This window comes from Cricetulus griseus, chromosome 9, assembly GCF_003668045.3.
Source record: "Cricetulus griseus strain 17A/GY chromosome 9, alternate assembly CriGri-PICRH-1.0, whole genome shotgun sequence".
Taxonomy (NCBI): Eukaryota; Metazoa; Chordata; class Mammalia; order Rodentia; family Cricetidae; genus Cricetulus; species Cricetulus griseus.
The window spans coordinates 22,081,271-22,153,359 of NC_048602.1; the positions used below are offsets into that span (position 1 = coordinate 22,081,271).

The following is a 72,089-nucleotide window of genomic DNA, read 5'->3' on the forward strand; positions in this document are numbered from 1 at the left end:
GAGCTCCTTCACAGTGAGGACTGACACAGGTGAACCAATGGGTCGTGGAACAAAGGTTATCTTACACCTGAAAGAAGACCAAACCGAGTATTTGGAGGAAAGGAGAATAAAGGAGATTGTGAAGAAACATTCTCAGTTTATCGGCTATCCCATTACTCTCTTTGTGGAGAAGGAACACGATAAGAAGTCAGTGATGATAAAGCCAAAGAAAAAGCAGATAAAGAGGAAGAGAAAGAAAAGGAAAAAAAGGAATCCGAGGACAAGCCAGAAATAGAAGATGTCAGTTCTGATGAAGAAGAAGAGGAAAAGAAAGATGGCAAGGAGAAGAAGAAGAAGAAGAAGAAGAAGAAGAAGAAGAAGAAGAAGAAGAAGAAGAAGAAGAAGAAGAAGAAGAAGAAGAAGAAGAAGAAGAAGATTCTGAGGATCTTCCTATAAATATTTCCCATGAAATGTTGCAGCAAAGCAAAATTTTGAAAGTTATCAGAGAGAATTTGGTCAAGAAATACATAGAACTATTTACTGAACTGGCAGAAGACAAAGAGAAATACAAAAAGTTTTATGAGCGGTTCTCATAAAATATCAAGCTTGGAATTCATGAAGACTCTCAAAATCGGAAGAAGCTTTCAGAGCTGTTGCAATACTACACACCTGCTTCTGGAGATGAGATGGTTTCTCTTAAGGACTATTGCACCAAAATGAAGGAAAACCAGAAGCATATCTTCATCACAGGTGAGACCAAGGACCAAGCTGCTAAATCAGCCTTTGTGGAGCATCTGCGAAAGCATGGCTTAGAAGTAATCCATTTGATTGAGCTCATTGATGAGTACTGTGTGCAACAGCTGAAGGCGTTTGAGGGCAAGACCTTGGTGTCTGTTCCCAAAGAAGGACTGGAACTTCCAGAAGGTGAAGAGGAGAAAAAGAAACAGGAAGAGAAAATGACCAAATTTGAAAACCTCTGCAAAATTATGAAAGATGCTTTGGAGAAAAAAGTTGAGAAGGTGGTTGTATAAAACTGATTGGTGATGTCCCCTGGCTGTATTGTCCCAAGCACATACGGGTGGACAGCAAACATGGAGAGAATCATGAAAGCTCAAGCTCTCAGAGACAACTCAAGGATGGGTTACATGGCAGCAAAGAAGCACCTGGAGATAAATCCTGACCACTCACTCCATTTTTGAAACCCTATGACAAAAGGCAGAGGCTGATAAGAATGACAAGTCTGTGAAGGATCTGGTGATCTTGCTTTATGAAACTTCACTCCTGTCTTCTGGTTTCAGTCTAGAAGATCCCCAGACACATGCTAACAGGATCTACAGGATCTACAGCTTGGTCTAGGTATTGATGAAGATGATCCTACTGTGGATGATACCAGTGCTGCTGTAACTGAAGAAATGCCACCCCTGGAAGGAGATGATGGCACATTACGCATGGAAGAAGTAGACTAAGCTTCCCCAGAGCTATATGTTTGATGCTTACTTTCATTCCTTCTGATAATATATTTTCGAGGATTTTTGTTTAGTTATGTTATCATTTAAAACATCTGTGTAGCATGAAAACTAAGGGGCAGATAAAATTTCTTTCTACTTGTGATACTGTGATACTCTAGGTTTTACTCGATGGGTTGGTAGAACATTTGTTGTAAGATGAAATGTAAAGTATTAACTTGGTGGTCTGCAGTGTTTAGCTGTTGAGCTGGATTCCTTAATAGACCAAATAATTTGTCACTTGGGAGTGCTCTAAGATAGCTTCATGTTTAAAAGGAAAAAAATTAAGATGGCCTAAGTTTCATCTTAAAATTTTCATCCCCTGTAGTTAATTCTTCATGTACTAGTTATAGAAGTAAATACCCAAGCTAAAACAACTGAGGAATTCCCCATGTGGCTTGATTTATTTCAAAGTGCCGAGAACAAAACTGAGCTTCCCTAGGTCTTGTAACTCAGCAAGGCTTGTGAATGGAAATATAGTGCCCAATCACATTCTGCTTTAAAAGGTAAATACAGATGAGATAAGAAGGTATAAAAAAGAGCAATACAGCATCAATAGAAACTAGTGGTGTGCCAACAGCAAGACCTGAACATCCCAACACAGATGAAGTAGAATAAAATGATTTAAATAATAACTTTATGAGGATGTGAGGCCATTAAAGAGAAAATTCAAAATTCCCCTAAAGAAATGGAGGAAAAGAGAAACAAAAAATCAGAAAATATCAACAGATCCCTTAAAGGAAGCCACGGAAAAGCAATCAAACACGTGAAGGAAGTGATTCAAAACATGAAGTCTGAAGAAGAGGGAATAAAGAAAGCACAAACCAAGGGAATTCTGGAAATGGAAAATCTGGGTAAATGCTGTGAGGAACCAAAACACAAGCACAAACAACAGAATGCAAGAGATGGAAGAGAGAATTTCAGGCATTGAAGATAATTTGGAGGAAATCAATTCATTGGTCAAAGAAATTGTTTTTTTATTTTAGAAGCACTCTTATTTACATATCAATCCCCTCATTGCCTCTCCCTCCCATCCTCCAATGCTCCCACCGACCTCCCAACCCACTCCCACTCACACCCCAAGGATAGTGAGGCTTCCCATGGGGGACCTTCAAAGTGTCTGTTGCATCATTTCTGGAAGGGCCTGGGCTACAATAGTATTAGGGAATAGGGAATGGACCCCCAAAGTCTGTTTGTGCTCTAGGGATAAACACTGGCTCCACTGTTAGAGGTCCCATAGACTGCCCTGGCCTCCTAGCTGGCACCCATATTCAGAGGGAATGCTTCAGTCCAATGCTGGTCCCCCAGCTTTACAACTAAGGTCTCCATGTTCTCACTAGGTCAGGTCAACTGTTTCTGCAGGTTTCTCCAGTCTTTTGCTCATCCCTCCTCCCTCTCCACAACTGGATTCTAGGAGTATGGTTCAATGTAACTGTGGGCGACTGCATCTGCTTCCATCAGCTAAAGGATGAAGGCTCTAGGAATGGTGACCAAGTAGTCATCAATCTCGTTATAGGGGAAAGGCATCAAAGGCAGCCTTTCCACCACAGCCGAGATTCTTAGTTGGCATCATCCCTGTGGATCCCCTAGCTTTTCCTCTGTGTCAGACCTCTCTCCACACCTGTACTGTCTCTCTCTATTAATGCAACACATCTCCTTCCTTTCCTTCCCCTACTCCTCCCCTGTCTCAGTCCTCCTGTTCTCCTCCTCCATGCCCTTCCCACCTCCCTCCACTCTCCCCCTGTGCTCCCAATTTGCTCAGGGTTTCTTGTCCCCCTCCCCTTCTTCAGGGGACCATGCATTTTTCTCTTGAGGTCCTCCTTGTTTCGTAGTTTCTCTGGTGGTATGGATTGTAGGCTGGCAGTCATTTGCTCTATGTCTAATATCCATATATGACTGAGTACACACCCTGCTTGTCTTTCTATGATTGGGTTTCCTCACTCAGGATGTTTTCTTCCAGTTCTGTCTATTTGCCTGTGGATTTCAAGATTTCATTTTTTCCCCACTGAGTAAAACAACATTGTGTAAATGGACCACATTTTCTCTATCCATTCTTCAGTTGAGGGGCATCTAGGTTGCTTCCAGGTTCTGGCTATTATAAACAATGCTGCTACAAACATTGTTGAACAGATGTCCTTACAGTATGAGTGTGCATTCTTTGGGTATATGCCCAAGAGAGGAATGGCTGTATCTTGAGGTAGACTGATTCCCATATTCCTGAGAAACCACCATACAGATTTCCAAAGTGGTCAGACAAGTTTGCACTCCCACCAGCAGTGGAGCAGTGTTCCATTTTCTCCACATCCTCTCCAGCATAGACTGTCATTGGTGTTTTTGATTTTAGCCATTGTGCCAGTGTAAGATGGTATCTCGGAGTTGTTTCCAGTTGTATTTCCCTGATGGCTAAGAATGTCGAGCACTTTCTTAAGTGTCTTTCAGCCATTTTAGTTTCCTCCATTGAGAATTCTCTACTTAGTTCTGTACCCCACTTTCTAATTGGGTTGTTTGGTGTTTGGTGGCTAGCTTCTTGAGTTCTTTGTATATTTTGGGAATCAGCCCTCTGTCAGATGTGGGGTTGGTTAAGATCTTTTCCTATTTTGTGGGATGCTGTTTTGTGTTGCTCACTGTGTCATTTGCCTTTCAGAAGCTTCTGAGTTTCAGGAGGTCCCACTTGTTAATTGTTGATATCAATGTCTGTGCTACTGGTGTTAGGTTCAGGAATCGGTCTCCTGTACGAATTTGTTCAAGGGTATTTCCCACTTTCTCTTCTAATAGGTTCAATGTGGCTGGATTTATGTTGAGGCCTTTGATCCAATCGATCCAATCGGACTTTAGTTTTGTGATAGATATGCATTTATCTGCAATCTTCTACTGCCAGCATCCTGTTATGCCAGCACTATTTGTTGAAGATGCTTTCTTTTTCCATTGTATAGCTTTAGCTTTTTTGTCAAAAATCAGATGTTCAGGCGGGCGTTGGTGGCACATGCCTTTAATCCCAGCACTTGGGAGTCAGAGGAAGGAGGACCTCTGTGAGTTTGAGACCAGCCTGGTCTACAAGAGCTAGTTCCAGGACAGCCTCCAAAGCCACAGAGAAACCCTGTCTCGAAAAACTAAAAAAAAAAAAATCAGATGTTCATGGTTGTGTGGGTTAATATCAGGGTTTTCAATTCAATTCCATTGGCCAATCTGTCTATTTTTGTGCCAATACCAAGCTGTTTTCAGGACTATGGCTCTATAATAGAACTTGAAGTCAGGGACAGTGTTACCTCCAGGAGCTGCTGTATTGTATAGGGTTGTTTTGGCTATCCTGGGTTTTTTGTTTTTCCATATAAAGTTGAGTATTGTTCTTTAAACGTCTTTGAAGAATTATGTTGGGATTTTGATGGGATTGCATTGAATCTGTAGATTTCTTTTGGCAAGATTGCCATTTTTACTTCTTTGATTCTACCTATTGAATTGCATGGGAGATCTTTCTATTTTGTGGTATCCTCTTTAATTTCTTTCTGTCAGAGAAAATTTTAAAGCCAAAAAATCTTTAACGCAAAGCATGCAAGAAATCTTGGAGGCCATGAAAAGACCAAACCTAAGCATAATAGGGACAGAAGGAGGAGGAGAAGTTTAATTCAAAGGCACAGAAAATATATTGAAGAAAATCATAGAAGAAAACGTTCCCAACCTGAAGAAGGGCATGCCTATGATAATACAAGAGGCTTACAGAACACCAAATAGACTGGGCCAAAAAGGTCCCCTCACCACATAATAATCAAAACAATAAACATATAGAATAAAGAAAGAATATTAAGAGTTGCAAAGGAGAAAGGCCGGGTAACATAAAGGCAGATTATAAGAATTCCATCTGATTTCTCAGCATAAATAATGGAAGCCAGAAGGTTCTGCTCAGATGTGATGCAGACACTAAGGGACCACAGATTCCAGCCCAGACTACTTTCCCCAGCAAAGCTTCCAATAACCATAGATGGAGAAGAGAAGATATTCCATGATAAAATCAAATTTCAACATAATAGCCACAAACCCAGACCTACAGAAAGTACTAAAAAGAAAATGCCAAGCCAAAGAAATCACCTATGTCCATAAGTACACTTGAAGAAGATGAGCTAACAGCAGCAAATCCCAAAGTAGGTAATGGAACACAGATTGCCATCACCACCACCATCATCAACAACAACAAAATAACAGGAACTAGCAACCAATGGGGGTTAATATCCATGAATATAAATGGTCTCAATTAACTTATAAAAAGATACAGGCCAACACATTGGATACACAACCAGAATCCATCCTTCTTCTGAATACCAGAAACACATCTGAATCTCACAGACAGATTTTACCTCAGAGTAAAGGGTTGTTAAAAATTTCCTAATCTAATAAACCTAAGAAACAAACTGGTGTAGCAATCCTAGTATCTAACAAAATAGATTCAAACTAAAATCAATCAAAAAGATAAATAAGGGCATTTCACATTCATCACAGGAAAAATCCATCAAGAGGGAATCACAATTCTGAACACCTATGCCCCAAACACAAAGGTGCCTCACTCTCACCACTGAATTGATCTGCCAGACAGAAGATTAACAGAGAAATAAGGGAACTAACAGATTTTTTTACCTTTAACATTTAATATTTTTCTCCAATTATAAAATTTAAATTAGAAGCAATATTGTTTTACATGTCAATCCCAGTTCCCTCTCTCTCCCCTCATCCCCTGCCCCCCAATAACACCCTACCTATCCCATACCATTTCTGCTCCCCAGGGAGGGTGAGGCCTTCCATGGGGGGGTCTTCAGAGTCTGTCATGTCATTTGCAATAGAGCCTAGGCCCTCCCCTGTGTGTCTAGGCTGATGGACTATCCCTCTATGTGAAATGGGCTCCCAAAGTCCATTCCTATGCTAGGGATAAGTACTGATCTACAAGAGGCCCCATAGATTTCCCAGGCCTCCTCACTGACACCCACATTCATGGGGTCTGCATCAGTTCCATACTGGTTTCCCAGTGATCAGTCTCGGGACCAAGAGCACCGCCTTATTCGGGTCAGCTGTTTCTCTGCATTTCATCAGCCTGGTCTTGACTCCTTTGCTCATCACTCCTCCTTCTCTGCAACTGGATTCCATTTCAGTTCAGTGTTTTGCCATGGGTGTCTGCTTCTACTTCCCTCAGCTGCTGGATGAAGGCTCTAGGATGGCATATAAGACAGTCATCAGTCTTATTATCAGGGGAGGGCATTTAAGGTAGCCTCTCCACTGTTGCTTAGATGGTTAGTTGGTGTCATCCTTGTAGATCACTGGACATTTCCCTAGCACCTGATTTCTCTTTAAACCTATAATGGCTTCCTCTCTTATGGTATCTCTTATTTTGCTCTCCTCTATTCTTCCCCCTACAAAACCTTCCTGCTCCCTTATTTTCTCCTCACCCCTCCTCTTCTCCCCTTCTGATTCTCCTGCTACCTTTCCCCTCTACCCATGCTTCCAATTTGCTCAGAAGATCTTGTCCCTTTCCCCTGGGAACTAACAGATGTTATAGCTCAAGTGAACTTAACAGATGTTTATAGAACATTCCACAGGAACACAAAAGAATATGCCTTCTTTTCAGCACCTCATGGAACCTTCTCAAAAATAAACCACATACTCAGTAACAAAGCTAACCTGAACAGACAGAAAAAAATGGAATAGACCCCTGTATTCTATCAGATCACCACAGCTTAAAGTTAGAATTCAACAGAAACAGAATTTCAGAAAGACCACAAGCACATGAAAATTGAATAATGATCAACTGAACCAAAGAAGAAACAAAGAGAGGAGTAAAAGACCTCCTGAAATTTAATGAAAATGATCATGCAACATGCTCAACTTATGGGACACAATGAAAGTAGTGCTGAGAGGAAATTTCATAGCCATGCATCCCTACATAAAGAATCTGGAAAGATCCCACACTTTTGAATTAACCAAACAGCTGAAAGCCCTAGAACAAAAAGATGCAAAATCTACCCAGGAGGAGTAGATCACAAGAAATAATCAAATTGAGGCCTGAAATCAATAAAATAGAAACAAAGAAAACAGTGCAAAGAATCAGTGAGGCAAAGAATTTGTTCTTGGTGAAATTCAACAAAATAGACAAACTTTTATCCAAACTAACCAAAAGATAGAGACAGAGTATCATATCAACAAAATCACCAGTGAAAGGGGGGCATGACAACAAACACCGAATAAATCCAGAGGATCATTAGGTCATATTTCAAAAGCACATACAATGCGCTTTTGATGGACAATTAACTAGAGAAGTACCACATACCAAAATCCAATAAAGAACAGATAAACAACTTAAATACCCCCATGACACCTAAGGGAATAGAAACAGTTATTAATATCCTCCAAACCAAAAATAGCCCAGGCCCAGATGGATTCAGTGTAGAATTCTCACAGATGTTCAAGGAAGAGCTAATAGCAATACTCCTCCAATTGTTCCTCACAATTGAGGCAGAAGGGTCATTGCCAATCTCTTTTTACAAGGCTACAATTACCTGGGTACCCAAACCATATAAAGACACAACTAAGAAAGAGCAGTACAACGTTCCCTCATGTATATTGGTGCAAACATACTCAGCCAAATTCCAGCAAATCAAATCCAAGAACACATCAGAAAAATCATCCAACATGATCAAGTAGGCTTCATCCCAAGATATAGGGATGGTTCAACATATGAAAATCTGTGAATGTATCTACCATATAAACAAACTGAAAAAGAAAAACCACATAATCATCTCACCAGATGCTGAAAAAGCCTATGATAAAATCTAACACCCCTTCATGTTAAAGGTCTAGGAGAAATCAGTAATAAAAGGAACATACCTCAACATAATAAAGACAGTATATAAGAAGCCAAAAGCCAACATCAAAATAAATGGAAAGAAACTCAATGTGATACCTCTAAAATCAGAAACAAGACAAGGCTGCCCACTCTCTCCATATCGCTTCAATGTGGTACTTGAAGTTCTAGCTAGAGCAATAAGAAAACAAAAGGTCAAGTGGATGCAAATAGGAAAGGAAGAAGTCAAACTTTCACCATTGGAAGATGATATCAAAGTTCACATAAATGACCTGAAAAACTACCAGGGAACTCCTACCTCTGATAAACACCTTTACTAAAGTAGGAGGATACAATATTAAATAAAAAGAAAATCAGTAGCCCTACTATATATAGACAATAAATGGTCTGAGAAAGAAATCAGAGAAGCATTACCCTTCACAATATTCACAAACAACATATAATATCTGGGAGCAACTCTAACCAAACAAGTGTACAAACTGTATGACAAGAACTTTAAGTCTCTAATGAAAGAAATTAAAAAATATGTCAGAAAATGGAAAGATCTCCCGTGCTCTTGTATACGTAGGATTAACATAGTAAAAATGGCAATCTTGACAAAAGCAATCTACAGATTCAATGCAATCCACATAGCAATTAATTCCCAAAAAGAGTGAGCCTGTATTCATTGCTCAGGATAGACAGCACAATACTTGCATCTCAGCTGCTGTGATGCCTAATACATAATTACAGAGAAAAGCACTGTCTTTGATAAATTTACATCATATTAACAATATGGTAAGGGAACCTGACATCTTCTTTTACTTGGGTGCCGAGCAAAGCAATTTGTCTTGGTTTACAGAGAGAACATGGGGACCACAATTGGGAGCAGGGCTTGCTCTATGACAGAAAACTGGATCTTAGGACAACCAATGCTGATGTTATAACATGGGACCAATTCAATGAGACATGCTGCTTTAATTATTCCTTAAAATATTTAGTGTTACCCAATAAAACAGTGAAATTTTTGCTGAAAATATTCCTTATTTGAATCTTCTCTGTTAAACAAGAGACCTTCAGAGAGACCATACAATGAGGAGTCAATATTCCAAAGTCAAAATTAGAACACTGTCAAGACAATGCAAAGACCAAGTGTGATGGCTCATTGTGGCTAATAATTTCACTGCGTCTGGAATCAACTAAGAAAAAAAAATACACGAGAACATCTATAAAGGACATTTTGATCATTGTTTTTTAAGATTAATTTATTTCATATTATGTATACTGGTGTTTGCCTCAAGGTATGTCTATATGGAGGCTGATCTAGTCAGAGAACTCTGAAGAAATGAGAACCTGGTGTTTGGGGAGTGGAATGCCTTCCTGTGGGCTGCCATAATGACAGCCACATGACAAGTAGCATCATTCTCTATCATCTACCTACTGTGTGCCTGTCCATTTGTCCAGGCATTGTGGTCCCTTGGAGGAGTTGTCATGACTTGTATCTTCACAATCTGTGTGAGATGTGAAGGCAGGAAGAGACTTTGCACACTGTGAGATAATTCAACCCATAGCTTAGCACTGGTGCATTAGAAAACTCTGGGGGATTCAGGAGACTCTAGACAACATGTAAAACTGTCTAGATGTGCAGGAAAACCCTCTCAGAGGAGCACTGTCTTCTGGGCTTAGTCTATAATGTAGGGACCTTGTATTGGTGACTCAGTGAATTTCTAGCTATTCCAAGTTTCTCCTTTCTAACAGGTGACAAGGAGCCACTCCTGGTCTGTATATATGGTGAATAGCCAGTTTGATATGATTCTAGTGAAGCCTGGCAGGTCCCTCAGTAAAGGTGAGGTAGGGACCCTCCCCAACCCATCTTCAGGACTGAGCCAAGTTCTGTAGATCAGTGGGGGACTCAAATGATAATCTTTTGTGAGAGGGCAACAAAATCCCAGAATTATGGTCTCTAAACACATAAGCCCAGATTGGTGGTGCAGATAGACCCTACTGAAACCACAATGCTGAATGTCCATTCTAATTATTGAATGGAACAATATAGGGAGCTACCTCTGCGACTATGAGACCATTGATAGCTGATGTGTTTTCAGTAATTCCCTTGATATGGTGGGACCAGGTGAAAGAGCACCCATTGTTCTCAATCCCAGCATTTTCTTTCAGAAAAGTGGTCTTGTCTCAGGGGTGTCCACTATAAAAGCCCAATGTATTGGCAACAGTGGTTGCCAATGTATAAGGTGAGTGCTCATTTAACACACTGTATCCTTTCTTGCTAGGAGTCTACTATGCAGAGCCTAGCACTACAAGCCCATCCAGCTTTGCTGTGACCTCAAGTGTGATGCTCCAGTGTATCTCACAACAGTGACAAGACACTTTCATCCTGACCAAAGAAAGAAAACAGGAGCTCTCCTGGAACCTGATCTCATGGAATTTATATACCAGGACATCAAAGTGACTATTCTTGTAGGCCCTGTGATCCTCAGCTAAATTTTATGGACAATGGAGGAGCAACCACAAGAATGGTAGGAAATCAGTGAGGTCCTGGAGTTTCTGGAATCAGATGACGAAGCACAAACATTTCTTTACTTAATGGTGACCCTCATGCAATGAAGGGATCCATGCTGGTAGTCATGTCAGAGGCTTAGCTGGCGGCAATTGAAGTTCAAGGTATCAGGCAACTAGGAGACAAAACTCTGATGGGTGAATTTTGGAGATCCATGGCCCTGAAACCACAGACTCCAGAATGTCTTTGCTTCTGCTGTGCCTTTACATGGTTGCTGCTATCATCTTTCTCTGGTATCTGGCATGGTGTTATTGGGTGTGGGGAGATTCCCACTGCCTCTGATGTCCCTTTCTACTGGGCATTTTTACCTTCGGATTGTTATGAAGATGATTTCTTCCTAAGCTGTAGTGCATAATTGATAATAAACAAGAGGTCTGAGACAGGGAAGGAATAGAGGAGGGAAAGAAAGGAGATGCCTTGATAGAGAGAGACAGTACAGGTGTGGAGAGAGGTCTGACACAGAGGAAAAGTTAGGGGATCCACAGGGATGACGCCAACCAAGAATCCAAGCAGTGGTGGAGAAAATTCGATTGATGCCCTTCCCCTATAATGAGATTGGTTATCATTCCTAGAACCTTCATTTGGTAGCTGTTTGAAGCAGAAACAGGCACCCACAGATAACCACTGAACCACACTCCTGGAATCCAATTGTGGAGAGGGAGGAGGGATGAGCAAAGGAGCCAAGATGGTGCTGCAGAAACTTGCAGAAACGGTTGACCTGACCTACTGAAAGCGTGGAGACCCTATTCATAAAGCTGGGGAACCAGCATTGGACCGAACCAAGCCCTCTGAATGTGGGTGCCAGCTAGGAGGCCAAGACAGTCTATGGGACCTCTAACAGTGAAATCAGTGTTTATTCCTAGAGCACAAATGGACTTCGGGAGCCAATTCCCTAGGGAGGGATGCTATTGCAGCCCAGATACAGCAAGGAGGAGCTAGGCCCTCCCCCCAAATGATATGACACACTTTGAAGGTCCCTGGTGGAGGGCCTCACTATCCCTGGGGAGGAGTTGGGGGATGGGTTGGGGGTTGAGGGGTTCATGGGAGGATGGGAAGGCGAGGGAATTGGGGTAGATATGTAAATATGAGTAGTAATTAAAGAATTTAAATTAAAATGATGCTAGTTTAGAGTTTTGGTGATAAAAATAAAAGAAGGAAGCGTCACAGAGCTAGAACACATGAGTTTCTATTGAGGGGTCATATAGACTGGGGATTAGATTAATGATTAGGAAAAACAATTGAGTCCCAGTAGCCCAGCTAGTTTAAATTCTATTAATCTTAATGTTGGGAGATGTGTCCACAGGTTTTGGCACTCATTAAAGCCAAAACAAATCTTTGAAAACAAGTTAAACTTAGACTAAGATGAGCTTGTCAAATAGCTTTGAGGTGAAAACCCAAGAAGACTTCCTTTCCACTTTGAATCCACGTAAGAACCGTAGTAGAATGATAGAAGGGGGGACTTAGTTAATAGAGAAATGGATATATTGGGGATACCTGGAGAACATGAATGTATCAAGATTGTAGAGAAATGTTTGAGTCTTCACTGCACTTGGGCTGTGCAATGTCCCAGGGACAGTGACAGAAACAGGTCAGGTTGGAAATGTTTGTAGTATCAGAATTAAAATGGAACGATGGAGAAAATGAGTAAAACTCCTCACTCTTGAGACTGATTGGATTTTCAACCATGGCAATCACAGATAGTGACAGAGAAGTTTAGAAACAGTTATGCAAGTCCTAGTTGACTCACTGGGGATCTGACTTCCTCCTTGCCTAGGCTTGTGTTTTGTAACTGGTAATTTCCTTATTCGTTTCTGTAACAGGAAACCCCTCCTTCGCCACTCTCTGCTTCCAAAACATCGCAGTGTGTTTTTCCCTCTGTTCCCTTTTTATCTGGACCACAGTTCCTGCAGATCCTGTCTTAACACTCTCAGGACTTAAGCTCAGGGAGAAAATTCTCTTGCTGCCGTGTAATGTGTGAGAATATCATTCTTTCAAACCATATCCTACTGTTAGCCATGAGAAGCTATAACAAAATGAAAAGAACACCTGCTTAAAAAGTAGAATTTATTCAGTCATGTAAGTCCCATTCAAAAATTCAAAACCATGTGGTATTGATGATAGAAAACAAGGTTACAATTAAAAACATACATAATGGAGAAAATTTTGTTTTGTTTTGTTTTGTTTCAAGGCAGGGTTTTTCTGTGGCTTTGGAGACTGTCCTAGAACTAGCTCTTGTAGACCAGGCTGGTCTCGAACTCATAGAGATCCACCTGCCTCTGCCTCCTGAGTACTGGGATTAAAGGTGTGCACCACCACTGTCCAGCTGGAGATAATATTTGATGAAGAGTTACCATTCATCACACATTCCACAGCCATTCATCATGGACACTATAGGAAATTAGGAACAGAGACTCTCCAGAATCACAGTAAGTTCATATACTCAAACACCAATATTAGCATCATACTGAATGGTGAGAAAGCAGAAATTTTGCACTAAATCGTGAAGAAGGAACCAGACCCTTCTCTCTTTGCACATCTTCAACTTTGTACTTGAAGACTTAGCTAATATATAAATAGATGTAAAGTAAAACAGCATTTCAAGTATAGGCAAAAAGTGCAATAGAATGACATAAATACCATTGTTTATATATAAATGTGTTTATATATTATAAAGATAATGTGTTTATCTTTGCAGAAACTATGAATCATTGTATGATAATCATCCTAGGAAGGTGATTCTGGGATTATTGATCAGCATGTCAACTTCCTTTGCATATATGAAAATTAAGCACTGGAGAGTGAAATGATAAACACATCAGTTTCATGCAACACTGCCCACCTCACCCCTGTGATGTTACATTGCTGTTGTGAAGGTGTGTTTGATGGGGTAATATAGAGTGACCAGAACGTTCCACAAATCAGGACTTTGTGTTAAGAACACACTTATAAAGTTGTGTCCATCTCCCTTGACAGATAGTTCTTATTCCACCACTGTGGTAATATTGGCTTTATATTTCAAGAGAGACTCCTTGAAGAGTATATGTGTTGAAGACTGAAAGAGCGAATGCACATAGAATGTGTTTGGGGGGCATCATATGCAGACTGACTTTAATTCTGAGCTCCGAGTTTAGTCACCATTTTTGTTAGTGACGCTACTTCTTTGTAGAACAACAGACAGAGGCTCCTGCTACACAACGTGGCAATTTATAAAGATCGAAAATGACACATAAGAGTGAGTGAGAGAAAAATGTACAGAAATGAGGACCCAAGCCAGTCAGATACGACAACGTGTTTGCTCACTTTATAGACCCAGAAAAGAGTTGGTTCCTCAGCAAATGCCCACAGTGGGTAGAATGATGTAAACTCATTTGCTGATGAAGGATCTCATCCCAACACTCACATTTGCACTCAAATCACATTTGCTCCCTGGACATTCTCTCATACCAGTTCCTCTGTGTAAGAACTAGGTCTAATCACAGAAAGTTGGATCATAAGGTTTATTTCCCAGAGTCTGGAAACTTGAAAGCTGTACTTATTTCTCTTCTGATTACTTCTCAGCTGCATGGTGGACCTGGCCCTGGCTGTACCAGGCCTCAAAGACCAGAATCCCAAGGACAATGAGGACCAGGACAGCAATTCCCATCCTGATGCGATTCTCCACGCTGTGATCCTTGTTCTCTGAGGCTGTGGCTGTGGACAAAGAAGTACAGAGGTTAGGGAAGGTCAAAATTTCAAGATACTTAACTGTCTGCAAGATCACTAATTGTCCACCCAGGGCCCCTGCCTTTGTTGGACAAAGCTTGGAGTCTCTGTTTTCAATGCTGACTTTGATGTCCCTTTATTCAACTGTCTTGGTTTTGTGGATGTTCTAGGATGGAATGGCAATCTTAGCTGATTCTGAGAACAGGAGGTGTGTGCATGGTTTAGAGTGTTTCTTTATCATTATTCAGTTTTATCATTTAATGTAAATACCCATTATTCTCATCCTATAAGCTAATGAAGTCTGGGATGAATCTTTCTGATGGCGTAGCTAGGTTCTATCTCTCAATCTTTTTCTATATATATTATATATATATATATATATATATATATATATATTTGAATATATACATTCAACATCCCAGCTTCAGTTTCCATTACAACCTCTACTCCCAGACACTCCTCTCAATTCTCAATTTCACTTTGTTCCTACTCCTGACATTACTCCTTCTCTGTTTCTGTTTAGGAAAGGGCAGGTCTCCCATGAGTATCAATAAAATATGGTATATAAAGTTGCAGAAAGACTAAGTACCTCCCCATATATTAAGGCTGTGCAGGGTGATCCAGGACCTTTAGGCCAGTAGATGATTCAGATACTGAAAGTCAGCAAAAGGGTCAGAGACATGCTTGTTTCCACTAAGAGTTCTTATTACACTCTCCAGCACCAATGTGACCTTACCCCTCAAACCAGTAAATTCAGAGTAGAATAAATTGACAATATAGGACATTGATTTATGGGTCTCTGAACTGAGCAGCTCAGCAGTGTCTGAGTTTGGTGTCTCTGGTCAGCTCTGCAGAGGTTGTGCAGACTTGGGTGCTCAGTCTAGGATGATTTCTCCCAATGGGTGTTTGCTGAGTGTTTGTTCCCTGTCACACTTAGACCTCCTATCTCTCCCGTGATCTAAGCATTCCCCTAAACTGTTCTGAATACCTAGGGACCACTGAGGGGAGGTTGAGGAGAAACTGCCTTACAACTTCTCTGAAATGAGAAATGGTTTTTGGCTAATATCGAGAACCTGTGTCTTGTTAGTAATCTTTCCCTGATTTTCCTCCCCAGATCAGAACAAGAATATTCTGTGTCCAGCTCATGTCGGGGCACATCGTCCTGATGTAGATGTCCTCCACCTGTTTTCTTTTACATCTCATTTCAGAAATGTCGGACCAAGACTTTGGGCCAGTGTCATGCAGAATGTTCTGCAGTCCTGGATTTCAAAAGATGGTGCGAAGTGAGCTTGCATGTGTGGGTGAACCAGGAATCAGGGTAGATTGTAAGCAACCGGGCTCTCACCTAATAGTCCCCCCCAAAGAGCATGGCCATCTCATGCTAATCATAGATCCCAAGACAGGCATATCTATCCTTTACTTTTGACATCTTTACAAATAATAGTTACTGAGACAAATAGGACAGGAGGCATTGTGGGAAGAGAGTAGTGCAGACCTCCTCCTACTTTATGGGACTCAAGTGTCAGTGGTGGATTGACCCTGGAAATCCTATTCCCAAACCTTCTTTTGTTCAGAGGAGTTCACTAAGAGTAGGCAGCAGACATTCTTAGCTTTCACCCCTCGCAAGGTGGCTGAACCCATACAGGCTCAGTTCCTCTATTTCACTTTGAAGTGAAGTATCGAAGACTCCATAAAGCAATAGGTTTTGATTGAGACTGCTAGATTTTATTTTGCTCAATATGATCATTGTCGTATTCAGATTCTTTAAACGAATTCTGCCTGATAGGGTTCAGCTACAGATGTGGATCTGTTTTGAACAGGAGGAGTATATAGCAAGATTTGTACTTACTGCAGCAAGGCTACCTCCTCATCTGGAGGCACTGTGGGCCATGGATGCGCTGAGAGTAAGGGTTATGAATACTGCTAAGTGGACAGTGATGAGCAGAGGTTGGCACACTGGACTGGTTTCTACTGACATCTATATCTGTCTGTGGCCTCCCAAGATGTTCCTTTGGACTATCTTAAACCTTCTGCGTTCCATTGGTTTTTAGTGAACACTCCTATAAATATTCATGGGGGCCTTCAATATCATGAGGGTGAATATCCATCTGGCTGACCCTCTGCATCATTTGTAATCCGATCCTAGTAATAACTGAGGGCTGCTATTGATGCATAACATATTGCTATTATTGCTATATGTTATAATATATATATATATATATATATATATATATATATATATATATGAAGTTAAGAATGCTCAGGTAAGCCCTTCAGCTCACTGTGATCTGGACCACTTCAGCGGGGACCATGAGCTCCACAAGGGCACTGGCACGTGACAACAGGTAAAGAGATGCGTTGAGTTACCCTCAGCACCTTTAGGTGCCCCCGAGAGTGGAGGTCACAGAACTCACGGAGAATACTAGAACTGAGTGAGCCCTATGATCTAGAAGAAGGGGCCTGAATGTTCTGCCATGGCCCCGTGCCTCCCTCTTGTACAAATCACAATCACCTTGGGAAAGATCCCCTACTGAGTCTGGAGAATTCTTCTGTAGTGAGAAATCACAACCAAGCCTTCACTGAACGAAACTTAAAGGCGTGTGCAACATTTCTCCCTTTCTTATGCAGTGCAGAAGTGGTCCAGAGACAGAAGGATTTGTCCATGTCAGGATCTCCAGAAGCAGCTGCATCAAGCCGTAACTAGCAATTGCCCACCGGGGCCCCACATTTTAACAGGGTCTTTACATAGCCTTCTGGGCACTGAGTCCATGCAGCTGAGAGGTTTGTTCTCAGGACCTCAGTGTCAGGATGAGGAGATGGGTGTCTGGGATACATGCTCTCCACATCACCCACCTGGCTCATCCTCCGTGCTGAGCCCAAACATCTCTCTCCAGATGCCCCCTTCCGTAACACAAACTGAACCTTCAGCTGCTGTGGTCTCTGTTGGTATCTCCGTTTGCCTCCCACACTAACAAGCTGACGTGATAGAAATGAGTTTTCTGAGAGAACAGCTTACAGGCTACCTGGGGACAGAGCATACCTCCTACACTTAGGTGCCTGATACTCACCAACTGTTGTTGTGGGCCTTGAGGGTCGCAAGCTGGAAGGTCTAATGTGTCCTAGGGAAAAGAACAAGAGGAGGGTGAGAGTTAGATGCTCTCCCAGGGACCTGCATCTTACCATGTTACATCTTCCCTGGAGCCTCCCTAAGATCCTAATGCTCTATGCCCCAATCCTAGCTTTCCACAGAAGATGGAGTTGACAAAATGTGAAGGAACCCTTTTGGCGTCTACTTCTGTAGAAGAGAAAGTGCCTTCTGACTAACCCTTTCTGTTGTTCCCTTAATCACACCAAGTCAAGGGCTCTCCTAGGGTTTGGATTGCAAGCCTCCATGGCAGTTCAGGTTCACCTCACCTGAGACAGAGAGCTCCACGGGGGCACTGCCATGTGACAGTAGGTAGGGATGTGAGTCCCAAGAACCATAGCACCTGTAAGTGCCTGAGAGCACAGAGGTCACAGCAGTCATGGAGAATTCTGCCTGGAACTCCCAATCTTGGAACTTTGATTTCATTCGCTGGGGTTGGTGTGCTGCTCCCTCCTTGGACAGAATGAAAGTGTCTGCTTTGTATGTTGACTGACACAGCAGGGTCACGTCGTCTCCTGAGTATACTGTTGAGTTTGGCTTCACTGAGATGGAAGGAGTGAAAGAAAGTTGTCCTAAAGAGGACAGAGATAATGAGAGGCTGCCTTCAGTGCTCTGAGGGATACCTCACCTGAGTCGGCCTTGAACACCTGGGACTGATTTCTCTGCCTGAGCCCCTCTCCTGCTCCCATGTATCCGTATCTGTTACTAAATAAGACCCATGTCATTCATCCCAGTCATCACCTACTTAACTCCTCCATGAGAACTCAAGAGGGGGCTAGATACTTGGTTGAATCTTCTTGGCTCCTCACCTGTGATCATGATGTCCAGGGCATCACTGGAGGCTGACCACTCAGTGGAGAGCTTGTGTGCACCATAGCATCTGTACTGCCCTGCAGTAGAGCTGCTCACATTGTCCAGTGTGAAGTTTGCCAAGAAGATGGCAGCCTGGGTCCTCTGGCTAGAGAGATGGGTGAAGTTGGCTTCCCCCACCTTGTACAGAGCAAATCTGTCATAGTTGATGTCAGAGCAACACTGCAGGGTGAGGCTCTTTCCAGGGTCCAGGATATGGCCTTGGTGAGTCAGCAGAGAGGGCTTCTTGGACAGACCTGGAGGGAAGGTGACAGGCTAGGGACTAGGGAACTAGGGAGCTGAATTTTAACATCCTACCCTGCATGTGTTACTGTTTCTTCTCAGCTACTGGGCTTTAGATCAGCCACCAGGAGGATCTTCCTTTTATACTCATTACCTGCAACTACTCAGCAGGACAGGTCCATGGCAAGGGGTGTCAATAAATGATTTTTCAGTGAAGGGGCTGACTTACCTGAGAGGTGTATTTCCAGAGGGTCATTTGATACTGACCACAGCTGTGGGCTTTGCTTGTAGTAACCATAGCACTGGAATGTTCCTGTATTATCTGGGGTCATATGAGCTACAGAGAAATAGGCTTGGTACTGCCTAATACTGTGTATGTAGTGTGAGTTCAGGGAGCTGGAGAACTTCTGATCTTCCTTGGTGAGGATGAACTTGTCATATCCCACCCAAGAGACACACTGGAGAGTCATGTTCCCTCCTGAGGTCACCATAGGGCTGGGCAGTGCTTTCAGGTGGGGCTTAGTGTTGTAGATTCCTAGGACACAAGGAGCAGACCATTACATGGGATTTCAGTCACAATGTTCTCCAGAGCTAGGCTTTGGGAGGGAATACTCCTGAGAGCAGAACCTGGGGCTGAGACCCTCACTGTCCCCTCACCTGTCACCACCAGTTCCAGGGTGTCACTGCTCTCTGACCAGCCAGCTGAGCTGTAACAGTAACAGCGATATTGCCCGGCATGTTGCTGTGTCACAGAAGGAATGGAGAGCTTGGCATTGTTCTCAGGCTTTTCTGGGGTCTGTGTTTCCCAGGGTTTGGGGCTTCCTTCTTTATTCAGAACACACATTTCTGCATCCATGAGCCCCTGACACCAGATTGTCATGGGGCTTCCTGAGGAGATCACCGAGCCTGGCTCAGCTTTAATAGAAGGTTTGTCATGGTCCCCTGCAAAGAAGTGAGAGAGAAGGAGGTGGGTATGCCTGAAAATGGCACAGGGAAATTCACAGTTGAGGAAGACACTTAATTTTTTTAATTTATTCTTTTCTCATATAAGACATCCTCACAGCAGGCCCCTCATCTCTTCTCTCCCCGCATCCACTGATTCTCTGTTTCCTTTCATAACACAGCAGGGTTCGCAGTGATATTAATGGAACATGACATAATAACACGCAGTAAGACTAGGCAAACACCCTCAATTTAAGGCTCAAGAAGGCAACCCATCAGGAGGGAAAAGATGCCCTGTGTAGACAAAAGAGTGAGAAACATCCCCACTCCCGTTGTTATGAGTCTAACAAACCCCCCAATTTAGCCAGGCAGTGGTGGTGAATGCCTTTTATCCCAGCACCAAGGAAAGGGATGTAGGCAGATTTCTGTAAGTTCAAGGACAGCCTGGTCTACAGAGTAAGTTCCAGGACAGACAAGGATGCACAGTGAAACTCCACAAAAACAAAACAACAAAATCCCAAGGCAAACAACCACAGCATGCATGTAGAGGGGCAAATGCGAGCCTTCTCTGAGGTTGCTGTGTCAGCCTTTGTGAGCCTTTTTAATCCCTGCTTAGTTGATTCTGGGGGCTGTGCTCTCCTGGTGTCCTGAGTGCTCTGGCTCATACAATCCTTCCTCCTTCTCTTCTGTGGGGTTCCTTGAACTTTTGTGGAGGGCGCATGAGCTGATTCCTAGAAACAGAAGTTTCCATGGAGAGTTATCTTTTCCCTGGACCGCCTAGACTCTGCTGTCACTGTCTGCCTTGGAAACTGTATCTTCTCTCCTACTATCCCTTGGATTGTGTCAATGGGCTCAGCAGCCCTGGCTCCTCACACACCACACACCAAGACCTCCCTCAGCACCTGTGTCAGTTCAGCATCATTCTAGGGAAAGGTTAGGTTTCCTCACCAGAGACGAAGAGCTCCAGGGGGTCACTAGGTTCTGACCACAACTGTGGGCTGCTCCTTTTAAAGCTGTAGCATCTGAATGTCCACCTTTGGTTGGAAGTCACAGGACCCACAGAGAACAGAGCCTGGTACTTCTTACTAGAGTGGTTATACTGTGAGTTAAGTGTCCAGGATTGCTTCTGTGGTCCTTCCTTAGTTAGAATGAACCCATTATATCGATGCCTTGAGACACACTGGAGAGTGACATTTCCTCCTTCTGTCACCATAGGGCTGGGTTGGGCTGACAGGCTGGGTTTATGGAAAGCCCCTAGGAGAAAATAGGAATCAATTAAGTGTACTAGGCCTCATTATCCTCTAGGGCTATGGGAGGGGCATCACTGCACAAAGACCCTCTTCTTGACAGTCAAGGTTGAGGCTGGGAACCTTGTGTGTCCCCTCACCTGTCACCATCAGATCCAAGGTGTCACTGAACTCTGACCACTCATCGTGAGTCCGATAGTGGCAGTGATATCGCCCCGCATGTTGCTGGTCTATTTTGGGGATTGAAAATTCAGCCTTGTCCTTAGAACTCTGTGGAGACTCTGCGTGCCTTAAATATTTGTGTCCATCTTTATAGAGAGTGTATTCTTGGGCTCCTGTGGTCCCCTCACACAAGAAGGTCACTGCAGTTTGTACAGAGACCACAGAGTCTGGCTGTACTCTGAGGATAGGCTTAGGGAGAGTTCCTGCAAAGAAAAGATCAGCTGGGACCCAGGACATCTGTCCTCAGATTGCAGCCCTCAGCCACAGCCCTGCAGCCGTCCCCAGGGGTAGCAAACATGTGTTTGCTTCCATCCTCACTGTCCAGCAAGGCTCTAGGAATGATGACAGGTGATGTCAAGACATCTTCAGACATTCACTCACCTGCCAGCACTGGTGTCCCACGGCCCAGGGTCAGTCCTGGAAGAGAGTTCCCTGTGAGAGGTTTGTCCCTGAAGCTTGAGAAGGTCCTCCCCTCTGCAGAACCTCCTGAGACCCTGGGGTTTCCTAACTGACCAGTGCTGGGCTGTGGGGCAGCGTCAATCCCAGAGCACAGCATCCCTCCCCATCTCCACATCTCACCCAGACAGAGCAGGACTGTGAAGGAGACGGTCATGGCATCTCCTGCTGGAGGCTGCAACTGCGCTTGCAGCCAGAGCTACAGATTGCCTGGACGGACCAGAGACAGAGTGTGTGGCCTCCAGAGGCTGGGCACAACTCATGTTATGGTTGTATTGGTGCAGCCCACAGGAAGGGGAGCTGCCCTCTTCACACAACAGGCTCTGACTTCCCCACGGCTGTGGCTAGGCCAGATAGTAGGTTACGCAACCAAGTCTTTCATGGTTGACATTGCATAATCCCGTCAGTGTCTGTCTCATCTGACCTCATCTTTATCAGGTACAGGTGGTAGGTAGCAGACATGTATGAACACTAGCCACGAGAAATACAAATGTACCTATGGGTTTGATTTATTCCTTTTCACTTTTTCATTGTAAGTACTTCCACATACTGAAAATGATTCAAGGTTTGCTGTGAAGGCTCCCTCTTTGTACATCTTAATAAAATGTATACCCCTCTTCCTCACGGTTTCAAGTGCTGCATTACAAGCATGCACTACTTTTTCTGGCTCTTTGGACTTTTTTGATGTGGGTAGTTTCCATTAAAATGTAGATTTATTCATTTCATTATGTTTATTCACACGTATTTCTTTTTTATTATTTTAATTTTTCTTTTTCTTTCTTCCCCCATTCCCTTGCCTTCCCATCCTCCCATGCTCCCCACCGACCCCCCACCCCACCCCACCCACTCCCAAAGGATAGTGAAGCCCTCCATGGGGGTTCATCAAAGTCAGTTACATCATTTGGGGGATGTCCCCTTCCCAAATCTGGGCTGCAATAGTTTCCCTCCATAGGGAATGGGCTTCCATAGTCCATTTGTGCTCTAGGGATAAAGACTGGCTCCACTGTGAGAGGTCCCATAGACTGCCCAGGCCTCCTAGCTGGTACCCCATTCAGAGGGCTTGCTTTGGTCCAATGCTGGTTCCTCAGTTTTACAACTAGGGTCTCCCTGCTCTCACTAGGTCAGGTCAACTGTTTCTGAGGGTTTCTCCAGCACAGTCTTGGCTCCTTGGCTCATCCCTCGTCCTTCTTTCCACCTGGATTCCAGGAGTATGGCTCAGTTTTTAGCTGTGGGTGTCTGTTTCTGTTTCAATCAGTTACTGGATGAATGGCAACCAAGGTAGTTATCAATCTCATTATAGGGGAAGGGCATCAAAGGCGGTCTCTCCACCACTACCTAGATTCTTAGTTGGGGTCATCCCTGTGGATCCTCTAACAGTTCTGCTGTGTCAGACCTCTCTCCACACCTGTGCTGTCTCCCTCTATCAAGGCATCTCATTTCTTGCCCTCCTCTCTCCCTCCCCTGCCTCAGTCCTCCTGTTCTCCTCCCCCTCCCCTTCTTACTCTCTCCCCTTCCCACCTCCCTCCTCTCTCCCCCAGTGCTCCCAATTTGCTCAGGGGTTCTTGTGCCCCTCCCCTTCTTCAGGGGATCATGGATTCTTCTCTTGGGGTCCTCCTTGTTTCCTAGTTTCTCTGGTGGTGTGGATTGTAGGCTGGTAATCCTTTGCTCTATGTCCAAAATCCATATATGAGTGAGTACAGACAGACCATGGTTGTCTTTCTGTGACTGGGTTATCTCACTCAGGATGTTTTCTATCAGTTCCATCCATTTGCCTGTGAATTTCAAGCTTTCATTGTTGTTTTCCCCCCACTGAGTAATACTCCACTGTGTAAATGTACCACATTTTATCCATCCATTCTTCAGTTGAAGGGCATCTAGGTTGCTTCCATGTTCTGGCTTTTACAAATAATGCTGCTATGAATATAGCTGAACAGATGTTCTTGTGTTATGAGTGTGCATTCTTTGGTATATACCTTAGTGTGGAATTGCTGGATCTTGGGGGAAAATTAGTTCCCCTTTACCTCAGAAACTGCTACACTGATTTCCAAAATAGCTGTACAAGTTTGCAAACCACGAACAATGGATGAATGTTCCTTTTTCTCCATATCCACAATAGTGCAAGCTGTTATTGTTTTTTTTTTATTTTAACCATTATGACAGGTGTACAATGATAACTCGGAGTTGTTTTGATTTGCATTTCCCTGATGGCTAAGGATGTTGAGCACCTCCTTAAGTGTCTTTCAGCCATTTGAGATTCCCCTGTTGAGAATTCTCTATTTAGTTCTGCATCCCATTTTTAAATGGATTATTTGGTGTTTTGGTGACTAGTTTCTTAAGTTCTTTGTATATTTTGCAGATCAGCCCTCTGTCAGATTTGGGGTTGATGAAGATCTTTTGTCATTCTGTAGGCTGCCATTTTGTCTTGTTGACTATATCCTTTGCCTTCCAGAAGCTTGTCAGTTTCAGGAAGTCCTATTTATTAATTGTCTAGCCCAGTGTCTGTGCTACTGATGTAATGTTCAGGAAGTGGTGTCCAGTGCCAATGCATTCAAGGGTATTTCCCACTTTCCCTTCTAAGAGGTTCAATTTGGCTGAATTTATGTTGAGGTCTTTGATCCACTTGGACTTAATTTTTGTGCATGGCAATAGATATGGATCTATCTGCAATCTTCTATTTGTCATCATCCGTTTATGACAACACGATTTTTTGAAAATACTTTCTTTTTCCATTGTATATATTTAGTTTTAGGTGTTCCTATGTTATTGGATTAGTATCAGGTCATCAATTCGATTCCATTGGTCTGCCTGTCTGTTTTTGTGCCAATATCAAGCTGTTTTCATTACCATAGCTCTATAGTAGAGCTTGGAGTCAGGAATGGTGATGCCTTTGGAGTTCCTTTATAGTAGCTGATTATTTTGGCTATCCTGGGTTTTTTGTTTTCACATATAAAGTTGATTATTAGAACAACTATATTAGTCTTAACTATTAGAACAACTATTAATTAGTCTTAAAGTAACACGATTAGAGCTAAGGAGACTTTATCTTGGCTTGGTGGTACCTCTAAATCCTTAATCTCAGCACTCACTGATGACATAAAGATAGGCAGAGCTCTGTGAATTCCAAGCTTGTCTGATATATATATATATATATATATATATATATATATATATATATATATGAATTATAGGCCAGAAGTGCTCTATAAGGACACCCCGTCACAATTTTTAAGAAGGAGACTGTCAAACAGAGGTAACTATACCTATGAAATAGCCTTTTCCTGCACTGTCTCTTTGTCTGAATTCTCTGTGCTCATCTCCAGTTGAGCTGTATGGACACATGGCCATTACTGTCTCTGCTTCTCTACATTTGCTCTGCAGTGACAATCGGCATCCCCCTGAAGCATCTCCAGGGTAAAGAAACTGCTAATCATTGAAAATACCCTGGGACACCATGAAGATGAAAGAGTAAAAGAAACAGCACTTAGAGTCCCTGCGGGAGATTAGCTTTGTCTCAGCCAATATCACACGTGGTGAAGAGTTAAGAAAGGCATCAGATTTGCTTACTGCTTCCACCTGGGTTGAGTGTGATGAGGACAGAGGAGGCAGACACTGATGGTGTGAAATGTCATCCATGTAATAATTGATTGCAGAGTCTACTGCCTGCCCTAGACACAGCATGGGAGAAGCCAGAGCCTGACACCTGAGGGGCTTTTTGTGGGGCCAACGAAGTATAACCATGCCATAAGGAGTGCCTGTCTCAAAAAGGCCACATTCCACGTTTCCTGACCTTCCAGGCAGGCTCTGTAAGTCCACCACCAATCACATTTGCAGAGTTTTTGAGCAGATGCCATGACCTTCACCATCAGACTACTGCTCTGTCAGAGTAGAATCTCGATAGGGAGGAGATCCAGGGGTCTAGGAATGAACTTGCCTCACAGCCTGGCTGTGGACCTTCAGGAAACCCCAGGGTCTCAAGAGGTTCTGTAGAGGGTTGGAACTGCTCTATGTTCTAGCTTCAGGAACAAACTTCTCACAAGGAATTCTCTTCCAGGACCGACTCTGAACATCAGGACTCCCATGAGATAGTTCACTATCTCAACAGTTGGCCAGGCAGGTGAGTGCAGCTGTCGTGTCTTTCACTTCTCACCATTCCCAGGAGCCATGCCTGAAGAGCGAGGGTGAAAAACAACACATTTATGCTGATCCTGGGGATGGTTGGATGTTTGGGTTTGAGGACTGAAATTTCAAGATGGATGTGCTGGGGGGTCCTAGCTGCTCATTTTCTTGCAGGACCCTCCTGAAGACTGTCTTCAGAGCTGAGACAGACTCTGTGGTCTCTCAGCAGACTAAGATCCTCCTGTGTGAGAGGACCATAAAAGCCAAGCAGTAAAACCTGTATAAAGATGGATGCTCATATCCATGGTATTCAGCTATTTCATTGTAGCCTTGGAGCTAGGCTGAGTTCACTATCTCAACAGTTGGCCAGCACAAGCAAGGGAATGGGCAGTCAGAGGACGGTCACTCCCTGGAGCTGTTTGTGACTTGTAAAAGGACAAACAGGGTCAACAGCCTCAGGTTTGACTATTTAGAAGTGGGTTTACTCACAGGGATTTCCCCACCCACCAACCAACCAACACTTAAGGGTGATTATGTGACCTTAAGATATTTAATTCACTCTTCCTTCTCTCCTAGAAACCTACTGGAAACTCACCTGTTAGCCCAACATAGCCATATGGTGACTTCAGGGGGAAATGTCACCCTACAGTGTGTATCATGATAGAAATATCACAGGTTCATTCTGAATATAGAATGACACATCAGCTCTTCTGAATACTAGACTCACTATATATATATGTATATGAGTATATATACATATATGAGTATATATACATATATGAGTATATATACATATATATACATAGTGAGTATATATATGTATATATGTATATGTGCGTATATATATGTATGTACATGTATATATGTATATATATATATATGTATGCAAACAATGTGTATAAGGAATTTATCTTCACCATTGGTCATCAAACAATCCTAGGAAGAAAAGCACATTAGCTAATGATAATGGGGCTGCTATGTGACTTTCTGAAACTTTATATTGTTTTCTTGGATTTTTCACCTGAAAACTATTTGACAAAAATATCTTTTATATGAGTCCAGGAAGCCCATGTTTCTAATGTCATCTCTGGAACATGTTGACAAAAAATATCTTAATCTTGCTTTAAATTATTTGTTTCATCTATGATGCACTCTGAACCTGTGAATACATCTCCAAATATTAAGATAGAATTTAAACTACTGGTGTGACTGGAACTCAATCGTTTTTCTTTATCATTAGGCTAAGCCACAGTCCATACAGCTCGTCAATAGAACTCATGTGTTCTAGTTCTGTGACATTTCCTTGTTTTATTTTTTATCATCAAAACTCTATTTTAACTAATGTTATTATTATCAATTGGACAGTACAGCTTAGGAAGAAATCATCTTCATAATAATTCAAGGTTAACAGTGCCCAGTAGGAAGGGATGTTTTTATGAGAAAAAGACACTACACTACAGTCATTGGGGATCTCCCACACCCATTCACACCATGCCAGAAACCACAGAAAGATTGCAGCAGCAAATGTGTAAAGGCACAGCAGAGTCTGTGGTTTCAGAGTCTTGCCTACCTGAGATTCACCAGTTAGAAATTTACCTCCTGGTGCTCTGACACCTCAAACTTCAGTTGCCATCGGCTGCTTCTATCACTTGGCCACCAGAAATACATGCCCAAGAGTGGTTCAGCTCAGTCTTATTGTAGATTGATTTCCAGTTTGCTGAGAAACTGACACAGTGACTTCCAAAATGGCTGTACAAGTTTGCACTCCCACCAGCAATGGAGGAGCGTTTCCCTTGCTCCACATTCTCTCCAGCGTGAGTTGTCACTTGTATCTTTAACAACAAATATCCCAAAATGAAGAGATTTTATTTCATAAAGAAAACTAACTTCCTCATATTGTATGGGGAGCATCAATTTCTGCAGCCCCTACATTCTATACTAATGCAAACAAATCATAAAAGGCAGATTATAAGTCAGAATTGAATCAATGTCTCAAATCTGTTATAATTCTGTTCAAAAGTTGGAATTATATTCTATTTTCATGATATTATTAAATTTTCTAGAACATCTTAATACAGTTACTGATCTCAATATGCAAAAAGAGTTGTTTTACATATTGAAACTGCTAAATTTATTCCAGATCATTCAGAATTGACTTTTTATTTATTCAGTTACAAGAAATAATCAGAAACAGAAATTATCCATGATGTATAAAATGTATCAGATTCTATGTGTGTCTACCATGCCTTCAATCACAAGGTAATGATGAAATTGATCAGCTATTGGTAGGAAATATGCTAGAAGCCTCAGAAATTCATAAGAAATGCCATATTAATAGCAAGAGTTGAAAAATAGTTTTCTATCACTAGGTAGCAAGCCAAGGAAATGTCTTACTTGTTCTTTATATAACCAAACTCCACTACCTGCAGGAGATAACCGAAAGGTTACTCAAAGAAATGAAATTTGGCAAATAGATGTGGTTCATTTTGCTGAGTTTGGAAAATGAAAAATGTATACCTTACTATAGATATATGTTCAGGATTTTAATGGGCAACTGTTTAGAGTTATAAAAAGGTTTATTCTGTAATTACACATCTATAAGAAGTTATGGCCATCATGGGGATACCTGGACAAATAAAGACAGACAATGCTCCAGAATTATGTCTCTAGTAAAATGAAACAGGTGGAAAAGAAATTTCATCTACACCCCTCTTCCCAACCTCCTGATACCCTGCAGTTTTGGGATGGACCAGTGTAGGGAGAAATCCTGATTAGAGGTACTGCTGACCCTGCCTGCTTGGGCCTAGTCAGAGTTATGTAACAAGGGTTTAAGAAGGATGGATGCAAGCAAACAGCTCTTTTTTTACCTGGCTGAGCAGACTGGGAAGCATTTTCTTGGTCCATCCTGCTCAGGTGCAAACCTGGTCACTGGCTCCCTTTCGTGAGTACTGTCCCCCAATAAACTACTGGTTATCAACCTATCTCTGACTCCATTTTGTAAACATCTATGTCTGGTGGCAGGAGTTTTGGGACTGAATTTGAACCCATGGGTGGGTCTGGGGAACTAATTTTAACCCAGTCGGTGGCCGGCAGGGTTTATGCCCCTTCAGCATTGGCGCCCGGGTAACTTTCCCCTTTTCCTCCTGCCCTGCTGCGAGAAACGCCTGTGAGCACTCATGGCCACCCAATCTCTCCATCACTTCCCGCTCACACTGAGAGGAAGACGCTGCTGTTGCCTGGGGGCTGCAACTCTCCTGGGTCTGTTTTCCAGCCCAAGCACGGTTTCTGCACTATGCCTTCCACAGGTTTCCCAACCCAAGGCTCCTCCCCTTCCATTTTAGCCACTGTCCAATGCACAGTGTCCAGTCATGTAGAGTCTGCCTTTAGCAAACAACTCTATGGTATATGTCACTAGGCTCTGAATGGAATATAGCCGGAATGAGTCTCCACTCATTACTGTCCATCATACTGAGCACTTGTCACACTGCCCAGGAATTGCTTGTTTATACATTTGTCTCCCAGATTGCCAGCGACTATTTTCTGTTTGTCTAGCATCTCTAGGATCTGACAAGCAGACTTCCTATGAGATGACCAGATGGTTTGTTCTAGGAAAATGAGTTCTGATCACTTGTTTCCACCCCTCCTCCCCTGTTCACGCCAACCCATCAGCAGGGTCTCCCAGGAGCACATTTCTTTTATGCTTTGTTTTCAACCAAGAAGATGTCCTGGAATCCTACATAAGAGAAACTAGTTTTCAGAATGTGTGATGGAGACACTCATGCTTTCAGTGTGATGACCCTCACCTCCCAACAAGCCTCACCTGCCAAACTGAGATTGTGCCTCCAGTAATTGCCTTCCGTGGGCAAAGTCCTGGGTTTACATTTGGGTTGGTCTCATGGGACAAGAAACATAGAGTGTGGCCTTTGAAGGCAGCTTACTACCTATCACATGGCTGTCCTGGAGCAGTCTCACAGGGAGGAGAACTGCCCTCTGCTGGAGAATCATGCATTTAGGGTTGCAGTTTACTAAGCTCAGGGCAAAATGGAGGACTCCGTTTCTCAGAAGTCACCTTCTCTCCCTGACTTTATTTGTAGAGTTTCTATAAGCTCAGATTCTTGACCTTATTTGGAAGATGACACTGCCCATAGCACCCTGCAAATGCTGCGTGACTCAACACATAAACCCTGTCCTTTGCTCCTGCCTGTATAATTAGGTGATGGCCTATAAACCCTTCCCATACAAACCCTCATAGACCTTACCTCTGCAAGAATAAAAAGAGCTCCTCTCTCTCTCTCTCTCTCTCTGACGATGACTCACCTAATTTCTTTCCATCACGCTCCCAGGTGCACAAACCCTGCTAGTTGCTTCTTTGCCCTCTGTCCTCAGGGATCATTTGCCATTCCCTAACATTAGCCAGTCCAACTAGGTGGAAGCAATAACCTTTTCATATCTAACAAACATCTAGTATATAGCATCTACGTAAGAATCTCTATGGAGGCTGCCAGTCTCTCAAGTCTGTAGCAGGCTTTCATCTTGGATTTTGAGGAATCTCTCTTGGCATTTCAAGGCCCTGGGAATATTCTTCACTGGCCATGGTGATTCCGTATTTTCTCTGTCATGGAAAATTCTGCTTCTCGGAAGCTACTCCTTGCTATTGACTCATGGTTTTTGTAATAAGCTGCTTAACGGTGTAGTAGTTCCTGCTACAGAGGCAGCTTACCTCAGCCCCTAGGCAATTACATAATCACCTCTCACCAGATGCTTTTTCCATTGACTGAGCAATCTTTCCTCCCAACCCTGCTTGTTTCTGTCCTCTGTCTCTCTGTGTGTATCTCTGTGTGTCTCTCTGTCTCAGTCTTTCTCTCTCTCAACTGTGAAAATGTCCTGTCAATGAGTTTGTTGCAATTAAGGAGTCAGAGACTGAGTGGCTCTAGACCCTCCCTTCTGTGAATGCAGCTGCTGTTTCCCTCTGGCCCAGGGGACAGAAAGGCTAGCTGTCTCTTGCTCAGAGCACACAAGCTCTCCCCTACAGCATCCACTATTCATTTGCCCATTTGTCCACATTTTAGAGTCCTATTTTTTTCAGTTACTCTCTTCGACCAAAAATATGTCAATAGTTTTAAGTAATTTTTTTCATAAATTTTTAACCGTATCCAATAAAATGACTTTACAATGTTCACAAAAAAGTCTAGTTTTTTGACAGTTCATCTTTGTTTTCTGTGCCAGTTGACTCAATCTGACAGAGAATAGAAGAAGCTCTTAAATATACTTGTATATGTGTCTAGCTCCTGCATCCTGCTACAACCACTTGGACATCTGCTTTTCTTCTCTTGCCTCTCTCAGGAGCTGTAATCCTGCCTGAGGCAGCTAGAAGACTCACTTAAAATTTTTCTCTGTATCTTAAGATTATGGTATAGACCCTTAGGATTGTGCTACAAATCCTTGCGTCAGTATTTTTAAGTTGCTCATATACATGGTTTAAAGTGTATATAATTCATAACAAGTGTGGTTCCCCTGGAAAGTTTCTTCATTTGTTTCTCAAAATCTTGTCTGTCTGTGTCATTAGAAACTTTGTTTGTGTTTTGTGGTGTGTCTATGAATAAATGTTGCTCAGTTATGACTTATGACATGGAGACAGAAAGGGGTCAGATATTTCTTTTGTATCTGCAGCCCCCAGCCTCCTAGTCACCTCATGGCTGCCTTTACAGCTGGTCCTCAGAATATACCTCTAAACTCTCTGGTCACTGCATTTGGCTTAGAGAGAGTTTGGATGTACTTTGGTGATGATAACACTAAAGCTATTTTATGCTGCTCTATTTTACTGGACAACTGGCTACAGAGTTGAGTTTTGGGTCTCCATTCTCTAGATTCAAGCCTGTTTAAAAGCTTCCCCTATAGTCTGTGTCAGGTTGAGTTGGGAACAGGATAATGATGGATATAGGAGAGTTTCTGTCCAAATCAAGATCAGTCTTGGGCAGGATCTATAGAATGGTGTCTTGAGTATAGGTCCTGTGTTGGTATGACTCCCTTGTCACCCATAGTACATCAGGTTTTCACTGTTTTGGGCAGTGATTGAATTCTGTTTTTCACCAACTTGGTGCAGATACTCATTTTAGACGTTGAATCAAATTTTCTTTCTTTGTCTATTTGAGAGAACACATTTCCCTCTGTTACTGTGAATGAAACACAGATCTCTCTCTCTATCTTTCTCTCTCTCTCATTCTCTCCCTCTCCCCCCCCTCTCTCTCTCTCTCTCACACACACACACACACACACACACACACACACACACACACACAAGAGATGAGGGAGTCTAATATTTTCCATTCTTTTTAAAATTTTATTTATTTATGAGTGATCTACATGCCAGAAGAGGATATCAGATTCTAATATAGATGGTTGTTGTGAGCCTGAACTGTAAGAACAACCAGTACTCTTAACCCCTGAGCCGTGTCTCCAACTCATGTTGCTTATGAATGCTTTTCTCTCAATGCAAGGGTGAAAAATCACTAATATTCAGGTTAGGATTTTGTGTCTCTCTTTGGACAGGAAGACAGGAAGAAACAGTCCATCCAGCTTCATTACTGGCTAAGTAGAGTTCTCTCAAAGAACACCATGGGGGGGCTGGCTGCACAGACAGAGAAGGTTTTATTGAGAGCTGTGTAAGAGAGAAGGGTGAGTAATGAGCTTCCTACCTAATTCTCAGCTGAAAATCTCACCATGACCTGAATCTGAAAATGTGTGTTTCTGTGTTTCTTCTCATTCCCACCACACTGTTATTCATCCTCTGTTCATCCAGGAATCCAACCATTTCTATTGTCATTCGCCATCTGGAATCCCCCAGTGGCACCAGTGTCAACTCTAAGCTTGACTGGATGGACTGTTCATCTCTGACAGGTTTTTTAGCAGTCTGTGTGCAGAGCTCTGTGTGTAATGTAGGATTTTTGCTCTCTCCCATGAACCGCTCACGGAAGCCAGGAAGAAGTCATCCTGGGAGTTTCAAGTCTAGAGATGTGGCTAGGGAATACGAGGAGCCATGTTTCTCCACATTTGGACAGAGTTAGTCTGTAACAAATGACATCAGAAAGACATTAAGAGTGCCAGCATCTCGAGTATCCAGGAAAGATCCTTTTTGGCTCATTTGTGGTGAATTCCTAGAGAATCCTGTTGGGTTGATAGGCCAAGAGAAGTGTGTTCATTCTTCCTCTGCATCAGCCCTCTCAAAACCTCTGAGGCATGTCTGCCTTGCTCTCACAGTCTGACATGGGAGAACTCAGCTCCATAAGTCACTTTCCATTTGTGCCTCTCCTCAGAACAGGGATCCCAGAAACAGCTTCATGTCTTGAAATAATTTTTCAGGATTAGGACTTACTCCCCTGTGAGAGGAACCTTAAGTGGATTACAGGATATTGAACACATTGGTGTTTTTTTCTTACAATCATTGTAGAATCTGCATGCCGACATGTGTGGGTCTGTATCTGTTGGTCCAGGAGGAACATAATATGCATTTTGGATTTGATTTGAGCTTGTGATACAACACCCATGAGCTGTTATCCTCTCTTGATCAGAATGAAGCTTCCCAGAATGTACTCAGACACACAATGGAGTATCATAGTCACACCCAGGACACCACTTGACTGGACAATGCTTACAGGCACAGGGTACTGTTGATTTCTAGTAGCAGGTGACACCATCCAGGGCTCGAATGTAATGGGGACTCCTGAGAACAGGATATTTCACTCTTTTGGGCAGGGTTGATCTTAGGACCACTGAGTGTTCATTCCTTTGTCACCATGAGCTAAAGGTGTCACTGCTCTCTTACAAGCCACTGCTTTTATGATGGAAACAATGATATAGACCTACATTATCACCTCTCATGAAAAGGATCAAAACTAAGCTTTGGCCCCAAGATGCTATTCAGCTGGTCTTGCTCAAACCCTTGAATTTCTTTTCTAAGGAGTGGGTGACAGTAACCGCCAGAGTTCCATGACACCAAATGGTCTTGGATTGCTCCTCCAGGGTATCCCAGTGCCAGCCAAAGCCAAATTATGACCTGAAATCAGATGTGGTGTTTTATGAAATTCTCTAACCACATTCACTATCTCTGTTTTCTCTTAATCCCCTTCTTATCTGGCTACTAGGTATAGTTGCCACCTACAGTTATAGTACATACTCATATTTTAAAAGTTTGATCAATCAGGGGGTTGCTCTTCCTGCAATTTATGTAGGAACGGCCTGTGTCTTAGGATCCATGTATGTGGGTATTAATTGGGGAATTCGGGCAGTCTATGGGGCCACTGGCAGTGGAATGAGTATTTATCCCTAGTGTATGAATTGGCATTTTGGAGCCCATTACCTATGATGGATACTCTTTCAGCCTTTATACGGGGATGGGGGAGCTTGGTCCTTTCCCAAATGATGTGACAGACTTAGATGATCCCCCAGGAGAAGCCTCACACTCTCTGAGGAGTGGATGGGGTTGGGATGAGGTGATGGTGGTGGGAGGGGGAGGAAAAGAGATCAAAGAAGCTAAAATTGGTGTGTAAAATAATATTTTTAATTTAAATTTGGCAAAAAAGGAAAAAAAAGCTCGATCAAAGGCTGGAGAGTTTAAATAGCTCATGATAGAGGTCCATGAGTCCTTACCTGACCCATAATTGACTTCTGACAGGCCCAGTATTTTATAGACCTAGTGCATGTTGCAACATTCACATTTGCAAAATCAGTGTTATGCACAGTAGATAACATTTGCTGCCATGCCCAATATTCTGCCCCTTGTATTATTTCTCCTTCCCCTTCAATGATATACACATGTAGCAATATTCACTGTCAATCTCCTCCCATGCCTCCACCCAAATGACGCATATCCATGTAATCACTCAACAGGCCAGGTATCCTATCAACAGCTTCATTTGCTTCTTCACGTCTTCATATGAATAACACCAATAAAGCCTATTCAAAGATTTCAATCAATTCATAGACTTCATCAAACTTTGGTGAGTTTACCATAGGCTCCACAGAGATAAGGAATGTCTTCTATTGCTGTGTTTTTTACTTCCTATCTTTCTAAAGTTTCTCACTGAAAGAATTACATACTTTTCCCCTCACTTTCTGCTGTTTATCCCTCTCTGAGGCCATTCCTCGAATCTGTCCAATGCCCCCAATCTCAAAGTGATAACCTTTTCCCCTTTGCTTATCATTAGTCTATATTGGTACATGTGTGTGATCATATATGTGAATACAACCTGCCGAATCAGATTTCTGTTGATGTTTGTGTGGATATCATTTCAGAGTATCAATCCAGAACGCCTACCTTCATGGCAACTGGAGGTAATCACAGAAAGCCAAGTGTGTACAATGCAGAGATCAATAGATCATGGGTATTCCAGTCCCAACAGATACATCTACATCACATGACCCAAAGAACATCACAAAAGAAGGAACAGAACGATTGTAAAAGCCAAAATACCAGGATGTCACCAATGAGATCAGTTCTCCTAGAACTGGCGCAAGAAATGGCTTGATTCTATTTCCAAACGTGAATGAGATCAGAACAATGCAGTATAAAAGAACATTTAATATGGAAGGGAAATGTTTCGTGGTGTTCCATGCTTAGACAGACAACTACTGTCAGCTAATGACCACTAGCAAACAGAGAATTAGTCTTTCTAAATCATGAGCCTTGGGAATTTTTCAATACAATACAAATACAATACCATTGGAAAAACCAATTATCTAAATACACAGGAAAAGGCATTCTTTCTCAAACTATTGCATTCTGTCACCAATGTAATACTACATTTTCTTGTTTGTGTGATGAGAATTGTTGGGGTTAAAGGTCCACAACAGCAAACCCAGATTCTATTTGCACTTATTTTTAGTTTTTCAATTACTTTATTTACTTTTTCATTGTGGGGAGCACACCAAGGAGTTAAGTGGTTGTCAGAGCACACCAAGGAGTTAAGTGTTTGTCAGAGCACTACTCCTGGGAGTCAGTTTTCTCCTACAACTATGTGTATCCAGTTGATTAAACTTAGGATATCAGGCTTAGTATCAAGGGAATTACCAGTTGAAATATCTCATTGGCCCTAGATTATTTACTTATTTTTGAGACAGGTATTCTCTATGTCCTTGAGCTTAATATGTGAACCAGCTTGGCCTCAGACTCTGAGAATTATGCAGTCTCTACCTGCTTAGTGATTGGCTACTGACCCCTTCCTATTTATTTATTCACTTATTTATTTTAAAATATCCTAGTGTGCTCTAGCCTGGCCTCTTACTCCTATGGTGTGTAGTTAAAGACGAATTATGTTGACCAGCTGGTCTTCCTGTCAACACTTCCAAAGTGCTAGCATTTAGGGTAGGTACCAACACATCTGGCCTTTGGTGGCTAATGTTTGAACAATGTTCCAGTCTGTACCTCAAGCTAGCACGGAATTCACTGGGTATCAAAAGATGTCCACAAAACAAAGGCAATTCCCCTGCCTCATTCTCCCTTGAGATGGGATTATGGGTCTGGGCAACTATGCGTGTAAACTTTCCTATTTCATGGCTTTGATGAGTAATGTCATTAAAATTAGTAGTCAATTTAGGGACCCTCGTATATTTAATCACATGTCACTTGCTAATTGAAAAATCACCTGCTTTATTTCCAAAATGAGTGAAGTTAGTTAAATTGCAGGCAGATTCCCCAAAACTGACACAATTGCTTACAGGTCTATGGTACGCATTCTTGCAAGCAGAGAGTCATTCACTTTTGTTCTTGGGAATGGCCCTGGATTGATGGCTGCCAGATCAGTATATATGTTGACTCCTCTGGGACCTCCTTTGCCTGGGAGGGAGGAGATACAGCTGTCTCCTGTCTGAGTGTCATTCGGAAGGGCTGGACACAGGTCACATCCTGAGGCTCTTCAGATATTTCAGCCTGGAGAAGGAGAGATTGAAAGGAAGTTATATGGCCTGGGGGAAATGCAGGGCTAGGGAGGAACAGGACGCAACTGAGTGTCCATCTATCTGCCACCTTCAGCTTGTCTTTCTTTTGTGTCCTAGAATTCTCCTGACATGACAGAAGGAAGGACAGCTCCAGCCCTCCTGAGCCTGGGGAGGTTCACATTGGCATATATGTGTTCCAACTGGCCTATCTCAGATGGTCTCTGTAGCAGAGAAATAAAGAGGTACAGATGTCCCACTGTTGTCCTGGGGATCTCCACTGGCCAGTTTTTCACAGCATGAACTTTGAACTGTTTAGGCTTCCATACTACAGTTCTGTCCTCATCTTTACACTATAAAATTGTTTTCTTGCCTCCAGCCACACAATCCAACTTCTAGAAACTCGTGATTCTGGGGGCTGGAGAGATGGCACAGTGGTTAAGAGCACTGAGTGCCCTTGAAGAGCGTCCAGGTTCAATTTCCACTACCCACACGATGACTAACAATCATTTGTAATTCCAGTTCCGGGGTATCTGACGTGCACTTCTGACCTCTGTGGCACTAGGGAGACATGTGCTATACAGATATGCATGCAGGACAAACATCCATACACATAACATGACCTGCAAAACTCAACCCCATATTTCTACCCAATTTATATTGTCCTGCTGTGTCCCCTGCCTGCAGTTGCTGGTCCCTTAAATGTAACTCTGGACTTGTCCATGTGAGTTTCCCCCTCAGAAGACACTTTTCGGGGGACTCCCTTGTACTTCACAGTGGCCCTTTCTTTCCCCAAACACTTCACCCTCTGTTCTTCTTTGTTTTTCTGGAACACGTTATACAGCATGCACTCTGTATTTATTACCATATTGCCTGACGCTGATTATGGAATGTGCTCTTGGCACTAACTCTAATCCCTGCAGGAAGCCTGGTAAGGAAGAGGATTTATTTGACAGATGTGTGAGTGACTAGAGGGAAAGGGGCATCTGGATTCATCTAGTCCTGTGATCTCTGGGTTCCTAGGTGCATATGAAAAACCAGACAGATGCTGAGGAGCCTGACAGGGGACATGAGGGAGGAACCAGCTCTTCCCAGGAAAGCCAGAGGCCAAAGCACATGGGAGGCAGATGGTGCTCACAGAAGGGAGTGGTAGAGGATGTTGATGAAAGCTGAGAAAGTAAGAATAACTCTTGGACCTCTCTGGGCCCTAAGTTCTTAGTACTGTAGATAGGGACAGGGTCCTCACCGAACTGTTCATCCCCACACCATGCTCAGGATGTATGTCCTCCATGGAAGCATCTGTCATAGAAAAACAAACATTGTTTTGGGGGCAGAGTCTAGGGACAACTCAGAACCCTAGTTTCCTGCATAGCCACAAGTGGAATGGAGAATGGGTCATGTTTTGATATCTTCGAGTTCATAGTGTGAAGTGAAGACCAAACAGCAAAGACCCCAGAGCCCCTCCACCACCACTGAAGTATTGAGTCCTCCTCAGACATCTCCTTCCCCAGGACCCTCTGTTTCTCACAAATGTTTTCTTCCTGGGTGGCAGCAGCTGGTATTGATCTGGAAAGAAAAGAAGATGTCAATTAACATCAAATTGTTCCAGGTAGGCCGGATATGTCTATGGCCATGGGTTACCTCTTCTGGGAGCCTCTGACCTGGTTACTAGTTCTGCAGTTCTTGCAGGAAGTTTCTCTTTCTGGGCTGAAAGAGAAAAGCAGTGTCTGGGCTAGGAGCTTGCTGAGCTCTTCTCCCAGGGATTCTTGGGCAAGGAAGGAAGAGGTCTTTATAGCACATGGATGAGTTAGCAAATGTCCCAGGCTATGGTCAATCCCACAGAACAGCTAAAATCTCACAGGTTCTGATATCATGTGCTTTCTGATCTAAGATTTGCAAGACTTTTTCACTACCCTGCCCCAGTTGACATTTCCCTGGTCTTAATGTCCTGCTGCCCTGCTTGAATGATCCCTAGGGGAACCTACCACCATCTGAGTTCCAGGTCACTCACCTTCCTTCCTGACTTTCCCCTGTTGCCTTCGTCTGAGAAGAAGGAAAATGAGGATGAAGAGGAACAGGGCGAAGGCCACAGACACGCAAACCAGAGCTTTCAGGAAACATTCAAGTCCTGGGGCAAAAGTGACATCAGGAGTAAGATGGTTGCTACTTACCTGAGCAACCACTGTGTGCCAGGCCCATGCTCAGTCTTTTAACCCATCATCTCCCATCCCCACAGTGATGTGGCATGGAATTGTTTGTCTTCCTATCAAGTCAGTTTACCTGCCTGAGATCCCCTTACTTGGAAGTGACAGAGCTGAGATTTGAACCCAGGGACTCAGGCTCACAGCAATGTTCTCCCCAACAGCTGTGCAACATGAGATGAAGGGAAGACTACTGCCATGGTACTGTGCCCAATCCTTGTACCTGTCACCACCACTGTGGGACACTGGACAACCAGGTTCTTAAAGGCCTCATCTATCAGGAAGGGGCAAAATCAAAGCCAGCACATAAAAAATTATGTATGTAGCCAAGGCTTTCCCCCTTTATGCTCAGAGAAACAGAAGCCAGCTCAGAAAGGGAAGGGATTGTCCCTGTTACCATCTCCAGAACCTGATATATCAATCCCATTTCTGGCCTTTGCCAATCTGGACCCCACCATCCATCACAGTCATTACCAACCCTCTGGAGCTGGACTCCATGCAGGGAGAGGTTTATTCTCAGAGCCTTCATGGAAGGATGAGTAGGTGAGTGTCTGGGGGTCCCTGCTCTCCACCTAACACTCCTCCCTCATTCCCAAGTTTGAGTCGAAACATCTCTCTCTGGATGTCATCTTCTTTTGAGGGGGTTTGAGACAGGGTTTCTCTGTGTAGCTTTGGAGCCTATCCTGGGACTCGCTCTGGAGACCAGGCTGGCCTCGAACTCACAGAGATCCGCCTGCCTCTGCCTCCCGAGTGCTGGGATTAAAGGCATGCGCCACCAACGCCCAGCCATTTTTTTGCTTTGGTTTTGTTTTTTAATTTTTTTCGATGTCATCTTCTATAGTGTAAACTAAACCCTGGGCTACTCAGGTCTGTGTTGGGATTGCTGCTTGCACTCAAAAGCGGGAATGTTCAAGAAATGAGGACTTCATTGGGATAAGAACTGTGAGGCAGCCTGGAGATGGAGCAGATATCCTCCACAGCAGTGCCTGATACTTACCAGCTGTTTCCCTGGGCTCTAAGGGTGTAATTCTGGAGGCTTCCATGGGCTTTAAGGATGGAAGGCTAGAGAATTCCATGGGCCTTAATGGTGGAGGGCTGGAGGTTTCCATGGGCCTTAATGGTGGAGGGCTGGAGGCTTCCATGGGCTTTAAGGGTGGACAGCTGTAGGCTTCCATGGGCCTTAAGGGTGGAGGGCTGGAGGCTTCCATGGGCTTTAAGGGTGGAGGGCTGGAGGCTTCCATGGGCTTTAAGGGTGGAGGACTGGAGGCTTCCATGAGCTTTAAGGGTGGACGGCTGGAAGCTTCTGTGGGCTTTAAGGGTTGATGGCTGGAGACTTCCATGGACTCTAGGAAACAGAACAAGAAGAAGATGAGGGTTAGATGCTAACACAGGGATCCTGACTCTGCTCACTGTTCTATATCTGCCCTGTAACATCGCCAGGATCCCCATGCTGTCTACCCCAATCCTAGAGTGCAACAAAATATGAAGTGAACAATAATTGAAGAACGCCTACTGGCATCCACTTCTCTGTCAGGGAAAGTGTCTTCTGACTAACCCATACTGTCGTCCCCATAATCACACCCCAGTCAAGACCTCATCTAGGGTTGGGATTTTAAGTCACTCTGAGAAGTCAGAATCACCTCACCTGAGACAGTGATCTCCACAGGGGAACTGGCATTCGACAGCAGGTGGAGTGATGAGTCAAGAGAACTATAGCACCTGTACCTTCCTGAGAAGGTAGAGGTCACACCACTCATGGAGAATTCTGCCTGGAAATGACCATCTTGGAACTTTGATTTTAGTTGCTTGGGCTGATGGTCTGTTCCATTCTTGTACACAATGAAATTGTCTGTTGGGTTTCTTGACCAACATAGGAAGGTCACATTGTCTCCTGGATGTACTGTTGAGTTAGGTTTCACTGAGAGGAAAGAAGTGAATGGAAGCTGCCCTGGGGAGAAGAGAGACGACGGTGAGAGGCTGCCTCTATTTCCCTAGCTGAGACCTCACCAGGATCTTCCCTGAGCATCTTGGACTCTGTCTGTCTTCTCTGACTGAGTTCCTCTTCTGCTCTCCTGTCTCTCCATCTCTTCCTGCATAACTTCTCTGTCCCTTGTCCTAGCCATCACCTCCCAGGCTCCCCATGAAAGGCTATGCAAAGGCTGTGACCTGTTGAAATCTCAGTGTTTCCTCACCTGTGATCATGATGTCCAGGGCATCACTGGGAGCTGACAACTCAGAGGAGAGGTTGTGTGCACCATAGCATCTGTATTGCCCTCCAGTGGAGTTGCTTACAGAGCCCAGTGTGAAATTGGCCAAGGAGAGGCCAGAGTGTGTCCTCTGGCCATAGTTCTGGGTGAAGTCAGATTCCCTCACTTTGTGCAGAACAAATCTGTCATAGTTGATGTCAGAGCAACACTGCAGTGTGAGACTCTTTCCAGGGTCCAGGATATGACCTTGAAGAGTCAGCAGAGAGGGCTTCTTTGACAGCCCTAGAAGGAAGGTGACAGACTAAGGTCTGAGGAGCAGCTTTTAACCAAACACATATCATATCCCTTCTTACCCTGCACATGTCATTGCCTCATCCTGGCTGTGGGGCTCTGGCTCAGAAAGCAGAGTCTTTCTTTAGTCTCTCTCCACTAACAACTTCCCAGGGCTTCAATGTCCTGGCAAAGAGCTTAGTGTTTCCCAAAACAATTGGTTAATGATGTGACTGACTCACCTGAGATGTGTATTTCCAAGGGATCACTGGATACTGTCCACAACTGTGGCGTATCCATTCTGTAACCATAACATCTGAATATCCCTCGGTGGGCTGGGGTCACAGGACTCATAGAGAATGTGGCTGTGGAGTGTTCATGAGTGTATATATCCTGTGAGTCCTCCAGGGAGCTGGAGAACTTCTCATCTTTCTTGGTGAGAATGAGCTTTTGATATTTATCCTGTGAGACACACTGAAGAGTCAGGATCCCTCCTAGTGTTGCCACAGGGCCTGACAGGGCTGACAGGATTGGTTTATTGTGGTAGAACCCTAGAGTGAGAAGGAGAAAGTCTGTTATAGGGGTTCACACATACACAGTGTTCTCCAGGGCTAGGCTGTGAGGAGGGAATACTGAGGGCAGAGCCTGGCTCTGAGACGCTGACTGTCCCCTCACCTGTAACCACAATCTCCAGGTTGTCACTGGGCTCTGACCAGCCAGCTGAGCTGTAACTGTAACACTGATAGTGTCCCACATGTTCCTCTGTCACAGAAGGCATGGAGAACTTGGCCCTTTCCCCAAAGCCCTCTGGGGACTCTGTGCCCCAGTGTTTGGGGCTTCCCTGCTTATGCAGAACGTACAGTCGTGCATCCAGGCTCCCCTGACACCAGATGGTCACGGCACTTTTGTAGGCGATCACAGGGCCTGGCTCAGCCTTGATGGTGGGTTTGTGGAGGGTCCCTGCAAGGAAACAGGAGAGAAGGGGGTGGGTCTGTTTGAAAGTAGCACAAATGCAGTCGCTTGTGATTGGCAGTTCCCCTAATAATGAGTTCCATAAAGACCCATGAAGATTTACTCACTCTGGAGCTCCTGGGTTTTTCCGCTTTCTTTCTTGGAGTCTGTATCTTGGATCCCTCTATCTCCAATGACCCGTGTCAATGGACTAAAGAGCCCTGGCCCCTCACACACACCAACTACCGGGCATCCCTCAGTGCCCGTGTCATTTCAACATCATTCTGTGGAACGTTTTAGCTCCCTCACCTGAGATCAGGAGCTCCAGGGTGTCACTAGGTTCTGACCACACCTGTGGTCTCTTCCTGTCAAAGCCATAGCATCTGAATGTCCACCTTTGCCTGGAGGTCACAGGACCCACGGAGAACAGAGACTGGAAGAGTTCAGCAGAGTTGTTGTACTGTTTGCCCTGCATCCAGGAGAGCTTCTGTGGCCCTTCCATAGTCAGAATGAACCTGTCAAATTGCTCCCTTGAGTCACACTGGAAAGTGACATTCCCTCCTTCAGTCACTACCGGGCTGGGCTGGACTGACAGATTGGGTTTACTGTAGGCTCCTAGGAGAGAAACAAGAATCAGTTAAATCTGTCAGGTCTCATTATCCTCCAGGGCTGAGAAGTATTGGGGCCCCTTGAGAACAGGCTCAATTCTTGACAGAGAAGCCTTAGGATAGGAAGAGTTTTGTCCTCTCACCTGTCACCACCAGCTCCACAGAGTCACTGCACTCTGATTGTCCGTCATAGTTCTGACAGCAACAGTGATATTGTCCTGCATGGTGCTCGTCAGTTTTTGAGATGGAGAATTCAGCCTCATTCTGAGACTTTTTTCTCATTCTGAGAAACTGTATAAAGTGTGTGTATTGACCTCCATCTTTGTAGATACAATACTCTTTGGCTCCTGTGGTCCCCTCACACAAGAATGTCACATTAGTGTGCTTGGAGACAACAGAGTCTGGCTGCACTGTGAGGATAGGCTTAGGGAATGTCCCTGCAAGGAAATGAATATCTAGGATCAAAGACATCCATTCTCAGATTGAAGGTGTCACCCCCATGACCTTCCATCCAAACCCACGATCAGCACACGGGTCTTGTTTCCGATCCTCATTGTCCAGGCACGGCTCCTGGATACTATAGGTGCAGCAGGTCAGGACAGCTGCAAACACTCACCTGCCAGCACTGGTGTCTCATGGCCAAGAGTTAGTCCTGGAAGAGAGTTACCTGTGAGGTGCTTGTCCCTGTAGCTTGAGAAGATTCTCCCCCTTAGAATCCTGAGACCCTAGGATTTCCTGATGGGCCAGTGCTGGAGTGCGGGCCAGGGTTCCCAGCCTAAAGTATGCCCTCGCCATCTCCACATCTCACCCAGGCAGAGCAGAGCTGTGAAGGTGTACATCATTGCGTCTCCTCCTGGAGGCTACAACTGTTCTTATGAGCAGAGTTATAGAAACTGCCTGGAGGGACAGGAAACCAGGGCGTGGTCTCTGGAGGCAGGCTCTCCTCATGCTCCTCAAGGCATGGTTGTACTTAGTTGCCCCAGAATAAGAGGTACTGCCCTCCTCAGGCACCAGGCTTTGATTTCCCCAGTGTTGTGTCTAAGCCAGGAACTACATTCAGCAATCAATTCTTTTTTTCCATTTTTTATTTGAATTAGAAACAAGATTGCTTTACACGTCAACCCTGGTTCCCTCTCCCTCCCCTCCTCCCCTACCAAAATCCCAACTAAAACCTTGCCTATCACATATACTTTCTGCTCTCCAGGGAGGATGATGCCTTCCGCAGGGGGTCTTCAGGGTCTGTCATATCTTTGGGATAGGGCCTAGAGGCACCTCTATGTGGGTTTACGCTCAGGGAGTATCCCTCTATGTGGGATTGGCTTCCAAAGTCCATACTTATGCTAGGGATAAGTACTGATCTACTTCAAAAGGCTCCATGGACTTCTGAGGTTCCTCACTGATATCCATGTTCTTGGGGTCTGCATGAGTCCCAAGCTGGTTTCCCAGTTATCAGTCTGGGGACCAAGAGCTCCCCCTTGTTCAGGTCAGCTGTGTCTGTGAGTTTCACCAGCCTTGTCTGGACCACTTTGCTCATCACTCGTCCTTCTCTGCAACTGGATTCCAGTTTGGTTCAGTGTTTAGCTGTGGGTGTCTGTTTCTACTTCTACCAGCTGCTGGATGAAGACTATAGGATGGCATATAGAGAGTGATCAATCTCATTATCAGGGGAGGGCATTTAAGGTAGCCTCTCCTCTGTTGCTTAGATTGTTAGTTGGTGTCATCTTTCTAAATCTCCAGACATTTCCTTAGTGCCTGATTTCTCTTTAGATTTATAATGGCTCCTTCTATTATGGTATCTCTCAACTTGCTCTTCTCTATTCTTCCCCCGACTCAACCTTCCTGCTCCCTCATGTCCTCCTCACCCCTCCTCTTCTCCCTTTCTCATTCTCCTGGCTTCCTCTCCCCTCCCCCATGATCCCAGTTTTCTCAGGACATCATGTCCCTTTCCCCTTCTCCCAGGGACCATGTATGTCTCTCTTAGAGTCCTCCTTGTTTTCTAACTATTGTGGTGGTGTGTATTTTATGCTGATAATCCTTTGCTCTATGTCTAAAATCCATATATGAGTGAGTGAATACCAGTCTTTTTGTGACTGGTTTGGTTTCTTCTAATTCCATCCATTTGCCTGAGAATTTCAAGATTCCATTGTCTCCCCCCAACCCCTGCCTCTGAGTAGTTCTCCATTGTGTAAATATACCACATTTTCTTTATCCATTCTTCAGTTGAGGAGCATCTAGGTTGATTCCAGGTTCTGGATTTTCCAAATAATGCTGATCTGAGTATCGTTGAAGAGATGTCCTTGTTGTATGAATGTGCTTCTTTTGGGTATATGCCTAAGTGGAATTGCTCAATCTTGTGGTAGACTGATTCCCATTTTCCTGAGGAATTGCCATACTGATTTCCAAAGTGGCTGTACAAGTTTGCACTCCCACCAGCCGTGGAGGAGTGTTCCCCTTTCTCCACATCCTCTCCAGCATAAACTGTCATTGGTGTTTTTTATTTTAGCCATTCTGACAGGGGTAAGATGGTATCTCGGGGTTGTTTTGATTTGCATTTGATTTCATTTGATGGCAAAGGATGTTGAACCCTTTCTTAAGTGTCAGAATGGCTAAAATCAAAAACATCAGCAATTAATTCTTACATAGATAATATTTCTGCAAACCTCTAAATGCTTCATCTGTCCTCAGCATATTCAATGCATATTGTATCAGATATACATGAATATTTCAAATAACAATTACAAATGTAAATGTGGTTTTTCTTAAATGCTTTTTCACCTTTTTTACTTGCAATGCAGCCTCTTTTTCAAAATGTATAATGTTTCAGATGTGTATGAATGTCTATACCTGCATAGAATGAAATTTATAATCAGGTTCATCTTAGTCTCCAGTACAGTCTTGCAAATGTATACCTCTATTTCCAGTTGTTTGCTCTTTTCTGGCAATTGTACATAATATTATAGCCTTTAAATTCCTTTTGTTGATTTTTCTATTCACTCATCTGTGTGTGTGAATGTGTGTGAGTGTGTGTGAGTGTGTGTGTGTGTGTGTGTGTGTGTGTGTGTGTGTGTGTGTGTATTTTCATAAATGTGTACCATAGGTCATGCAGGGAATTCAGATAAGAAATACAGAAGCCACTTTTCTCCTTGTATAATGTAGATCCTATCAATAAGATTGAGGTCTTCATGCTGGGGAAACCCACAGAAAGAGCTGACCTGAGCAAGTAGGAGCTCAAGTACCCCAGTCTGACTGCTGGTGAACCAGCATAAGACCTAACCAGGCCCCCTAAACTTGGGTGTCATTTCGGAGGACTTGGCAGTCTAAGAAACATCTGGCAATGGAACAGTATTTATCCTTAGTACACCCCATTCCCTATGGATGGATACTCAATCAGCCTAGATACAAATGGGGGCCTAGGTCCTGCACCAAGTGATGTGGGGCACTTTGAAGATACCCAATGGAAAGCCTCAACCTCCCTGGAGATTGGATGGAGGTGTAATGGGGGTTCATGGGGGCTTGGCAAGACAGGAGAGAGAGGGAACTGGGATTGGTATGTAAAATAACATTGTTTTTAATTTAAATAATATTTAGTTTTAAAAGTGTCATTTTTGCATTTTTTATTTAGATAGCACTAACAAAACCAGGAACATTATACTTACAGGGCTATCATTTATTTATTGATTAATTAATTCATTCATTCATTTTTGGTTTTCTGAGACAGGATTTCTCTGTGACTTTGGAGGCTGTCCTGGAACTAGCTCTTGTAGACCAGTCTGGTCTCGAACTCACAAAGATCCACCTGCCTCTGCCTCCCAAGTGCTGGGATTAAAGTGTGTGACACCAATGCCCAGCTTAGGGCTGTCTTTTCAAGGAAAAACTGTACTTTTCACTCAGAAGTCTGACAATTGAGATAACTTGTGTTATTTGTAGGGCCAGGCCATATCAAGCTCCCACAAGTGGGAAATAGATGGCTAATAGTCTATGTGACCTTTGCATTATCTGGGTAGGCAGGAACTCCACCAAGTTACCACAAATAAGACCTGTGGTGACAAATAGCTCAAATGACCTCTGGGCTGTCTGAATAACTGAGACCATACCAAGGCTTTCCTTGGTCTGGAGATAGTACATGGGACCTATCTCTAGAACCCATCTTCTTGATAGAAATGACTTGCATTTTGAGTTGAGGTTTGATATAATGTTGCCTCCTTGTGCACAGGGGATTGCATTACACCAGGAATTTTTCCCAAATTATACCATGTTTAAATGTTTAGAGTAACATGGCCATCATCAGACTAGTAGTTTGAACCAACACTGGCTAGTTAAGCTGTGCCATACTGGACTTCTTTTTCATCACACAAATTGTTCCTCTTTTAGCCATAGCATTTGCAGGGACCCACACCGAATATCATCATGTTTTGAGTAAATTGCAGTCAAATGAAGAAGAATGAATATAGGCCAGTCCTCTATTGTCATTATTCCCATTATTCTTAATAGAGCTCACTGTCCAGTGTAGCCACGTCCCACATTATCCCCTGGGGAGGAAGTATTCCCCATATGTTAAACAGAGAGCCTGTGGACAGTTTTCTTACAGAGAATAGTGAAGTCGTCCAGCACCCCCACCATGTGCAACGTGCATTATTATATTTCAGCAATATCAACAAGCATTTTCTACGACTTTGGTCTTCAGAGTGGCATGCAGAGGCCAAGTTCATGTAGCTTTGCCTGCCTTGTGCAAGATAACAGCCAAGAAGGGATCCTTCTTTATGCTCCAGACATATCCCCGACCTGAACCAGGAAGGCCCTATGGATGTTGTCCCTAAGACATCCTACATTGTTGACATTTGGAAATTCTGGGTTAGTCAATTCCTAGACCAAGATGGTCCCTAGCCTTCTATGTCCTGTCCCACATCTCTCACAGCTGTGACTTGTGAGAGTCACAAAGGTGGTATGAGAAAAAGCAATGGATTTACCTATTGACTATACGATCTGAGTTAAGCATGAGGAAAGCATATTGTTTAAAATGAAAATACCAGCAGTTTAGAATTCACTCAATCATACCCCCCCCCCCAAATAACAAACATTTTGGTGCATGTCCTGGGAGCTACTGGTGTATGGATCGCTGAGTGATACCACCTGCTGATGGGGAATGTACTGTGTGTGTTTATCTTATTGATTGTTAAATAAAATACTGTTTGGTCAATGAGACAGGAAGTTAGACGGCACTAGGAGTCAAAGAGGATTCTGGGAAATGTAGTAGAGAAGTGCTGATCCAGGCAGGAAGTGACATAACAAGGAGACTCATATTTAAGCAAAGGAGAAACAGGAAGGGCCCTTTTTCCCGTTGGACTCCTCCAGCAGCAGGATGTGATCCACCGGCAAGGAGGGACGCCAATAAGGAGTCCGATAAGATAAGTCTTATAACATATATAGATTTATGATAATTAAGACTGAGCTAACAGATGAGAATCCCAGTCATTGGCCAAGCAGCTTTGAACCTAATACAAGTTTCTGTGTATTCATTTGGGCCTAACTCGGGCAGGCGGCTGGCATAAAGCTCACACGTGGCGGTGGGGCGCAGGTGGGCTTTTAGCAGAAAGATTAATCGTAACAACCTGCTGCTTTAACCAGCCTTTGCCAGGTTCTAAGTGAGAACTGATTGAAGAACAAGCTTTGTCAGCTTAGTGAGGTTCCTACATTGGCTTGGACCAGAGAAGATTCTTGGTCTGATTATTAGGGATGAACTTGTGTCCGTTAGAGACAAGAAACAGGAGCTGTCCCTGAGTAGCAAGTATTTCTCTTTGGGGGAGACTCTGAGGATGCAGCCCCTTATCTATTATTACTGGGTGTTTACTAAATTCTCCCCAAGCAGTTGGTGGGACTGCTCATATCACAGAGGTGTCCCATATTTTAGGAAGCACACAGTCCTTCAGGAAGAAGTATCCCAGACTGTGTGTTCCCACCCACATGGACCTATGAACTCGCTTGGACCTCCATACTCAGTGCATATTGAGAGGGATAGAACTATATATCTGATCACTACAGTGACTCTGAGCATAACTAGCTGGAAAGTCTCATGAGCAAATCAATCTGCTGCCTCTCTGCATTTCCTGGTGATGCTATTTACTGTTGCTCTTTTCTAAAATTTTTCAAACAATTGTTTTCATGGAACTTTAGTTTAATTCACAAGGATTATTTCATCCTAAGAGAACATAAGTCTATTGCGTCTTCATAAGAATTGATCACACTTTCGTAACAGTTTTAAATAGTAGTTTTGCCTTAATATTAAGTCATTTTATCCTACAAATTTTAGTTTTGATTGTTAAAGAATTATTCATTTTATAAGTATTTTATCTGCATGGATATGTGTGCAACATGTATGTGAGCCATAATGTGGGTGTCGGGAACCAACCCTGTTTCTCTGCAAGAACGCCATTTTTCTTAACTTCTGATACATTGCTCCTAGCCGTATGTGAGATATTTCCAATAATGATTACTAATATCCAAAAGTAGTTTGAATGTGTTCACAATCACTATTCACCTATAAGTAAACATAGGTGAAATACTCAGTGTTTTAATAATTTGTTTTATCTTATTTTTGAGTCCTTTTTATTTTCTACATAAGTATCTGAAACAAAGGTTTTCTTTGGACATAAGAGCTTATTTCAGATGCATAAAATATACTCCTCTCTGGTGGACTGACCTGACCTGCTACCACCTGGGCACAGAATCAGTGCTGTGAGTACACAGACACCAACATCCATCCCATCTTTGGACTGCTAGAGCATGTGAAGAGGATGGTCTTGCAGATCCAAAGATGCAAGATCTCCACACCACAGGGCAGCAACAGGGTATCCACATGGGTCCCAGTGAGGGCCCAGTGTTAATAGTGTAGCAGAAATCAGAGGCCTCGAACCATACCAATGGCTCCATGTAATGAACACCTGCGAATAAAGATGTATGGACTAAAGGTACACTGTGTGGCTCATTGTGTCACACTACAGCTTCCATGTCAAGACTTTGTTGTTCTTTACTTTTTTATTTATTTGAGGGGGGTGTGGTTTTATTCATTTGGGAGGGCAGATACAAAGGGATGGGGAGATGTATGGGATCAGGATGCACGGTGTGAAATCCAAGAAAATGTTTCAAAAATATACTCCCCTCTAATTACGATCAAGTAAATGCTTTTTAATTACTGATGATAAATATACTAATTGTTTTAAGATGGAAACCTTGTTTATTTTTGAACCCAAGGTCACTGTTATACACTCATTGCAGATGGCAATGAAATTGACAAACACGTTTCATGCAGGTATCTCATGAAGTTTTACCACATTACACAATCTTCCATCTGCCCACTTTAACCATTCATTTCAATTAATATATGCATAATATAGGCAATGTGTATTATTTATTAATATATAAAAATCTAGGACTCATAGGTAAAGAAAAACATGCAACATTTCTCTTTAGGTCCCATTTATTTCACTACAAATTTCTCTGCCGTCAATATTTTTAAATATATATACACTTAATTACATAACCATATGGAGGTACATCTTAAATTCTACATGTCACATATTGACAAGTACTTAAAGCTACAAAACCTTACCCACATCAGTGGGTCTAGTTAGAGTATTTTATACATGTTTATTATTTAGTAATCATCATAGGCATACACTCTCATGCATTTGAACAATGTGTGTTTCTGTAAGCGTATTTCCATGACTTTGTGAGTTGCACTATGGGTATTTTGGTTAAGGAGATGCTGAATGGATGATGAAGCATTGTGGAGCCTGGCTGTGGTGGATGCAAGCAAAAGAGTCCCAGAATGTCATTTCTTGGTGCTCCTGACATTCAAGAGGTCCTGGGCGCATCCTTTACTCTTAGATTCTGGGTCCTCAGCTGCTGAATCAGGGAAAGTCATGCCCAGGTGAACCAGTTTCCTTCATCCCACATCCCAGGTTGAATGGAGAGATTAAGAGTCTCCATCATTTATGAGCTCAGAGAACATTTTCTCACCCTGAACTCTCAGGGCAATTATAGCTACGTTCCAAGGAAATAAAGACATAAATTCTGAACTCCTATGACACCCTGGGGATGAAAAATGCATCAAGAATACTGGAAGGAGCTGTGTTGCAGCAGGGAAAGGCAGTTATGGTGGATGTTTGTGAAGTTATATGATGATAACACCATACATTCACAAGGTAGAATAAATGAAGAGACTATGAATGCAAAGCCCAGGAGAAAGAGTAATGCCTCTTAGTGACTTTTGTTACCTGCATCACTACTGTATCCCTGGAGGATCAGAGAACGTCAGCATCTCAGAAGCCAAGAGAGATGAGTAAGGAGAATCTCAGTTGTTGGGCTTGGCGCAATCAAGTGCCCGGGGCTGAAGTCCAGTATCTTGGGAATGACTTTGATCTATTCTGACTTTTTTATTATTTTTTCATATCAAAACAAGCATTTCTCATTTTACAGAACAATCCCAGTTCCCACTCCCTCCCCTCCTCCTACTGTCCCCACATTTCCCCATATCCCCCCACCCCACCCACTCATGAGAAGATAAGGCTTCCCATTGGGAGTTAACCAAGTGTGGCACATCGCTTTGAGGCAGGACCAAGCCCCGCCACATGTAGGCTGAGCAAGGTAACCCTCCAAATGGAATGGGCTCCTAAAAGCCAGCAGTAGCACTAGGGATAAATCTTGGTCCCACTGCCATTGGCCCAGCAACCTGTCCAAGTGACACAACTGTCACCCAAGTTCAGGGGGCCTAGTTTGGTCCTAGGCAGGTTCCCCTGCTGTCAGTCCAGTGTCATTGAGCTCCCACTAGCTCAGGTCAGCTGATTCTGGGGAATCCCCAAAATGGTCTTGACCCTTTGCTCATATTATCACTCTTCCCTGTCTTCTACATGGCGACCTAGTACTCAGGGACAAATCTCTCACCAGGAAATCTCTTCTGGGACTGACACTGGGACCCAGGAACCTAGTGCTTGCATGTTAGTGTGTCCTAAGGTGTCAGATCCTCCTACTCACTGGAGACAATGGAACATTTCTTGACACCGGGAATGGAGAATAAATAGCAGGAGCAGCGTTGAAACTGCAATGGATCCTAGTGTAAGCTCAAGTCTGATGTCTGATGACAGAGTAGTTCATGTTCTTGTGGGGATCCTTCCAAATGCCTGGCCTCAGGGCTGAGTTGGGATCTGTGGTTTCAAAAGCAAGACAGGTGACCACCTAATGTGAGGAAACCTCAGGTCCCCGGGATTATACTTCATAAAATAAAAAGCCTTTATCACTGGCACAGAGTGACCCAAATGTTGCCTGGATTAAGGCTCAGTTCCTCATCCTGTTTATTAAATGGCACCATGTCAGGGAATATCTGTTTCTATCAGAGGCCTCCTAGTTGGGCAGAGGACAGTGATAATCTGGAGTTGGTGGAGACAGGCAAGGGTACCTCAAGGTTCTCAGCTCAAGTTGCTAACTTCAGGAAAGGGGACTGTGATCAACAGTGTTTCCCTCCCATAGCCCAACAGCTGGGGACAAACTGGGCACTGTAAGCCTATGGAATATGCTTCTTTCTTCTTACTAGGATTTTTCCTCAGCCCCATCAGCCAGATTGTCAGCCCTGGCCAGCCCTGTGGAGATCTCACAAAGAACCAGGATACTCCAGTGTGTCCAACAAGAAAAATATGACAGGTTAATTTTCACAGAGGAATAAGAGGCATTCTCCAGGCCACTGGACTAACAGCTTGTAAACTCTACTGGGCAGTTCTAGGCTCTTTCCCATATGAGTCCTGTGCAACCAGTCATAGTGATAAGTTTTGAGGCTACAGCTACAAAAATAGTCCCTCTGTGGGCATAGACAGGTGACCCTCTGGAAATACAAATCTCATGAATGTTAGTTAGCCCAAGCATTGATTTGATCATGTTTTGAGAGTCATGAGCTCTGCTCCCTGTGGAATCCCTAGCAAAATGGTGGGAAAGAAAACTCCTGGTGCTTAAACTAGAATGTTAAAGAAGGAGTACCAGCAGTACATGGTAGGAGGTAGATATATGTTTCAGGAACCAGCTAGCTTCCTTACGGTACTTTTCAGGGAGTCATCATTTCAATCCAACATGGTACAATCTTGGCTTCAGGAGATATTATAACCAACAGCGGTTCTCTGACACCAGCTTCAATGGTTTTCTCTGTCCAGTAAATGGAAGATAGTACTAATCATTCCTGGCACACTGTCCTCTGGTTTGCCTCTGGTCATTCTGGCCGACTTTTCCCCTGAGCCCCATGAGTGGCTCCATGGGAGCAAGTATAGATGGCATGGCACAAATAGCCTTTCTTCTGAGTGATCATTACAAACAACCTCCTATACAACCTCACCCTGATTGAGGAAACTGGCCCCACAGTCAGAGACCCCAGCTACACAAGCTCTTCTGTGGATGTCTATGTTGTGGGCATGTCAAATGAGGAGAGTGGCAACAATAATAAACAAAGGCAGATTAGCCTTAATTAGATCCAGGACCTCAGAGAGTGACCCTGGTGAATGTCAGCCCAGATCAAGGTGAGAAGCCCTCCATCCATCCCTCTCTAGGACAGCTTTCTGTCACACCCCCAATCTCAGTCCACACTTGCTCCACAGTGACCCCTGGGAAAAAATGGGACCTTGCTGTGTCATTCATTGGGGCAATAGATAGTTTCCTTCTATCTAAAGGGGGGACTCCCCACCAACCACTGTTAAAATCACTGTGGCAAGCTTGGCAGTAATAGTGAGGATTCTCCACGTGTGTCTAACCTTTGTCATAAGTGACAATTTCAAGCGCTACAGTTCTTAAGATTTATCCACCTGTTGTAACACCTCAGTAACACTGTAGAGCTTGTGGTCTCAGGTCAAGGAGTAATGGACTCTCTGAACTGAAAGAGTGACACGTGATCCAACATCAGGAAGAGCTCTTAGTTGGAGTATGAGTCATGGGAAATGGGATGGGTCAGTCACATGTGCAAAGATGCACAACCTAACATGGTTCTTTGGAGGATGGCCATGCTACCTCTTCATTTAAATTCAGAAGCTTCTAACTGGAAGTAGGGGATTCTGTGGGCAGCAACAAGACAGATATAAGACAATCTGAAATGTCTCCATGATCACCCTTTTTCCCTAAAACCCCACTTAAATTCTTTTTCAGTATCTTCTGTAGACAACAACTCCTCATACTAAGAACCCATCCGATCATCTTGTGATTGTCAATGGCCTTTTCCCAAGTAATTTGTCCCATCCTTAAGCTGCCTGCAAACCCTAAGCACATCTATCTAGGTTTTTCTGTCCACTCAATTTGTGTTCAATGAGCTAGAGTTCAAGCTGGGAGCTCAGCAGTCTCTGCAGTTGCACAGAGCTTTAGAGGCGGGGCCCCATAAGAGAATATCTAGATAATGATGTTGGTGCTCAGCCTGGGGAGGAGCAGATGGGTAAGGTGTAGAGCAGAGTGGCAAGCTCCCCATCTGCCTATCACTCTCCAGATCCTGGAAGACTGGATCTGACCCATGTGAAACTGGGCCCTAGAAACTCTGAGGTCACTGTTGGGAGATAGGCTCTAGGATACAAGAGCAACTAAATTGGCTTAATGTAGCGTCTTCTGTAGATGCCGTCTGGGATGATTTGAATGAGAGTGTCTGCCATAAGATCATAGAAGTGGCATTGTTAGGAGGTGTGGCATTATTGGAGGAAGTGTGTCTCTGGCCTTGGGCTTTGAGGGTTCAAATGCTCAATCCAGGCCCAGTGTCGCACTGTCTTCCTGATGCCTGCCAATCGGATGTATAATCCTCAGCTCTTTTCCATCCCCATGCCTTCCTGCATACCTCAATGCTCCCCAGCATGAGGATAATAAACTAAACCTCTCGACCTGTAAATCAGCCTCCATTAAATGTTTTCCTTGATAAGAGTTGCTGTGGTCAGGATGTCTCTTCACAGCAATAGAATCGCCCATGTGAAAGGGCGCTGTGTTTTATAACCTTTCCTCTGAGACTCAGTTTCTCCAGACATGGGGGGGGCGGGAATCAGGCTCACATTTTCATATTCCTTTCAGTATGGATCTAGGTTGGTATATCACCTGACATAGGACTTGCAGAAATACATTCTACAGTTAGCCTGTCTCCTCTGCCATAATGATATGTGATTGTAGAGCAGGGACCATGACTATACATTCAGGCCCCATCCTTTGAGCTCGTGGAATTCAGCTCTGATGTGAGGAGAAAAGCCAGAAGTCAGATACCCTGGGTTTAACACCCAGGTTTTCCACTGCCACCCAGGTGATCTGACAATTGGAGTAGTGGATTTATGTTGCATGATTATGACAGTGGCAGGTGATAAATGTGATGATCCTAAAAGGGTCTTGCTCATAGTAGGCTTTTAGGCAGGCAGCACAGTTCATTCACTATGTCACTTGTGTTCCAGGACTGGAAAGAACTTTACAGTTCTCGTCAGAACATCTGTCTCCTTTCTCCTATTGTTTTCCCTCCCCCCACACCTCATCAAGGAAACCTCAGGACAGAAGGTAGGAGGGTGTGAGTATAGGTGAGCAAGATCTCAGATGGTGGTGTGCTCCCCTATCTGCAATAAAATCAGGACCTCGGTGCACAGGACCAGGGAATCCATCCATACTGTGCCTGTAGAACCTAGAAACACTTTTGTAAAGTCTCAGATGAGCAAATGTGACCTCAGTGCCTGTGTAGCTGTCAGACATGCTGTGTAATTTCCCAATAGAAACACATTTCTCTATAGGTGCCTGACCTTACAGGGTCTCCATCCTCCTGGCTGACTCTCTCCCATCTGTCAGTCCAAGAGAGAGATAACTAGGTTACAACACTTTGAAGGATCTATTGAGCAAGTGACCAGGTGACCAGAGACAGAAGTTGTCAGAAGAGGTTATTCTAGCCCAGAGACAGACTGCCACCTACTGGGCAGTGATCACTTCCAAATAATACCCTTTTGTTTCACCAGTTCCTGGTTAGTGACTGCCATCCATTAATGAAACCTATGTGAGAGAAAGAAGACCCAGGGGAAGGGAGGGATAGAGAGGGTGAGGGAGAGAGGGAGGGGGAGAGATCTCTGTATCAAAGTGGTTGTGCAGAGGTTCTGGGTTGAGCACTCTGAAAAACTCAGCTCTCACTGAAGTCAGCAATATGAGGAACCAAACCTCGTTTTCTACACTCATCTCATGCTTCATATGGAGAAAGAGCCTGAATTAGATCCAGATCCTCAGAGAGTGACTCTGGTGAATCTCAGCTCAGATCAAGGTGAGGAACCATTCATTCTTCTTTCTAGGACAGCTTTCTGTCACACCCTCAATCTCACTCCACACTTGCTCCACAGGGACTTCTAGAAAAAAAAAATGTGACTCTGCTGTGTCAATCAGTGGAACAGACTGATACTTTCCTTCTATGTGAAGGGGGGACTCTGATATTCATCCACACACCTATGAACACCTGATTTTTGATAAAGAAACTAAAATTACAAATGGAAAAAAGAAAGCATTTTCAACAAATGGTGCTGGCATAACTGCATGCTGGCATGTAGAAGATTGCAGATAGATCCATATCTACTGTCATGCACAAAACTTAAGTCCAAATGCATTGAAGGCCTCAACATAAATTTAGCCACACTGAACGTCTTAGAAGAGAAAGTGGGAAGTACCCTTGACTGCATTGGCACAGGAGACTGCCTTGTGAACTTAGCACCACCAGCACAGACACTGAGATTGACAATTAATAAATGGAATCTTGTGAAACTGAGAAGCTTCTAAAGGCAAGGGACACATTGGGCAGACAAATGGGCAGCCCCACAGACTGGGAAAAGATCTTCATTAACCCCACATCTGACAAAAGGCTGATTTCCAAAATATACAAAGAACTCAAAAAACTAGTCACCAAAACACCAAATAATACCATTGAAAGGGAGGGACAGATCTAAACAGGGAATGCTCAATAGAGGAATCTCAAATAGCCAAAATTCACTTAGGAAATTGCTCAACATCCTTAGCCATCAGGGAAATGCAAATCAAAACAACTCTGAAATACCATATTACACTGGTCTGATTGGCTAAAATAAAAACACCAATGACAGATTATGCTGGAGAGGATGTGAGAAAGGGGAATGCTTCTATATTGCTGGCAGAAGTACAAACTTGTACCTCCACTTTGAAATTCAGTATGGCAGTTTCTCAGGAAAATGGGAATCAGTCTTCCTGAAGGTTCAGCAATTCCACTCCTAGGCATATACACAAAGGATGCACATTCATACCACAAGGACATCTGTTCAACTATGTTCATAGCAGCATTATATGTAATAGTCAGAACCTGGAAGCAACCTAGATGCCCCTGAACTAAAGAATGGATAAAGAAAAGTGGTCCGTTTACACAATGGAGTACTACTCAGCAGAAAAAAAAAAAAAAAAAAAAAAAAAAAAAAAAAAAAAAAACAATGAAATCTTGAAGTTCACAGGCAAATGGATGGAACTATACGAAACCATCCTGAGTCAGGTAACCAAGACAAAGAAAGACAAACATGGTAAATACTCGTTCATAAGTGAATATTAGACATAGAGCAAAGGATTTCCAGTCTATAATATACAATATCAGGGAAGCTAGGAAAGAAGGAGGACCCTAAGAGAGACATGCATAGACCCTCAAGAAAGGGAAAGAGACAATTTACTCAGGAGAGTAAATTGGGAGCAAAGGGGGAGCGGTAAGGAGGTGGGAGCAAGGGGAGGACAGAGGATAACATGAGGGATCAGAAAGGTCAAATTGGGGAAAAAAACAGAGAAGAACAAGGAAAGAGATCCTAAATAGATGGAGTCATTATGGGCTTACTGAGAAATCGGTCACCAGGGAAATCTCCAGGGATCCACACGGATGACCCCAACTAAGAATCTAAGTGATAGTAGAGAGGCTACCTTCAATGCCCTTCCCCTAGAATGCAATTGATAACTACCTTAAATGCCTTCATAGAACCTTCACCCAATAGCTGATGGAACCAAAATCAGATTCACAGCTAAGCACTGAGCTGAATTCCTGGAATCCAGTTTTAGAGAAGAGGAGTGGTGATCAAAGGAGTCAAGACCATGCTGGGGCAACTCACAGAAACAGCTGACCTGAGCAAATGGGTGTTCATGGACCCCTGCCTGACAGCTGGGGAACCAGCAAAAGACTGAACCAGGTCCCCTGAAATTGGGTGTCAGTTGAGGGTGGGTAGGCAGTCTATGTGGTGCCTGGCAGTAGAACCAGTATTTTTCCCTAGTGTAGGAATGGGATTTTGGAGCCCATTCCGTATGGAGGGATACTCTTTCATCCTAGACACATTGGGGAGGGCCTAAGTCCTGCCCCAAATGACGTGATAGACTTTGATGATCCTCCATGAGAGGCCTCACTCTCCCTGAGGAATGGATGCAGTGTAAGATGGAGGGTTTGTGGGTGGAACGGAAGGATGGAAGGGGGGGATTGGAATTGTTATGTAAAATAAAATTGTTTTTAATTTAAGTAAAAATGAATTTAAAAATTCAGAGCTCAGGATAACATAGGAAAACAGCTACATCTCTCCAGCTCTAAGACAGCTGCTATAAGGTTCAAAGTAACTTTCGGCTAAGACCAGATGTCTTGATAGTGAAATTTAAGTTATACATTCCCAGAAATAGCAGTCTAGTTCACAAGGACATACTGAGTTATCTGGCTAGGTCATAAATACAAATTAGCCTAATTATTGTTAGCTGGAAAATGATTAACTTCTTGCACCCATTACTGACCACAACTTGTGAAAATATATTCTGTAGGGAGGAATCCTGTGTAAAGATACTGTTGACCATGCCCGCTTGGATCCTGTTTTGTATTCATTCTGTTAGTCAGTGTCTTTTATAGGCAAATTAAATCCATTGATATTAAGGGTCTTGAAAGACCAGAGATTGTTGATTCTTATTATGTTTGGTGGTGGTGGTGGTGTGTGTTTCCTTTCTTTAGAATTTGCTGGTGTGGGATTATTTATTGCTTTGCTTTTCTGGGTATGTCTAATTTTCTTGTGTTGGAGTTTTCCTTCTAGTGATTTATGTAGGGCTAGATTTGTGGCTAGGTATTATTTAAATCTGGTTTTATCATGGAATATCGTGTTTTCTCCTTCTATGGTGATTGAAAGTTTTTCTGGGTATAGTAGTCTGTATTGGCATCCATGGTTTCTTAGAGTCCATATTACGTCTGTGCAGGACCTTCTGGCTTTGAGAGTCTACATTAGGTGGTCTTCTGATGGATCTGACTTTGTATGTTATTTGAGCTTTTTCCTTTGTAGCACTTATTATTCTTCCTTTATTCTATATATTTTGTGTTTAGATTATCTGGGGTGAAAGGAGTTTTTTGGTACAGTCTATTTGGTATTCTGTAAGCTTCTTGTGTCTTCATAGGCATCTCATTCTTTAGGTTGGGAAAGTTTTCTTCTATGATTTTTTAAACATATTTTCCATGCGTTTGAGCTGGTATTCTTCTCCTTCTATCCCCTATTATTCTTAAGTTTGTTCTTTTCATGGTATCCCAGATTTCCTGGACATTTTGTGATTTGACTTTGTTGGCTTTAATGTTTTCTTTGACCAATGAATCTATTTCGTCTATTGCATCTTCAATGCCTGAGAGTCTCTCTTCCATCCCTTGCATTCTGTTGGTTATGCTTGCATCCATAGTTCCTCTTCATTTGCCCAGATTTTCCATTTCCAGAATTCCCTCCATTTGTGTTTTCTTTATTGCCTCCATTTCAATTCTCAACTCTTGAACTAGTTTATTTGTTTTTTCTTTGTTTTCATTGCTTTAAGGGGTTTCTTGATTTCTTCCAATTCTTGTTTGTCTTTTTCTACATTTCTTTTAAGGCAATTCTGCATTTCTTCTTTAAGAGCCTCCATCATCTTAGCCAAGTTGCTTTTAAGGTCATTTTCTTCTGCTTCTTCTGCATTGGTATGTTCAGGTCTTCCTGATGTAGTATAGTACTACTAGGTTCTGTTGTGGCCATATTGTTCTTTCAGTTGCTGAATGTGTTCTTATATTGACATCTACCCATCACTTCTTCCCCTTGGTGCAGGCAGTGTATTTGCCTCTTGATACAATCTTCTCTGTCCCTCTCTCTCTCTCTCTCTCTCTCTCTCTCTCTCTCTCTCTCTCTCTGTTCTCTCTGTGCAATAGATGTCTGTGTTCCAAGGGGCATGCTGAAGTCATGATGCACAGGTGTGTTTTTCGTAACAGACTCTCAGTCCTCTCTTTCAGTCCTCTGTGTGGTAGATGTCTGTGTTCCAAGGAGCCACCCTCAGTCCTCACTGTCTGAGTCCCAGGGAATCACTGAGGTTGCCAAGGATGGGTTGGTTTGGGGACTAAGTGGGATTTGTAAATTACAGGGTCCACTCAGGGGCTGTTGTGGTAGATTGCCTGCAGGAATCTTTCCTGCTGACCTGCTAGTGTGGCTTTAATGAGTCGGAGAAGGGCCCAGTTTTTTTCCTGGGGGCTGTGTAGTCCACGTGGGTAGCTGTTCACTTACCTCTCCGTCCTCTCTGTGTAGTAGTAGATGTCTGTGTCCTGGGGAACCACTGGGGTCACAGAGGATGGGTGGAATTGGGGGCTGAGAGGGATTTGTAGGTGACAGTGTCCCATGGTCTAGCTAGCCTGTATGCAGGAAGGTGGAAGCAAAGGCAACTCCAGATGCTTTCATAATCAGAACCTTTGCTGGCCTGAAGGTTGCCTTCCCTGATTTAAGGAGACACAAAGATCCCTGTGTGTGAGAGGGTGCAACTCAGTGTCTCTCTTCTTTCACAATAAGCTTGAATATAAGAAACATTTCTAATCCATGTATATGTACTGTCCCAGTGTTCACAATGCCTGATGTCCTCTTATTTGTTCTCTTTCATATGGATGTTCCTTAAAACAGGGCAAACCTCTTCTTCATATGACAAATGCTTATTTACTCTACCTTGTGGCTGTACTAGCACAAGACTTTCTACTGGCAACAAAGACAAAAACAGGGTGTCAGAACAACTTACGTGTCACCATCATCTGTCTCATTTCTCTATATCCAGAAATATCTGTAGATAGTACTTCTGTATTACTCATGCTGTTGATTCTCAGAAAGTGTGAGTGAGGGTTGCTTCTACTAAGAATGTCTACATGTGTTCCTTCTTTCCTTAGCCCTATCAATTTATACAATACTTGGTTCCTTATCAAAGCTAATCATCTTCCTGGCCTTGAAGAAACTTTGATGAAGGCCCAGGGCTTGCAAAGCAGGAGAGATACCCAATCAACTAACTATAGTTTATGTGGAGACAAGTCCTTTCTCCTAGACCCCTTGTCCATACAAACACTGCTCTTTCCTTAAATTAACATGCATTCATCAACAATGTTCCCTTGTCACATACACCTAGTTGCAAACCAAAAAAAAAAAATGACTCATGATACCAAATGGTTTCTTCCAGGGAATTAAGAAGACACATTTGAAAAAGGTACAAATCCTAAGTAAATCAATTTCAGCTTTCTACACCCAGGGAGCTACATAGAAGGGGAATTTAAGTCTCTCTATCAATGGAAATTAAGTGAATCAAGGGTTGAGCCTGAGTTAAGGATGGGCAAGATGCAGGCCAGAACAAAGAGTAGTACACACTTAAGATTGCTTACTCATCAAGAATGACCATTAGCTGGGCTGGAGAGACAGCTCAGAGGTTAAGAGCACCGACTGCTCTTCCAGAGGTCCTGAGTTCAATTCCCAGCAACCACATGGTGGCTCACAACCATCTGTAATGAGATCTGGTGCCCTCTTCTGGTGTGCAGATATACATGGAAGCAGAATGTTGTATACATAATAAATAAAATCTTTAAAAAAAAAAAAAGAATGACCATTAGCTATTCAAAGAATTAAAACTTTCACAGGCTACTGTGGCTCCAGCTCATATGATCTATGTTATCAGCTCTAAATAAAGAAATGGCATTAGGCAAAGGAATATCTAACCTTGTTGATGCTCCAGGGAAACCACTGTTAGGGAGGGACGACAGTGAAAAGAACCTATTGGTAATAAACTATGATAAAACTCCAGTACTAAGCTGAACCTAAACAATATGCATTTTACTACTGTAAGTTGTTTATGTGGGTTTCTAGCATGTCCCTCTAATATGGAACTGAAATCATGAATATGTATTCAGTTGAATGGGTCAGGGTAATCACACTTCTCTACCCATATGTGTGGTGTGTTCTAGTCTCTCATTGTTCCTGGAAAGCAAATGTGACAGACAGACTTTGGTGCTTTGAAGTGTGATATTATTATCTCTTCTCTCCTTCTCTCTCTCCCCCTCTCTCTATTTTTCTGTCTCTCTTCTGTATCTCTGTTTCTCTGTTTCTTTCTGTCTGTCTCTATCTCTCTTTTTGTATCTCTCTCTCCGTGTATTTGTGTATTGTGTATGCAATTGTTTGATAGAGGCAACTTGTATTCTGGAATGAGTATGTCATGTAGTAAGGTGTAGTATGCCTTGTACTAAATTTGCTGTAACAGAGACTATCTCACCAACTTTGAACAGCAGGAAGGGATTCTAGATGATACTGCTGGAGGAAGGATTCAACACGGAGAAGGGTATGCACCAGGGAAGGATGTCAGAAGAGGTTCTATAGAGTTTAGAGGAATTGAGATCAAGTGAGCCCAGAGCCTAGAATGTGGCAGGAAGTAGATAGATTAACAACATAGACAGATCTCTTTTGTCTTCACTGACCCTGACCTGTGCTGATGCTCAGGGGACAGTAAGAGAAACACCTAAGCTAATGTCTGAATGTAAAACGGAAGAATGAAGAAAGTGAGGATGCCTCTTTACTGCCAGGATAAACGTGGTCATCCTAGCCAGTACCACAGAAATTTAGTGAGAGTTCTATAAGCTCTCTGTAATATTGTGAAGCTGAATGCTGGCCATGTCTTGTGTTTTTCTAGTCAGTATTTTTTTTTTATTCCTCAACTTTTTCATTGCTGTAAGAGGCAGCCCTTCCTAATCCCATCTCTGTATGGAAGCTTCTTTGATGTTTTGGATCCTTCAGTTCATCTTACCTCTGGACAACAGTTTGTGATAGGGCACTGCAGATTCTGTCTCATGACCTAGGCACTACTGATGAGGGTAGAAATTTCATGGAAATTCACTGGCTTTTTTATTTTTCAAGACAGGGTTTGTCTGTGTATCTCTGGCTGTCCTGGAACTCCCTCTGCAGACCAGGCTGGCCTCAAACTCACAGAGATCTCCTGCCTCTGCCTCCTTGAGTGCTGGGATTAAAGGCATGCACCACCACCATCTGGCTAATTCGCTGGCTTTTATGTAAAGTACAAGAATCACATTTACAAGATTTCAGCCCCAAATAAATAAATAAGTAAATAAAAAAGATTTCAGCCTCAAGCTGGTAATAATCTCTCTCCAGCTCTTCCCAGGTTAAAATGCAGGTAATGACCTTTATTTTAATGTTAATGTGAGGGTAAACCAGTCCAGGGATAGGGGAGCATTCAAATATGGATCACTATTTCTGATATTATGAATCGAGGTGGTAGAGTGAATTGGTTAGTTCTTGACACAGACTAAAGTCACTTGGGAATGTGAGAACACTTACAAAGGAATTGTTTCCATCATATTGACCTATAGACGTGCCCATAGGGCATTTTATTGATTAATGATGCAAACATATCAGGATACGGTGCTGTCCAACCCCCTCCCCCAGAGGACAATGTAGGAATCACAGGTTGGGACTCTTGACATGACCACTTTGATTCCTCTGATACTAGTAGTTGGATGACCTATGTATTGGAGGAAGAAATGGAATTTCCCAGATCCTGGCTATCTCTGCCCTTTCTTTCTTGGTTCACTTTGGTGTTATTCATGCCTCCACTCACAGCTTCTTGCAGCATCCTCAACGGAAGTGCTGGTAATGGTTGAAGTTAAGATGACCCTGTTTGTTCCCAGAGGCAGGGACTCTGCTCATGTTACCATCAGCAACCTGTGTCTTTCACCATGCTTCATGACATCCTGTAACCAAGTATTGTACACAGAGTGGAAAGGACCCTAGAGCATCTGGGCTCAGTGGTGGCATGTAGTATTCCAGATCCCTACATCCCTTTTGTTGATCACCAGTGTGGTGATTGTAGAATCTCAGTGCCTACAGTACACTGTAGACAGAACAGAATAGAAGCAGCAGATGTGTCTTCCCTCCAAAAGACTATGAAGATTATGAAGAAAGATTTACAGGTAAACTTTTCCATGAGTGAGGTGATACACTGATTGTTTGGACAAGTGTACTCTACTGAGGCAAAGATATGCTCAACAGCAAGAATGAGGGCTTAAAGCCTTTAACCCAAGCACTTGAGAGACAGTGATTGGCAGATCTGTGTGACTGAGGCTAGTCTGGATTTCACATAGTGAAATCCAGGACAGCCAGAGCTCGGTAGACAGACACTATATCAACATAAAATTCCAAGCCAGACCAATACAAAACAATGCAAAAAGGTCTTTTCTGGGGGAAAATCCTCTTCTGCTAATGCAGTAGTTCTCAACTTGTGAGTTGTGAACACTACAAAAATCAACTAAGAACACTGGAAAACATATTTTTGAAAGTTTTAGGAGCTGAGATAGAGTTTCTCTAGCCATGTCCAGGAGCAAATATGCTGATATATGAGCAGCCAGAAATGTATTATAGGGTCATAGAATTAGGAAGAATGAGAATCATCGTGGTAGAGGGGGAAATTAGGATCTATTCACACAGCTGGGCAGTAAAGTGCAGAGAATGGAAAATGTAACTTAGGTCATGCTCTAAGACCAGCATCAGCTAACACTAAGTCAAGACAAAGACATTAAATGAAACAAAGTATTGATCAATACCTCTCAAAAACACAGGTGCAAAGTGTCCAAAAAATGTCATTCATGCACCATGTAAAGATGGCCTGTGAAGATCATAGAATCTGTGACATCATATTCATAATTTTTCTGTGATGTCAACACCGTGAAAACCACTGATGAAATGTACACTCATCAGATAATATTCTTCTGTTAGTCTTAAAAATTTATTCCAAAATGTTGTATTTATTTCCACAAAACTAGAATTTACACAGTTATGAAAAGCCCATTTAACTTTCAAACATCGTGTGTCATTGATGATTGTAGCAAGGTAAAACTTAAAATATACATTCTAAAGGCACAGTTTTTGATAAAAAAGAGATAGTACTTGACAGTGTTCTACAGTTTTCATCAAAAACAGTTGGAGAAAATTATAAACAGAGAACTCCTGGGTCAGAACAATATCCTGTATCAGGAAGACCAAAGTTACTATCAGTCAGAATGGTGAAAATGCTGAAATTTGGCGTTTGACACTGAAGAATGCAAGCATCCCCCTATTTATACGTTGTCAGTCTTACACGTAAATTTTAGGTAATACCATAGCAGAAGTAGGTAAATGTCCATTTTCCATACTGACAAAAAAAGAGAAAAGAGTTGTCAGTGTTTGAACATAACAAAATAGTCCCTATAGAAATTCTGAATTACTGTATAAGTCAGTCTAGCAAGGTGATTCTTGGATGATTGATCTGCGTGCCAATTTCTTTTGCATGTGTGAAAAATCAACACTGGAATTTGAAAAAAAAACCCACATCAGTTTCATGCATTACTTCCCACCTTCATGCCTGTAATGTTACACTGCTTTTATGAAAGTGTCATCAAATGCCTTAAATCAGGACATTGTGTTAAGAAAATAAAACTTTCTAAGTTATGCCCACAGTATCTTGCCAGACAGTCTGTATTCCACCAGAACTGTAACATTGGCTTCATATTTCAAGAGAAAATTGAAGAGTTTGTTTTGAAGACTGAAGACTTGGGTTGAAAGGGCATGCAGAGGGTTTGGGCCATCCTAGGCACACAGAGTGACTTTTCATTCTGAACTCCAATTTATTCATTTTTTTTCTGTTTGTTTTACTCCAATAGACATAGAGTCCTGACAGGAGAATGTGGTAATTTATTGTAAAGGAAAATGTCACAAGATAGGGAAGGAAAGAAAATATGTACAGAAATGAGGAACCTAGCTAGGAGGGCAGCAAGTTCTCTTACATTGCTTATTCAGAGAGTTTGGTCAGTCAGTATAGTTCACAGTAAGTGGGGGGCACAGAAATTCATTTCTGAAGTAAGCTCTCAACCTTGTCTGTACCCAAAACACATTTGCTCCCTAGACATTCTCTCACAACATTTCCTCAACTCTTCTTATGAAAAATTGTGAAAACAGCATAATTATTTTCCACATTCTGTTACCTTGAAAGTTGTGCTTCTGACTCTCCTCAGTAGGTCCCAGATGCATTGTGGGCATATCTCTGGCTGTTCCAAGCCTCACAAATCAAAACGGCAAGGATTATGAGGATCACGCCAGCCATCCCCAGCCTGATGAGATTCTCCACTGTTTGATCATGTGTCTCTGAGGCTGTGTGTGTGGACAAAGAAGTCACAGAGGTTAGGGCAGGGCAAAATTTCACCATGGTAACTAACTGTCCACCCAGGTCACACACCTTCCAAGAACAGAACTTGGACCCTCTGGGTCCAGTGCCATCATTTTTTAATTATCAATATTCACCTGCCTTGTTTTTGGTCATGCTGTGTAAAGGACTGATTTTCTCAGCTGATCCTGAGAGAGGAATAAGAGGAGTAGGATGTGGGAAGTTATTAAGAGACCTGAGTGTTTCCTAAGTGTTCCACATTCAGAGTGTTGTGCAATTTTGGCCCTCATCAAACATCTGAAATGTGTGTGTGTTTGTGTGTGTGTGTGTGTGTGTGTGTGTGTGTGTGTGTGTGTGTGTGTGTAACACAGTTAAAAGCCACTGGAAATTTATCTGTACAATTCCCCCAACAGCTTGGATTCCTCTCACTAATCTTAGATCCCAAGATGGCTCTCTCTCCTTTCCAATATTTCTCATCTTTACCAATAACAGCAGTGGAGACAAAAAAGGACAAGCCATAGCGTGACAAGCCTGATCACATCTCCTATGACTTCAGAAGCCTGAAATTTCAGCAGTGGAAGATCACTGGAGGCCATATCTCTATGATGATATATTGTTTATAATTTAATAAAGCTACTGGAGATCAGAGAAGCAAAGCATCCATCTACTAGCTCTTACCTCTACCTCAGACTTTGGTGGGGAGTAATCCCAGTTGCAAGAATCCTCAGTGTGGCTAGAGACTAATGCATTGAGACTAAATACTGAATGCCAATGAGACCCTGGGCTCCTTCTTATATACCTTTGTAGTGCTAGGATTACAGGCATGACCTCTATTCCTCTTTTGGATTGATTCACTCTTATGTATCCCTGGGTGGCTTTGAACTCACAGAGATCCATCTGCTTCTGTCTCCTGAATCCTGGGATTAAAGGTGTGTGCCATCACTGCCCAGCTTCTATGGCTGTGGTTAGCTTTGCATTCTGATATTCAGTGGTTTTATTAGATCATAAACAATAGATCACCACATATCCCTGTATATTCTCTTGTTCAGATGGGCACACCCAGGCAGGGCGGGATGAAGCCTTCCTATTTGTTCTCTCCCAAGAGAATTCTGAATTAATGCAGTTTCTGCTCCTGTATGTTACCCTCAATAGCAAAGTTGCCTACGTCACTAACTATAGGTTTTGATTGACGCTACTGGATTTTGGTTTAGCTTAAGTGTGATTGCTCATTTGATATGGCCGGGTTCTCTTGGGGAATTCTGAAGGGTGGTACTGAGTTATTGGTTTAGATCTTATATGGAGGGGAATGGTCATTTGTCCTTATTTAGTATAGAAGAGGAGTCTAGAATGCTTTATAGCTAATGCAGTAGGACTATCTCTTCATGTGGACAATGTGTGGTGTGGCTGCACCGAGAGAGATCTGTGACAGAGACCTGTCCTAAACAGAAGAGAATAAGTGAGGGGTTAAATTCAGTGTTCTGTGCTGAGGCCTCAACAGGGCCTGACTGTGAGGACCTGGACTCCATCTTTTCCTGACTTAATCCTCTTCTGTGTGTCAACTGTGTCTTTGTATCACTTCCTGTGACCCACATTCCTCATTCCAGACATCAGCTCATAGAATCCCCCATTAAGGACTCTGCAGAGGCTATGAACATAACTGAATCTGCTCAGACTCCTACCTGTGATCATGATGTCCATAGAATCTGACTACTCAGAGGAGAGGTTGTATGTATCATAGCCTCTCTTTGGCTCCCAGAGGAATGGCTTAAAAAAGTGAAGGGTGAAGTTGGGCAAAGAGAAACACTCTGTGTCTGCCAGCCACAATGTTGGCTGAGGTAAGGTCATCCATTTTGTACAGAACAAAGCTGTCATAGTTGATACCAGGGCAAAACTGTATGGTCAGGGATTTCCCAGGTCCTAGGATTTGGCCTTGATTGAGAGGGGTTTGGGTACAACCCCAGTGAAAAGATGATGGCCTAGGAGCTGTGAAACTGCACTTTGCCAAGCACACATCCCCTCCCATCTTGCCCTGCAAATATTATAGCTTTTATGCAGGTGTGGGATGTAGTGATATGTTGCCTGAAGTCTCAGAAAAGCAATGTCAGCCACAAGTCATAGAAGCCAGGCACACACTTTGAATTCCAGCAGCCAGAAGCTAGGAGGTGGTGGTACACACCTTTAATCCTAGGACTCAGGATTAAGTGGCAGACGGTGGAACTCCCATCCTGGGGTCTTCAGGCAGATCGACTTGGCCCCTGAGGACCAAGCAACCCTGAGTCTGCTGACATTTCTGTGCTACTCCTGCTCCCACCCACCTGGACAGAGAGTACCTCAGACCCACCTGCATCCACCTTGAGACCCATCAGATTATCAGACCCTCTTGAACCCACTGGAAGAGAACCTTGGACCCCTACACACCAGGAAAAGAAGAGACACCACCTGCACCCACTGGAAGAAGAGATTGGGGGACGACGATATAAGAACACATCCAACAACAGAAAACCGATATGACATCACCAGAGTCTAGGAACTCTACACCAGCAAGACATGAACATCCCAACACAGATGAAGCAACTTCATGCAGATGATAGAGACCCCAAGAGAGGAAATGAGAAAATCCTTCAGATAAATAGAAGAAAAGAAAACCAAAAATGCAAGAAATCAAGGAAAGCCAAGGAAATACTATTAAACAGCTGAAGAAAACAGTTCAAGACCTGAAAACTAAAATAGAGACAATAAGAAAACACAAATTGAGGGAATGCTGGAAATAGAAAAACTGATTAAATAATCAGGAACTACAGATGCAAGTATAACCAACAGAATACAAGACATGGAAGATAGAATCTCAGATGCTGAGGATAAACTAGAGGAAATAGATTCATCAAGCAAAGAAAATCTTAAGTCACAACAAATCCTTAACACAAAATATCCAGGAAATATGGGACACCATAAAAAGACCAAACCTAAGTATAATAGGTATAGAAGAAGGTGAAGAAACCCAACTTAAAGGTGCAGAAAACATATTTAACAAAATCATAGAAGAAAACAGTCCCAACCTAAAGAAAGACATGCCAATGAAAGTACAAGAAACCTACAGAACACCAAAAAGAGTGGACCACTAAAGAAAGTGCCCTTCTCACATAATAATTAAAACACCAAACATACAGAATAATGAAAGAATATTAAGAGCAGCAAAGGAAAAAGGCCAACTTCTCAATGGAAACTTTGAAAGCCAGAAGATCCTGGGTAGATGTTCTACCAACTCTAAGAGAACATGGATGCCAACACAGACTACTATATCCAGCAAAGCTTTCTATAACTATAGATGGAGAAAACAAGATATTCCATGACAAATCCAGATTCAAATAATATGTAAACACCAATCCAACCCTACAGAAAGTACTGGAAGGAAGACTCCAACCCAAGGAAGTTAACTACACTCACAAAAACATGGGCAGTAGATAATCCCACTTTACCAAAAGCCAAAAGAAAAACCAGGGTAAATCCTCACACAATACCACTACCAACAACAAATAAAAAAACAAACAAGAATAAGCACTCACTGGTCTTTAATTTCCCTTAATATTAATGGTCTTAACTCGCCTATACAAAGACACAGACTAACAGAATGGATAGGAAGACAGAATCCATCCTTCTGCTGTGTACAAAAAACACACCTCAAATTCAAATACAGACATTACCTCAGAGTAAAGGGTTGGGATAAGATATTCCAATCAAATGGACCCAAGAAACAAGCTGGGATAGCTATCCTAGGGTCTAACAAATTAGACTTCAAACTAAAATTAATCAAAAAAGATGAAGAACGTCATTTTATATTCATCACAGAAAAAATCCATCAGGAAGAAGTCTCAATTCTAAACATTTAGGCCCCAAATACAAAAGTACCATATTCATAAAAAAATATTAAAACTTAAATCACAAATAAGACCTCACAAAGTTATGGTGGGAGATTTCAATACCCCACTCTCACAACTAGACGGGACCACCAGACAGGAACTTAACAAAGAGACAAAGGAACTAACAGAAGTTATAACCCAATTTGGATTAACAGATGTCTATAGAACATTCCATCCAAACACAAAAGAATATACCTTCTTTTCAGCACCACATGGAACCTTCTCTAAAATCAACCACATACTCAGCAACATAGCAAACCTCAACAGGTACAAAAAAAAATGGAATAACCCCCTGTGTCGTATCAGACGACTATGCTAATAAAGTTAGAATTCAAGAACAACACAAATTTCAGAAAACCTACCAACTCATAGAAATTGAACAACACACAATTGCATGATTCCTGGGTCAATGAAGAAAGAAATTAAAGACTTCCTAGAATTCGATGAAAATGAATATACAACATACCCAAACTTATGAGACACTATGAAAGCAGTACTAAGAGGAAAGTTCATAGCTCTAAGTGGTCACATGAAGAAACCATAGAGAAGAGCCACACCAGAGATCTGACATCACAGCTGAAAGTTCTAGAACAAATGGAAGCAAATTTATCTCAGAGGAGTAGATGCCAGGAAATAATCAAATTGAGGGCAAAAATCAATAAACAAAGAAAACAATTCAAAGAATAAATGTAACAAAGAGTTGGTTCTTTGAGAAAATCAATAAGATAGACAAACCTTTATCCAAACTAACCAGAAGGCAGAGAGATAACATGCAAATTAACAAAATCAGAAATGAAAAGGGGGACATAACAATGGACACCAAGGAAATCCAGAGACTCTTCAGGTCATACATTGAAAACCTGTACTCCACAAAATTGGAAAATTTAAAGGAAATGGACAATTTTCTGGACAGATGTCACTTACTAAAATTGACTCAAGAACTGATAAGCAACTTAAACAGACCTATAACCTCTAAGGAAATAGAAGCAGTCAACAAAAGTCTCCCAACCAAAATAAGCCAAGGGTCAGATGGCTTCAGTGCAAAATTCTACCAGATATTCAAAGAAGAGCTAATATCAGTACTCCTCAATTTGTTCCACACAATAGAAGCAGAAGGTTCATTGCCAAACTCTTTTTATGAGGTTACAATTACCTTGGTACCCAAGCCACACAAAGACACAACTAAGAAATAGAACTACAGACCAATATCCCTCATGAACATTGATGCAAAAATACTCAATAAAATATTGGCGAACTGAATCCAAGAACATATCAGAAAAATGATCCACCATGATCAAGTAGGCTTCATCCCAGGAATGCAGTGTTGGTTCAAAATACGAAAATCCATCAATGTAATCCACCATATAAACAAACTGAAAAAGAAAAACCACATGATCATCTCACTAGATGCTGAAAAAGCCTTTAACAAAATCCAACACCCCTTCATGATAAAGATCCTGGAGAGATCATGGATAACAGGAACATACATAAACATAATAAAAGCAATAGACAGTAAACCAACAGCCAACATCAAACTAAATGGAAAGAAACTCAAAGAATTTCCTCTAAAATCAGGAACAAGACAAGGCTGTCCACTCTCTCCATACCTCTTCAATATTGTCCTTGAAGTTCTAGCTAGAGCAATAAGACAACAAAAGGAGATCAAGGGGATACAAATTGGAAAGGAAGAAGTCAAACTTTCACTATTTGCAGATGATATGATA

The 72,089-nt window shown here is 42.8% G+C and overlaps 1 protein-coding gene and 1 pseudogene across 1 annotated transcript; one reads left to right on the top strand and one right to left on the bottom strand.

Moving 5' to 3' along the window:
• Window positions 1–1,445, top strand: part of LOC100774044 — a 1,918-nt pseudogene extending 473 nt beyond the window's left edge.
• A 12,981-nt stretch (window positions 1,446–14,426) lies between these two features.
• On the bottom strand, window positions 14,427–43,762 carry LOC100774624 (leukocyte immunoglobulin-like receptor subfamily B member 3). Its single transcript, XM_035449162.1, is given in 20 exon segments — window positions 14,427–14,563; window positions 17,650–17,700; window positions 17,996–18,298; window positions 18,536–18,832; window positions 19,048–19,353; window positions 19,476–19,760; window positions 20,709–21,014; window positions 21,148–21,432; window positions 21,611–21,646; window positions 21,809–21,884; window positions 38,259–38,296; window positions 38,742–38,858; window positions 40,511–40,879; window positions 41,124–41,420; window positions 41,651–41,959; window positions 42,084–42,368; window positions 42,669–42,974; window positions 43,111–43,404; window positions 43,489–43,544; window positions 43,635–43,762. Coding segments are annotated over 20 exon segments (4,281 nt in total).
• Window positions 43,763–72,089: the final 28,327 nt, after the last annotated feature.